The 71,469-nt window shown below is 43.4% G+C and overlaps 2 protein-coding genes and 1 long non-coding RNA gene across 3 annotated transcripts; 2 read left to right on the top strand and 1 right to left on the bottom strand.

The window, feature by feature from the left end:
• Window positions 1–21,215: 21,215 nt before the first annotated feature.
• On the bottom strand, window positions 21,216–27,950 carry LOC144379250 (uncharacterized). Its single transcript, XR_013441926.1, has 3 exons — window positions 27,721–27,950; window positions 27,031–27,123; window positions 21,216–21,867 (listed from the first exon to the last, which is right to left on the bottom strand). It is a non-coding gene; the product is annotated as an uncharacterized LOC144379250 (long non-coding RNA).
• Window positions 27,951–28,046: 96 nt separating this feature from the next.
• On the top strand, window positions 28,047–31,490 carry PET117 (PET117 cytochrome c oxidase chaperone). The gene is made up of 2 exons (XM_036120497.2): window positions 28,047–28,255; window positions 31,334–31,490. Exons 1-2 carry the CDS (start codon window positions 28,160–28,162, stop codon window positions 31,481–31,483), a joined length of 246 nt encoding a protein of 81 aa, XP_035976390.1. The 5' UTR covers window positions 28,047–28,159; the 3' UTR covers window positions 31,484–31,490.
• A 299-nt stretch (window positions 31,491–31,789) lies between these two features.
• On the top strand, window positions 31,790–65,858 carry KAT14 (lysine acetyltransferase 14). The gene is made up of 10 exons (XM_036120494.2): window positions 31,790–32,048; window positions 33,898–34,016; window positions 37,869–37,990; window positions 43,962–44,143; window positions 45,840–46,256; window positions 46,393–46,961; window positions 58,541–58,677; window positions 59,784–59,959; window positions 61,503–61,693; window positions 64,862–65,858. Exons 1-10 carry the CDS (start codon window positions 31,790–31,792, stop codon window positions 65,033–65,035), a joined length of 2,346 nt encoding a protein of 781 aa, XP_035976387.1. The 3' UTR covers window positions 65,036–65,858.
• Window positions 65,859–71,469: the final 5,611 nt, after the last annotated feature.

Here is a 71,469-nt window from a genome sequence, read left to right as displayed (position 1 = left end):
GGCTCTGCACTCAGTGGGGAATCTGCTTGGGATTCTCTCTCTTCCTCTTCCCTGCCCCTCCCCCCACTTGCACTCTCTCTCACTCTCTCTCTCTAAAATAAATAAATAAATCTTAAAAGAAAAAAAGTGCACTGGAAACCCCCTCATGCTCCATCAAGTTACCATCCCCCTGTCAAGAGTAACCACCGTCATGCCTAAAGCACAGATTAGTTTTGCCTGTGTTTGAACTTCATATACCAAGTGTTGCTGGAGATGTGGAGAAGCCAGACCCTAATACACGGAATATCATACTGTATGGACTCTTCCATATCCAATGCCTTCACTTAACATTTTGTTTCTGAGATTTATCCAGTTATTTCATGTAGCAAACAAGCAATAGATGTTTATTGCATGGGTGTTGGGTTTGTTTGTTTGTTTGTTTTTGTACTGCTGGGTAATACTCCATCAATGAATGCCTTGTTTATCCATTCTACCATTGATGGACATTGTATTCCAGTATTTGACTATTACTAATAGTGCTCCTATGCACGTTGTAATGCGTGTCTCTTGGTGGACATATATTGCATTTCTTTTGGATATTTACTTTGAGTGGCATTGCTGGGTCGTAGGGACAGGGCAGGTGTATGGTCAGTCTTGGTCCTCACTGCCAGAGAGTTCTCCAAATGCTTGGACCAGTTCCAAACCCATGAGCAGTGTGTGGGAATTCTGGTTGCTCCACATCCCCACCAACACTTACAACTTCAAGCAGTGAGTCTGATCCAGTTGGACTTGGCTGGAAAGTACATAGACAGACCATCTTTCACTTTCAAAAGCCACAGGATGCTAGGAGAGATATACGTGCATTGTATGACGAGTATGACACCTCATCCAGTGTTCTCATTCTCGGCACCAGGGAGTTCAAATTGGCAGCCCAACACACTTTATAGCCCAGGTATGAGATCTGGAGATTTCATATAAAAATATGGCTATTTTGCTTCTGGGAAAAAAAGTGGGAGATCCAGCAATACAAGGTCTGTGCTCCCTCATGACTGGAATTGCCTGCAGTTGAAAGCTGGTGGCTCCTGACCTAACATTCCCACCTTTCCCTACACCTGCCATAACTGACCCATTTCATTCACTTACATTAGCTTCCCAACCACGGTATATAATTGAGTTTCAGCACATGCAGTGAACTCCCCAGCTTCCCTCCTAGCTCTGATCAAGGCATCCAACGACAGCAACCAAGGCATGCTGTACCTTTCATAGGACATGAGCAATGTGTCAGAAATATCTTCTCTGCACCTAAATATCTCACTATTACAGCTTTTACTTTGTATTAATAATGTTCTAGGGGTGCCTGGGTGGCTCAGTTAAGCGACCGACTCTTGGTTTTGGCTCAGGGTCCTGAGATGGAGCCCCGTGTCAGGATCTGCGCTCAGTGTGGAGTCTGCTTGTCTCTCTCCCTCTGTTTCTCCCCTTACTCAGTCTCTCTCTCATAAATACATAAAGAATCTTAAAAAAAAAAAAGTTCTCTTCCTGCAAGCATATCTTAAATAGAATAAAAATTACTGGGAATAATGAAACTGTAAATTGTCCTTTTGATGGTGAATACTTCCTGTTTCAGGTGTCTTTTACTGTGTAATCAACCATCCCAAAACTTAGTAGCTCAAGGGGCGCCTGGGTGGTGCAATCGGTTAAGTGTCCGACTCTTGGTTTTGGCTCAGGGTCCTGATCTCAGGGTCGTGATCTCAAGGTCATGAGATCGAGCCCTGTGTCAGCCTCTGAGCAGAGCATGGAGTCTGCTTGAGATTCTCTCTCCCTCTCCCGCTCATCCTCTCTTGCAAATAAATAAATAAATCTTAAAAAAAAACAAAAAAAAACTTAAAGGGGCACCTGGGTGGCTCAGTCAGTTAAACATCTGCCTTCGTCTCAGGTCATGATCCCAGGGTTCTGGGATCAAGTCCCACAAGGGGCTCCCTGCTCGGCGGGGAGTCTGCTTCTCCCTCTGCCTTTCCCCTTGGCTTGTGCTCTCTCTTTCGCTCTCTCTCACTCTTTCTCTCAAATAAATAAATAAAATCTTTAAAAAAAAAAAGAAAGAAGGGGCGCCTGGGTGGCTCAGTTGTTAAGCGCCTGCCTTCGGCTCAGGTTATGATCCCAGGGTCCTGGGATCGAGCCCCGCATCGGGCTCCCTGCTCAGCCGGAAGCCTGCTTCTTCCTCTCCCAATCCCCCTGCTTGTGTTCCCTCTCTCGCTGTCTCTCTCTCTGTCAAATAAATAAATAAAATCTTTAAAAAAAAAAAAAAAGGAAATACATTCCCCCCCCCAAAATTAATAGCTCACAACAGCATTTCATTTGAACATGATTTCAGGGGTCGGTACTTGATCAGAGCACAGCGGGAACAGCTCATCTCTGTTCTGTGATATCTGGGACCTCAGCTGGAATAGCTCAAATAGCTGAGGTCTCGTTGGAACCATCCAACTGGGGTTACATGTCTAGGCTTCAGTCCTTGCTGTTGGCTGGGTTCCTCCGTTCTCCCCTGTATGTCCTCTCCAGGAGGTTATTTTGGGCTCCTTTATAGCTTGGTAGTCTCAGGATAGTTTGACTTCTTACAGGGGGCTGGCTTCCCCTAGGGGGCAAAACAGAAGCTGCCAGACCTTCTTAAAACTTAGGCCTGAAATGGCATCATGCCTGCCATGTTCTATTGGTCAAAGCAAGTCACAAGATCAGCCCAGATTCAAGAGGAGCTGCAGAAATAGACCCTGCCCCTCAGTGGGGAAAAATGCCAAGAATTAATGGCCATCTTTAATCTACCACACCTCCCTTACCTGCCTCTCTTTCTCTGTCCTCCATCAGCCCTCTCTGCCACTCTGCTTTCCACACACATGTATGGGAACTTCCAGTCACCATACTAGTTATAGGAGTACAGAGATAATACATGGTCCTTGACCTCAAGAAGCTTACAGTCTAATGAGAGAAACCACAAACTGATAATTACGATGGAGTGAAAAATGCAATGATATGTGTACATATATGGTCTTTATTTTTTTTTTTAATTTTATTTATTTAAGTAATCTCTACACTCAACATGGACTTTGAACTCACAACCCTGAAATCAAGAGTTGTATGCTTTCCTGACTGAGCCAGCCAGGCACCCCCGTATATGATCTTTAAAAGAGCGGCCAGTGTATTATTCATATTTGTAACCCAGCTAATTAAGGAGCTTGGACCAGAACCTCTATAAACACTGATTGAACCAAAGAATTAATGAATGTCATTAACACCTGAGCAACAAATGAGTTTATTTGATCACTTTCTATGAAGAGAAATAACTAGAGGGATGTCTTGAAAAGCTTAATGAAATTAACTGCCCAGTTATTAATTTGCCAATGGATAAAAATCTCAGGATTTAAAATTTTCTATTGTTTGGAATAAAATATTAATTTATGTGTGCAGAATTGTTGAAGCACCCCAGCACACAGAAAATTCTCAGGGGGTACTGTTTGGAAAAGACTGGATTGAGCATTCCAAGATCACTGGGATACACTGTGGGGGAAGCAAGTAGAAGGAAGGACCAACACAGGCAGAAGGGTCCTGAAGAGCAAGTGGGATGGTCAAGGGTAATTTCGCTTAGCTCAGAGTTCTGCCTGCAAGCCTACAACTTAACTGGCACTTGTCACATTGAGGCTAATATTGCTTGAGAAAACAAACAAACGTTTGTTTGTTTAAGCTACTGCTTATTACTTTTTTTGTCGGTCTCAGTCAAATGTCGAGTTTGTTTTTTTGTTTTTAACAACATATACACCTCAACATACCTCCCTTTGGGCAGGGAGGATAGAGACATGGATGCTGCAAAACTGTCTTGGAGTAGGTTCCCTCGAAGGAGAGCTGAAAACGGGGGTTCTCGTCTGGGTCCTTCAACGGGGGGTGCTCACAGGAAAACCTTGTAAGGAAGTAAGGAGAACAGGACCCGGCAGGTGGAAAAGCCAAACACGGTTGTAGTTTCAGGTAAAGCTGGCCTCCGCTTGATCCCACAGGGAGCTCTGAAGTATAAATCGAAACACTGTGAATCTGTCTGCCTTGAGGCAAGGGAACTGGGTTTTTGCACCCCATTAAAGCCAGCCATTGGCTGGGACCACCCTGTGTTCGGGGCTGGGGGGTTAAAATCCATGCAGCAGCTCTAATGGCCCAAGGGCAAGTGCTGGATAAAGTTGCAGGTGTGAGCCGTTAGCAACAGCACCTGCAGCAGCTATGGGACGGCAAAAGGGACCCCAGGGGATCCGAGCAAGGCACCAACAGCATCTGCTACAGAAGATGACTAATTCTTCCCGTGAATTATGACAAACCTTAAAATCTAATACATACACACCTATGAGAATGGCTAAAAGGTTACATACACGCTGACCAGAATGTTTCCCAAATGCTGGTGAAGACAGAGAACAACGGAAACTCTCTTACAGTGCTGGTTCAGTCGCTTTGGGAAAATACTTGGCCGTACTTAAACAAAGAAACTGTGATCAAGCAATTCTTCTCCTACAGATGTACCCACAGAAGGGAGCACTTATGCCCATCAAAAGGCATGTAATCATGTCAACAATACAAAGGAATGTTGATGGATAGCAAACGAATTATCCGAGTGAAAGAAGCCAGCCTCCAACAGTTACATACCATATAATTCCATCTATATGACATTCTCAAAAAGATGAAACTGTAGTGATGGAGAGTAGGTTGGTCGTTGTCAGGGACTAGGCATAAGGGGGAACAGGAAGTTCTCTGGGATGATGGGACGGTATCTTGATTGTTTAGCAATGGTATAAATCTATACACGTGTTAAAATTCATAAAATGACACTCTCCCCCCAAATAAATAAATAAATTGAATTTTTTTTTTTTTTAAAGATTTTATTTATTTGACAGAGAGACACAGCGAGAGAAGGAACACAAGGCAGGGGGAGTGGAGAGGGAGAAGCAGGCTTCCCGCTGAGCGGAGAGCCCGATGCGGGGCTCGATCCCAGGACCCCGGGATCATGACCTGAGCCGAAGGCAGACGCTTAACGACTGAGCCACCCAGGCGCCCCTAAATTGAATTTTTTTAAAAAAGATACGTAGGAGAGTGTTCATAGCACTTTATTTATGACAGCCTAAGCTGTCCCAGGTGTCCATTTAGGAGAATAGATATGTAAATCATGCTATGTTCATATGACAAAATACTACCAAGAGCTGAAAAAGAATAAACTACTGGTACATGCAATAGTGTGGATGGATCTCCCATATTATTAACAGACACAAAAGAGAACACATTGTATGATCCCATTTATATAATGCTCACAAACAGGCAAAATCAATCTAGGATGATGTAGGTCAGGAACATACCTGGAAGGGGATATATGGGAATAGTCTAGGGTGCTAACACTATGTTCCATCTTGACTGGGTGGTGGCTTCATGAAATTATTCACTTGTAAAAGATCATTAAGCTGTATAGTTAATATTTGTACTTTTACTTGTATACGTGTTTTTAATTGATTAAAAGATTTAGATTTTAATCGGATTTGTCCATGTCTAGGTGGTGTTATACAAAGTGCTAAACTTCACTATTGGCTGTTGGTTCTTCGAGGGCAGTCATCTTTTTTTTTTTTTTTAAGATTTTATTAATTTATTTGTCAGAGAGAGCACAAGCAGGGAGAGTGGGAGAGGGAGAAGCAGGCTCCTCGCTGAGCTAGGAGCCCGATGTGGGGCTCGATCCCAGGACCCTGGGATCATGACCTGAGCCAAAGGCAGACACTTAACCGACTGAGCCACCCAGGCATCCCTTTTTTTTTCTTTTTAAGTAAACTCTACACCCAACATGGGGCTTGAATTCATGACCCCAAGATCTAAGAGTTACATGATCTACCTGCTGAGCCAGCCAGACACTCCTGAGAGTGGGTTTCCTATCGCCACTTAACAAACATGGACAGGCACTGTGCTAGGCTCCAGGGACACAGCAGGGCGAAAATGCTATTGATAGCAAAGGGGGGAATGCTGATATTTGGAATCCCCCAAATTCAGGATAACATTTTGCTCCTGCTTGGTGAAAACACAGCTGCATGAGAAAAACAAATGACCATTTTCCTTAAGAGGAAAAAGATTTTTAAAAGTACCTATAATACCTCCTTGGGGGTGGGAGGGGATTAGACCGTACTTACTGCAGACCACTTCTAAAGGAAAAACTTGCCATGGACTGTAATAAAGCACGGATCAGAATTCATACCAGAATGATCAGAGGAGCAGGGGGTTTTGTGTGCCATTTAGCTTCTAGTAGAGCTTTCTGGAAACATATTGTTCTTTCTCTTTGTCCCCATGTTAGTTTGATTTATGCTTTCTTTGTCTTACGCCTTCATGTTCCTCATGAAAATTTCCCAAATAAAAATGTAAGAAAAGTACTAACTCTCAATTCCTTTGTTTGAGGAGGTTATTTACATATGTTAGGTTTGAATGATGTTCTGATATAATTTTTACACGTATTTTTGCCAAGCTCCCAAATGCTTCCAAATACAGCCTACCCTTAAAATGCAAAAAGTCATTCCAAACAGGAAGAACCCAGGACAACTATATTTTTTTAACTTTTTTAAAAAAGATTTTATTTATTTATTTGACAGAGAGAGAGGGATCACAAGTAGGCAGAGTGGCAGGCAGAGGGAGAGGGAGAAGCAGGCTCCCCACTGAGCAGGGAGCCTGATACGGGGCTTGATCTCAGGTTAAGGAGACACTTAACCAACTGAGCCATCCAGGCGGCCCTTGACAACTATATTTTTAAATGGTTTAAAAAGCACAACATTGATGAAATCAATTACTATTAGAAAAGGATAGATGTTGCATGCATTTTCCTAATATTAATTCATTTATTCCACAAAGATCTGTTCATCATCTTTTTAAATTTTGTTCGTTTTACTGACCCTGTGGGAAGCACTATAATAAATGATACACTGTCAAAGATGAATAAGACCCAGCTTTTGCCTCCAGGAATTTAAAATGTGACAGCAGTGAAGAAATCTACAAGTGTGGCAAATTAAGTAGTAATAGTACAAGAATTATGCAAACTACACAGGAGTATATAAAAAATTTTTTTAAAAGATTTTATTTATTTATTTGACAGAGAGAGACACAGCGAGAGAGGGAACACAAGCAGGGGGAGTGGGAGAGGGAGAAGCAGGCTTCCCGCAGAGCAGGGAGCCTGATGCGGGGCTCAGTCCCAGGACCCTGGGATCATGACCTGAGCCGAAGGCAGACGCTTAACGACTGAGCCACCCAGGCGCCCCTATAAGAATTTTTTTTAAGACACCTACAAGAACATCAAAAACAGAAGTGACACCAGTAGATATAAGATGATTAAAAGTGATTGCAATGGCTGTATTTTATTGCCTTTTTGGCAAAAAGGAGGGAAAATATTTGTATTTGCTTACATATATTTACTCTGGAAAGATTCATGAAAAACTAAGACAGAGGTTATCGGGGCAGGAAGAGAACTGAGCAAATGGGAAGAAAAGCTTTCACTGAGGGTCCTCTTGTGAAATGAACAAATGTGTTTTAAAATGTACACAGAATTTGTTTTGTTTTTTTAATTTTATTTTTATTATTATTATTATTTTTACACAGAATTTGTTTTAATCAGTTATGGTAGGACACACAGACGTGGAAAGGACTTTCACAGCGGAAGAAATTTGCACTCGTCGTCCCCTAGAAACAGGAAGTACAGCATGCAGGGGAAGCACTCGGGGAAGCACCAGAGTTGGTCAAGAGGCAGAGGGAGACAAGAGGAAAAGGTGGGCAAGCGTCTTTACTGTGGTTTCTGAGGAATGGGTGAGGTAGGGTGAGCAGGCTTGATATTGGCTAGTTTGATCATTTCAGTGGGCTCTGGGGCATAGGGGTTGTCCTTACCTTCCTGTTACCTGGCTGGAGTGTAAAAGCCTGACAAAGAGGTGGCTGGGGTATGGACTCTGGATTGGTGGTTTGCACGTGAAAGGCACACTTGCTGGTAACTCCTTCACTATCTCCAGGAATGGCTAGCCCTGGGAGGGGAAGCATCTCTGGGTTCAGCAAGATGTCACATCATCGGGAAATATAGAGAATAAAAAACGTGTCTCCCACAATATGTGAAATGATTAAATATTAATGTGAATGTATTTGCTCCTTCTTGCGAGAGCGGTCTGATACACAGCTCCACCTTCTCTGATACCCAAGATGGCCCCCAGTCTTCAATATTACATGGTGGTGCATGGTCACGGCTGATTGGTCCAGAGTAAGCTCAAGATGGACCAATGAGATTCTTTCTTCTGAAATCTGAGACTTCAAACATAGAGAGGCAGGCAAAAAAAATTCTGGAGCTGAGTTTTTTCAAGGACAGTAACAATTATTTTCCATACCTGACTGCCCGAGATGATAGCCACTAGCAACATGTGCCTATTAAGTACTTAAAATGTACTGTAAGTGCATCAGATTTTGAAGACTTAGTACAAAAACAAAATGCAAAATATCTCATTAATACATTTTTATATTATTACATGTTCAAAGGATAATATTTTGGATATATTGGGTCAAATAAAATATAGAAAAATTAATTTCACCTGTTTTTTAAATATATATAGCACTAGAAAATGTAAAATGACATCTGTGACTCATGATCTGTCTCCTGGACAACACTACTCTAGATCAACAGAAATCTGTGAACATTCAGGGAAATTTTTCTTTTTATTTATCCAGTGAAAAATTTCTTTCATCTTCCCTTTCCCTGTCTTGGTCATTCAACTCTTCAATTATTTGAAGAACTCATATGCTTCATATATGTATGTGTATAAACTAGCTGGAGTTCATTTCTATTTCTTGCCACAAAATTAAATCATATGATGTTGCGAGTGTTCAGAAAAGGATTAACCCAATCAAAGAGGGGTGACCATAAATTAAACCAAGCAATCCCTATTAGGACACAGAGAATAGAAGTGACAACACGCAGACAAATGATGTCAACACAGTTTTGAAAGACGGAAGGTTGATGGACAAGCAAGAAACATCAGAACACTGGAAAAGACCACAAATTAGAAGTACAAGAGATTGCTGAAGACAGTGGTGTATTAGTTATCTACTACTGAGTAACAAATTATACCTAAAGCTTAGTGGCTTAAAACAAATAGAATAATTCATCATTGGTCATGGTTCCCATGGGTCAGGAATTCACAAAGCACACTGTGAAGACAGCTGGTCTGTGCTCTAGTGTCTGGGACTCAGTCAAAAGACTCAAAGGTGGGTGCTGGAGTCACCTGAGCGTTCATTCACGGGCAGTTAATGCTGGCTGTTGGCTGGGACTGAGCTAGTTGGGCAGAACCCATAAGTGGCCTCTCCACATGGCCTGGGCTTCTTCAATCTGGGTTCCATGGCAAGCATCCCATGAAAGAAGAAAAGTCCAGGATAAAGTCCAAGCCACAGAGCATTACTTTTGCTGCATTCTGTTGTTGGTCAAGGCAGTTACAAAGATCCATCCAGATTCAAGAGTAGAGAACATAGACCCCCACCTCTCAATGGAGGTGTGTCAACATTGGTTTGTAAAAAGTATTTATGGAGTGGGATATATATTGGTGTGGCCATTTGGGGAAATATAATTTGCCATAAGAATAAGAGGTGGGACATATTACATGGATATCTATATAAGGAAGATGCAGTTAGAATCATAAGGCCTCTCCCATGTCCCATGCTATCCACCATCTTGCTTTGCCCAGCCCCAGGAATGAAGAACCTGAACCACTCAGGGACACAAGGCCCAGATGAGGCCTTACTGAAAACAGCAGAATTGAACAAAAGTCTACCTACTAATGGGGCATTTCTGGCATCCTTCTCCTGCTGGGCTCCTAGGATGTTGACTGCCAGACCTATTATCTCCTAGTCAGGACATTAGAAGATTCTTTTCTGGAGAAATTCTCAACATAAGAGAAAAGACCTGTAGATATAAACATTCAGGGTTCCCCAATGAAATGAAGAATGAGATATCTTAAAAAAAAAAATTAGTCCTTGTAATTGAAAAAAAATGATGAAATAGAGTCAACATTTCTTCTTTCTGATGTGAAATATCCCAAATCAACAAGGAGCCCAAGAAACGGAAATACAAACTCATTGTCAGGAAAGTTTAGACTGCTCTGAAACCTTAAGCCAAAATATGGGGTTAGAACAAAGTGCAGGAAAGATATGGAGAAAGGATATTTGCAACTGCAGAGATTAGAAAATAATCAGCCTAGAACATTTTCCAAAATAAGTGTTGCGTCCTGAGACTCTAAAACCAACAACCTCCGGTTGCAACAGCAGGAAAGAGTTCTATAGACTGTTGGTGGCATCTTCCCTGGACCCTTCAGATAGAAGTCTTGAGACACACTCCTCAGGCCTTTTATTCCCATCATTGGCATCAAGAGGGAACCTAGTGTCCTCAGCTTTCCTTTCCTCCAGGGAAGAGGATCAGGGGAGATCCCCAGACCCCCATTCCTATCTATGCCCAACACTCATCCTTGCTTTACAACGTGCCTTGTACATCATTATGCCATTTATTCATGTTTGAGAAGCCCTGGAGGCCCAGCTTAGCCCTCATCACCTGCACTCCCATCCCAGAAAAGCTCTGCACATTCTTTGTTCTGTCCTATTCCCCACCACTGCCTACTCATTAAACCTCTCTTCTACTGTGCAACAAAATCCCCTGTATCCTTAACTTCTCTCAACAGTTCCCCCCTTCCTGCTCTAGCGGAAGTCTGACTTTCCCCTGAGGACATTTTATCCCCTTTGTCCCTCTCAAGGGTGGCTGTTTTTTTCTTCCACACTGGGCAGGAGGTGAGGTATTGTCCTCTCCTTGCTCCTCCTTGCTGCTTCCAGATCATTCTCCCTCTTTCCTCTGCAAATCTCAGCTTTAAATATCCTCTATCACCTTGTATCACCCACTACACCACTATGGCTATACCTATTTCCCTGGGGATATCCCCTGCCCCTTATTTCTTGGCAATCTTAGCCCTTGGCTCAAAATCACTCTGTCGAAAACTTTCAATTCTGGGTGACTTCAATATACTTGTAGGTGACTTTCCAACCTCTGGCCTTTCACTTTCCTGAACTTCTTCTACAACTTTGGCCTTCATCTTACCTCAGCCACTCATTTCCATGGTCACACACTAGACCAGCGCTACTTAGTGTCGGCCATGGGCAAGTGCTAGTGGACGAACTCTTGTTACTAGTCCTCATGAGGTAAGCACAGAAATTCTAGAGGAAGCATTCAGATACTTTCATAGCAATTTGACATTGCTGTGACATCCAACCATGTGATCAGTGCTTTTTGGGTCAGTGTATTTTTTAAAATGTCTTAAAAAAGAAAAAACTCCATTTGTTCCAGTTGTGTGTGTGTGTAGGGGGGCTTGTGATGGATTGCATGAGGGACAAAAAAGAAAAACACTTGCTCTATCACCGCAGCTGGCTAGCTGGCTTGAGATGCCCTGCCTAGACCTTGTCACTACCAATAACCACTTCTGTGACATAATCTCACTCTTTTTTAAAAAAATATTTTATTTATGTATTTGAGAGAGAGAGAGAGAGAGCAGGAGGAGGAGGGGCAGAGGGAGAGGGAGTGAGAATCCCAAGCAGACATCCAGTTGAGCAGGGAGCTGGCTGCGGGGCTCAATCTTAGGACCCTGAGATCATGACCTGAGCTGAAGTCAGATGCTTAACTGAGTGAGCCACCCAGGCGCCCATTTGTATCTTTTAAGTGTGACATAATCTCTCTTTTCATGCCTTCCACTTCTGACGTCCATCACTTACGGTATCTCCAACAATCGTTTGACCCACCAGAACCCCTAATCCATTAATCTGGTCACTTGTTCACTATCCCTCTTGCCTTTTGTTCCATCCCCACCCAGCTTACTTTCCATGACCAGTAATTATCATCACACCCTCCCCTTGCTTATCCCTCTTTCACTTCAGGATACTCACTTGGCAAAACCTCAAGACTGATTAAATCCACCTCTCCACTTGTTCTGGCTTCGTGCCCGTGGAGCTGAACAAGCTGGGGAGAAACACTTTCAATGCACATCAACAGCTTCAGTTGGATCCCTGATACTGCCCAGGATTCATATTATACTTCCCTTGTCCATTCACTCCCCTATTCTCCTAGATGGCTATTGCACAGATTCTCCTTTGTCCTCAAACAGCTGACACCTCCTTCTCTGTCTTCACTCTCAACTGTTGGCCTTGCTTCCTACTGCAAGGATCTTAGAATCTTAGCATGTAGCTTCTACATCTCCTACTGCCCCATCTACCCAGCTTTACCATTGGCACCCGCATACTCTGTTACCATAGATGCTGCAGTCATTATTCTGCTCTTATCTAAAGCCAATCCCTCCCCTTGAACATTAGATCCCATCGTCTCTTGTTCATTCAAAGAAATCACTCCAGTGATTTCCCCTTCCTTCCCCACACCATCAATGTTTCCCTTTCTCCTGGATCATTCTCATCTGGACACAAGTATGCTGTTGTTGCTCACATCTTAAAAAACAACACAAAACAAAAAAATTATCTTAATTTTACTTTAATGATCATCTACCCCTCTATGTCTTTACTTTGCAGCCAAACTCTTCTGAAGGGTTGTCTGTGTTACTATCTTTAGTTTTTTTCTGCATTCTCTCTTAAATCCTCTCCACTCTGGCTTTCATGTTCACAGAGAAAACCCCTGAAGCAGTTCTTTTCATGATCACCGACAACCTTCACATGGAGAAATCCAGTCTTGGTCCTCCTCTTCCTTAAACCATTAGCATTTGACACAGTTGATCACTCTTCTACTTCACCGGATCTTAGGACATCTGGTCTCTTGGTTTTCTTTCTACTCATTGGCCATTCTCTCTCAGTCACTTTTGCTGGTTCTTCACCTTCAACTACCTCATGCTAGAGTGTCCAAAGACTCTTTCCCTGGTCTCCTCTATTTACATTTATTTCTTTGGTGATGTCATCCAATCATATAACCTCAAATTCCAGGTATATGTAAACCCCAAATTTATATATCCATATAGACTTCAATCTCAAATTCTAGACTTGTGTATTCAAATGTTTACTCAACATCTCTGTTTAGATGTCTAGTACACACCTTACACTTATGCACAAACTGAACCTTTGATCTTTGCCCACAAGGTCCTGTATCCACAGCCTTTCCCATGGTGAACTCATTCTTCCAATTGCTCAAACCAAAAACTCTGGAGTCATCCTTGATGGTCTCCTTCTCTTAAACCCAACACCCAACCCATCAGCAAATCTGGTTGATTCCATCTTCAAAGCACATCTAGAATTCACCTACTTCTCATCATCCCCACTGCTTCCATCCAGGAGCAAGCCACCACCACTTCTTGTCAAGATTATCAAAACAGACTTATGACTGGTCTTTTGCTTCTATCCTTACCCTCTACAGTCTGTTATCTACCCAGCTGCCAGAGTGATGCTTTTCAGTGGTAAATCTGATTGTGCCGATTCTCTTCTGAGAACCCTGCAATGGCACCCATTCCATTCAGAATAAAAGCCAAAATCCTTCCTGTATTCTACAGGGCGCTAAATGATTTGACCCCACCATTACCTTTCTGATCCCCTCTCTTATCATTCTCAACCCTGACCATTCCACTCTAGCCACACTGCCCTCGTTGTTATGCTGCAAACATGTTAGGCATGGCCCCTCTTCAGAGTCTCTGGACCTGCTATTCCCTCTGTTTGGAATACTCTTCTCCCAGAGGCCCACACAATTCCTCTGTCAGCTTCTGCCCTTCTTTGCTCAATATCACATAGTCAGTGGAGGCCAACACTGATCATCATATTTGTAATTGTAATCAGACTTCTTCTCCTCACTGGCACTCCTAGTCTTCTCACCCTGCTCGGCTTTGCTTATCACTTTCCAACATACAATTCAAGCTATCAATGTATATTTGCATCATTTGTTTTCTCCACAAGAATTCCTTAAGGTTAGATATTTATCAGATTTGTTTATATACATATATCCCAAGTACCTAAAACAGTACCTGACACTTAGTAGTCACCAAATAAATATTTGTTGAATGAATTTAGACTCATAGGTACAGGAAACAAATTGATTACAGGAGGGTGGGTGGGCAGCAAAATAAGTGAAAGGGATTAAGAGGGACAAACTTTCAGTTATAAAATAAATGTCATGGAGATATAATGTACAGCATGGGAAATATAGTCAATAATATTGTAATAACTTTGTAAGGTGACAGATGGAAACTAGACTTATCATGGGGATCATTTCATAGTGTATAAAAATATCAGTATACATCTGAAATAGGATATTGTATGTTAATTATACATCAATAAAAAATATTTGTTGAGGGGTGCCTGGGTGGCTCAGTCGTTGGGCGTCTGCCTTCAGCTCAGGTCATGATCCCAGGGTTCCAGGATTGAGCCCTGCATCGGGCTCCCTGCTCTGCAGGAAGCTTGCTTCTCCCTCTCCCACTCCCCCTGCTCACGTTCCCTCTCCTGCTGTGTATCTCTCTGTCAAATAAATAAATAAAATCTTTAAAAAAAATATTTGTTGAATGAAGGAGTGAATGAATGAAGAGTGAAGACAGGGCTGAATAAGAAATCACAAGAGAATCCTTATTTGCAGACTCAATCTATCAGTGAGGCTGGGGAGGATGAGGGGATGAAGAGATATTCCTAATTGTGAGCAGAGTTGGTCTTGGTTGGTTGAGGAGAGGTAAAGACTAAAATAGTTCACTAACCATGAACCTTATGTCATGAGTAGAATTCTTTTTTTTCCCATGAGTAGAATTCTTGATGTCTTATCTTATGTCCTGACCCTTCTTCCATACATTTCTCCTGCAAATAGCACCACAGAGAACTCACTTCCTTTAAAGATTAAATGATGATAATAATAATTATAGAAGAAGAAGAAGAAATGTTAAAGGATGTATACAGATACCCACAAGAAAACAAAGGAGAGGGGTGCCTGGGTGGCTCAGTCGGTTGAGCACCTGACTCTTGCTTTGGGTTCAAGTCATGATCTCATGGGTTGTGAGATTGAGCCCTATGGCAGGCTCCTCAGCGGGAAGTCTGCTTGAAAGCTTCTCTGCCTCTGCCCCTCCCCCTGCTGATGCTTGTGCTCTGTCCCTCTCTCTCAAAATAAATAAATAAATCTTAAAAAAAAAAAAAAGGAGAAAAATAACAGAAAAAAATGGTAGATGAAGAGCTCTCGCCAGAAAAATGTCACCTAGGAGTAGACAAAAATTTGACCATACATATTGCCATGACTTACAACATTCAACAAAGAAAGCTCAAGAACACAAATTAGAGCTCCACAAGAGACAACAAAAGGAAATGAAGGGTGGGACATGTGTAAAATGGTGGACTAGAAAGCCCTACCTCAGGAATTTCGCTTCTTACTTCAGGAACTCATTTACCCACAGAAACATTAAGAAAACAACAAAAGCTGTCTGAATAAACATGGTAGGAACTCTAGAAACCAACAAAAGGTTTTAGCAACCAAGCAAACACTCAATCAAGAAAAAACCACCTTCTCAATGGTGAGAAAGTTTTGTGGTAAAGGTAAGTACATGAATAAACATAAAATCCATACCATATGATAGTATTTCATATTTTATTATATTAAACTTCAACATTTTACATTTTATAATTGCAATACTGTTTGTAATTCCACTTTCTAGTTGCTGCAGGATTTAAAAGACAAATGCACGAAAATAATTATGTTAGTGTGTACAAAATTACATAAAGATGTAATTTGTGACACCAAGACATAAGAACATAAAGAAGAGGGATAGAGCTTTATAGGAGTAGAATTTTTGTGTGTAATTGGGTTAAGTGGTATCAATTCAAATTAGATAGTAATAACTATAAGATGTTATATGTAATCCCCAGGGTACCACAAAAAAAAATCTATAGAATATACATCAAAGTAAATGAGAAGGATATAAAAATATGTCATTGCCAAAAAATCAGCTAAACACAAAAGAAGGTAGTAATGGAAGAAATGAAGGACAAAAAAGTTATAAGACCTACAGAAAATGAATAGCAAAATGGCAGAAGTAAGTCCTTCTTTATCAGTAATTACTTTACTTTTTTAAAAGATTTTATTTTTAAGTAATCTCCACACCCAACATGGGGCTCGAGCTTACAACACCGTGATCACATGTTCTACCGACTAAGCCAGACAGGTGTCCCCTATCGATAATTACTTTAAATAAAACAGATTAAAGTCTCCAATCAAAAGGCATAGATTGGCAGAATGAATTAAAAAACATGATCAAACTATATGCTGTCTACAACAGACTCACTTTAGATTTAAAGATGCAGAATAATTTGAAAGTGAAACAATGGAAAAAAATATTCCATGCAAACAGCACCAAAAGAGAGCAGAGGTGGCTACATTAATATCAAACAAGACAGATTTTAAGTAAAAAACTGTTATAAGAGATAAAGAAGCACATAATATATTGATAAAAAGGTCAATTCACCAAGAAGATATAACAGTTATAAACATATGTACAACAAACATTAGAACATCAAAACATAAGAAGGAAACATTGGCAGAGAGAAATAGACATTTCTATAATAATAGTAGGGAGAAATAGACATTTCTATAATAATAGTAGAAGACTTCCACATACTACTTTCAACAATGATAGACAATCAATAAGGAAATAGAGGACTTTAACAGCACCATAAACCAGACATATATAGAACACTCCTCCCAACAGCAGCATATACATTCTTCTCAACTGACTTCCTGAACATTTTCCAGAAAGACCATATGTTAGGCTAAAAAACAAGTCTTAATGAATTTTAAAGGATTAAAATCAAAGTATCTTTTCTGATCGTGATGGAATGAAGCAAGAAATCAATGACAGGAGGAAAACTGGAAAAGTCACAAATACATGTAAATTAATCACATGCTTTTACACTAAATTCCACACCAGAAACTAATATTACACTGTATGTTAATTAACTGGAATTTAAATAAAAACTTGAAAAAAGAAAAAATAAACAGCATGCTTTTATTTTTTTTTAAAGATTTTATTTATTTATTTGAGAGAAACAGAGAGAGCATGAGCAGGGGGGAGGGGCAGGAGGGGAGGGAGAAGCAGACTCCCTGCCCAGCAGGGAGCCTGATGCAGGGCTCCCTCCCAGGACCCTGAGATCATGACCTGAGCCAAAGGCAGACACTTAACTGACTGAACCACCCAGGCACCCAACAGCATGCTTTTAAATAAAAAATGGGTCAAAGGAGAAATCCCAAGGGAAATTAGAAAATACCTTGAGACAAATGAAAACAAAGACACAAAATACCAAAATGTATGGGATTCAGTGAAAACAGTGCTAAGAGGGAAATTTATAGCAGTAAATGCATACATTGAAAAAGAAGACATATCTCAGATCAATAACCTAACCTTACACTAAAAAGGGGAGCAAACTAAACCCAAATCTAGCAGGAAGAAGGAAATAATAGAGATTGAAGCAGAGATACAAGTGGAATAGAGAATAGAAAAAACAAATAGAAAAAAAGCAACAGAAAAAATCAATAAAACTAAAAGTTAATTCTTCAAAAAGATCAATGAAATAAACTTTTTTTATTTTTTAAAAGATTTTATTTTAAGTAATCTCCATACCCAACGTGGGGCTTGAACTTACAACCCTGAGATAAGAATTGCATGCTCCACCAACTGAGCCAGCCAGGTGGCCCTAGACAAGCTTTTAGTTCAATTGACTGGGGAAAAAAGATATAAAAGACTCAAATCATCAAAATCAGAAATGGAAGTGTGGACATTATTATAAATTTTGTGGAAATAAAAATATGAATGTTTATATGCCAATCAACAGGATAACCTAGATGAAATGGACACATTTCTAGAAACAATCTAACAAAGCTAAATCATGAAGAAATAGAAAATCCGAATATACCTACATCATTGAGATTGAATAAGTAACCAAAAACCTCCCAACAAAGTAATGTCCTGGGTCAGATGACTTCACTGGTGAATCCTACCAGCTATTTAAAGAATGAACATCAATCCTTCCCCAATTCTTTAAAAAACTGAAGAAGAGGGAATACTATGCTATGAGACCCTGATACCAAAAACAGACAAAGACACTATAAGAAAAGAAATTTTTTTTTTTTTAAAGATTTTATTTATTTATTTGAGAGAGAGAGAATGAGAGAGAGAGCACATGAGAGGGGGGAGGGTCAGAGGGAGGAGCAGACTCCCTGCAGAGCAGGGAGCCCGATGCGGGACTCGATCCCGGGACTCCAGGATCATGACCTGAGCCGAAGGCAGTCGCTTAACCAACTGAGCCACCCAGGCGCCCTATAAGAAAAGAAATTTACACACCAATATCCCTGGTGAATTTTGATGGAAAAATCCCCCAATAAAATACTAGCAAACTGAGTACAAATGATAATTGGCCCTGCAAATAAAAATTTGGATTTGTTTTAAAAAAAAATACCAGCAAACCAAATTCAGCAGCATATTAAAAAAGATTATCTGTCTTGACCAAGTAAGATTTATTCCTGGAACGCAAGCCTGGGTCAATATACAAAAATCAATCAGTGTAATACATCACGTTAACAGAATGAAAGAGAAACCCACATAATCATCTTGGCTGATAAAGAAAAAGCATTTGACAAAATTCAACACACTTTTTAATAAAAAAAACTCCCCACACTTAATAAACTAGGAATGGAAGGATGCTTCCTCAACATGATAAAGGCCATATATGAAAAACCAATAGCTAACATCATCCCCAATGGTGAAAGACTGAAAGCTTTTCCCCTAAGATCCAGGACAAGGCAAGGATGCCCACTTTTGCCACTTCTGTACAACCTAGTGCTGAAGTCCTAGCCAGGGCAACCAGGCAAGAAAAAGAAAAGGCACCTACATTGGAAAGGAAGAAGTGAAATTACCTCTATTTACAGGTGATATACTTTTATATGCAGACACCCCTAAAGAGTCTATACACAATAAAACAGAGCTAATAAATACAGCAAAGTTGTGGGATACAAGATCAATGTACACAAATCACCTGTGGTTTTTTTTTAAGGATTTTATTTATTTATCTGTCAGAGAGAGAGAGCACAAGCAGGGGGAGTGGCAGGCAGAGGGAGAAGTAGGCTCCCCACTGAGCAAGGAACTCCATGTGGGACTCAATCCCAGGACCCTGGGATCATGACCTGAGCTGAAGGCAGACGCTTAACGACTGAGCCAGCCAGGCGCCCCTCACCTGCAGTTTTTTAAAGATTTATTTATTTGAGAGAGAGAGAGAAAGAAAGAGCACAAGTGAGGGAGAGGGGCAGAGGGAGAGGAAGGCACAGAATCTCAAGCAGACTCCCCACTGAGCATGGACCCCCCCCCCATGCGGGGCTTGCTCTCAGGACCCCAAGATCATGACCTGAGCCGAAATCAAGAGTCAGGCGCTTAACGGACTGAGTCACGCCGGCACCCCCAGCTGGATTTCTATACATGAACAATGAACAGTCCATGAAAGGAATTAAGAAAACAATTCTGTTTAAAACAACATCAAAAATAATTAAATACGTAGGAATGAATTTAACAAAGGAGGAGAAAGACTTGTACACTGGAAACTCAAAATATTACCCCCCCAAATTAAAGAAAGATACAAATAAATGGAAAAACATTTCCTGATGAATTGAAAGACTTAGCACTGGACAATACTCCCCTAAGTGATCTACAGATCCTGTGCAATCCCTATCAAAATCCAAGTGATATTCCTTGCAGAACTAGAAACACCAATCTTAACATTCATATGCAATCTCAAGGGACCCCAAATTGCCAAAGCAATCTTGAAAAATATCAAAGTTGGAGGACTCAGATTTGATTTCAAAACTTATTATAAACCTACAGTAATCAAAACAGTGTTGTTCTGTCTGGCATAAGGACAGACTTACAGACCAATGGGATAGAATAGAGAGCCCAGAAGTAACCGCTCACGTATGTGGTCAATAATTTTTAACAAGGGTGTCAAGTTCACAGCAAATGATGCTGGAGTATCTTGTAGTGCCAGAAAGTAAGCAAGTATGAGGAAAAAAAACAAAAAACAAACCCATTGGCGGGGATGTGTCAAAGGGTACAGAAGCCTGCTGGAAGAGCTCCCAGTGGCCAAAACTGCAACAATTTGAGCCACAAGATAAAGAAATGCTGTGTTATAAACCAAAGTATAAAATAAGTATGTGTGAGTCCACACTGATATAAATGATTGAATACATTACTAAATGGGAGAGAAGAGACAAATCTCCTATACAGAATTCCAAATAAATTAAATAGATCCTCCACTGAATTCACAGCGATCAATTTCAGTGCCAGAGGAAAAATTGTGTTGGACTTATTGAAATGAAGTCTATTGATTCCAACACGTCACCTTCTTAAGGGATTTTCAAGGGCAGTTTCAACGGTGATTTTTGCTTTACATGCTGAGGGCTGACTTCAGAAGTTAAACCTGAAGATGATGGGGCCCTGTTAAATTCCCTGCCTGTTAAAGCCCACTACAGGGCCATACATGAGGCAGAGCTCCATGTTTGCTTTTTAAAAAGTCATAAGGGTGCTTTACGGGGTGTCATGTGATGTGATGTTTCCGCACTCATTTGGTGTTGAGATTGGAACATTTACACAAAGGTCAGATGCTGGTGCCGATGCAGCTGACACCCTCCACCTTCTTCCTAAACAAATCGGCCTCCTCGCTGCCCCCTCTTTCTATCAGAGACCTGCCCTGTGCAGCCTTCTCATGCATTGCCTTAGGTGTCCGCCCTCACCTGCTACATTCGCGCCCACCGTCTATCCCACTTTAAACCTATGCCTTCCTATTAATATCTCCCACTAGAGTACTGATGATTAATAGTCCCTAAAACAGAAGTGACTTGGAAACCCGGCTTTCCCATAATAGCTGCAAAGACCTGGCCCCGATTCAAGCCCACAAAACACAAGCCAAATTACACACTGGGTGGTGAAGGCATATTTCTTTTTTCTTTTTTTCCAAATCCCGCCCTTGTATGAGTTAAAGTGGAAGAAGTATTGTGTGACCACATTGTTCAAACATAGGGAGATGATTGTCCTCCTCCAGCTTGGTTTTCATTTCTTGGTTCGTCCCCAAGCCCCTGATTTCCGACTGTACTTATTTTTGATGTCTCCTCTTCCTTAGAAAAGGCTGGAGGGGAGGGCAGAGGGCAGTATGGGGCTTCATCCCCTAGAAGTGCAGAGCCATAGAGGTTTCTAAGAAGGTCAGATTTATATTTTTGTCTTAGAAATTAAGCTCAGGCTGATGGCAGAGGTTGTGTCTCCCAGTGATTTTCCATAGGAAGAATGATCATGCAAGCAATCAATTTCAAAGGGACTTCAAGGGTTGAAAACAACTCAGCAAGGGTGGGGTACCCTCAAAGCCCACAGGCTTCCAGCACACCTGAGTTTGAGCAGATATGCTTCTGAGGCTTCCTGTTTTTTTTTTTTTTTAAAGATTTTATTTATTTATTTGAGAGAGAGAGAGAAAGCACATGAGAGGGGGGAGGGTCAGAGGGAGAAACAGACTCCCTGACAAGCAAGGAGCCTGATGCAGGACTCGATCCAGGGACTCCAAGATCATGACCTGAGCCAAAGGCAGTCGCTTAACCAACTGAGCCACCCAGGCGCCCCCTGAGGCTTCCTGTTTTAATGTCACCACTGGCCCCGTTTCCAATGCCCATCAAAACCGACACTGAAGGGACAGGAGTTGTGAATGGAGCACTATTGTCTCTCTATGGGGAGAGCAGTGGTCATTCTCGGCACATCTGGGTCAGTCCAAAGTTGAGAGGGGTGGGAGCTCATATGATCTCAGGATACCAGGACACTAGGAGAAAGGCAGAGACATGAGGTTCAGAAGTTCTGGCCCAGAAAACAAATTGTGTTTAACTAGCCATGTTTCCAAATCTTTGTCCAATCCTGATATACATAAAAAAGGGGTATTTGTATAGCTCGCTGGGATCAGCTTGAGGGAGCTTGGATAATTCTAAATGGAGCTTCATGGAAGGGCGCCTGGCTAGCTCAGTTTGTAGAGCATGAGACTCTTAAATGCAACTTAATGGATAATCATTATTTACATTGTCTTTATATATATTCTTAAAAAAATAAAGATAAAAACAAAAAAAATCTATGATACTCTATAATTATGAGAAGAAAAACAAAAACAAAGTGTGGGGGCAGATTTGAATATTGAATCCATGTAAAATTTCCTGGTAACAACTCTGTGATTTTTTTTTTAAATGAAAAACTACAGCTTGTTTCTCTGTCTCTTTTTTATACCAAGTTTTATGTTTAAATCTGCACAGAGGGGCACCTGGCTGGCTCAGTCCGAAGAAGGTATGACTCTTGACCTCGGTTTCGTGAGTTCAAGCCCACGTTGGGTATAGAGATTACTAAAATATAAACTTAAGAAAAACAAAAATGAAAAAAATGAAAAATAAAATGTCTGCACATAAATTCTGATCAAGACTTTTTTTTAAAGATTTTTAAAGATTTGTGATTTAAGATTTTTTAATTTATTTGAGAGAGAGAGAGAGAGAGAGAGCACAAGCAGGGGGAGGGGCAGAGGGAGAGGGAGAAGCAGACTCCATGCTCAGCCGGGAGCCCGATGCAGGGCTGGATCCCAGCACCCTGGGATCATGACCTGAGCCGAAGGCAGACGCTTACCCGACTGAGCCACCCAGGTGCCCCGAGCAGTCGAAATTATATTTAAAGGCTCTAGTAGCTCTTTTCTTCCATTAACAATGGTAATGTTACATTTTTTTTTCTGATAATGTGACTGGATTTTGAATCCAAAAGAACTCAGTCATACCAAGTATTTGGAAACTATGAAACTCATCTATGATTTGGGCAAGCTTGGTGAGGGGCCTTACTGCTGCCCCCGCTGAGATGTCACCAGAAGGCCCACTGAGCTGCAAACGAAGAGACATTTCCTAAATATGTGAGCAAGGATTCAGGACCACTCCCAGCAGCAGTAGTGACAGGAGCTGTCCCCCTCCCCCCAGGGCCCAGGGGTTCCCATCTTAAGGCTCCCTGGCGGGGATGCTCCAACTTGCATTATCACCACCTGCCTGGCTTTGGTGCAGCCGTGATACTAATTCTTTGTCTCAACCAGAAAGCCAAGGAGGTAGCAGACATATCATTGTACCCATAGTACAGAGGAGGAAGCTGAGGCCCCAAAGGTCAGGGATTATCCCCCGAGTGAAGCCAGAATCCCTGCTTCCCACCTCTTTGTTCCTGCAGAGCCTCGCTCACAGAGACTATCTTCTGAGAACAATATTCTGCTGGATGCTGCAAGGCTCTCCTATCAAAAGGAGGAATGGAAGACCCCAAACCAGAATTCCAAGGGGCCATATGAATGGGGCACATCTCTCAGAAGTCCATTTTCCAGTGAACATCCCAGGGAGGTGAATGCTATTCTCCCAGAACCTATGGAGGGTTCCTGGGGGATTTTTCTGTTCTCTTCTGGTTCTCTCTCCCTCCCCTCTCCCATCAGTGCCTAGTCCTCTCTTCCTCTTTCCTCTCCTCCCTCTCTTGCTTAACTCTCTCCTCCCACTTTTTAAGTCGTTAAAATACAGGATTGGAAGATTCTAGATACACATATTCTCCTTGTATCTACTGACAGAAGATATATGTTCTCTGTTTTAAACTTTAAACCAGGCAAATTTAATCTTTTATGTCTTTGAAAACAAAATTAAAAACCAATTAGGTTGCTCTGTAACTTTCTGGCTGTGGGCTCTGGGCAAGTTATATACCGCTCTGTGCCTCAGTTTCCTCACCTGTAAAATGGGGACACGAACAGCACCCATTTTGTAGGGTCATTGTGAAGATGAAATGAGTTGATACATATAAACCGCCTTTTTTCACCTTCTTTTAACAGCTTCAGTGAAATTATTAATATATCATAAAATTTACCCTTTAAAGTACCCAATTCAGTGGGTTTTAGCAGAGTCAAGAGTTGTGCACCCATCCTCATGATCTAATTCTAGAACATTTTCATTACCCCCAAAAAGAAACTCATTTGCCATTACTCCCCATCTCCCAAATCCCCCAGCCCTTGGCAAACAGGGATTTGCCTATTCTGGACACTTTAAATAAATGGAATCATACAATACCTGATCTTTTGTGCTTCTTTTACTTAGCATACTGTTTTCAAAGTTTCAAGGTTCATCCATGTTGTAGCATATAGCATATAGCATATTCTTTTTTTTTTTTTTTGGCATTCTTAAATGAACTTTTTTTTTTTATTAACACATAATGTATTATTTGTTTCAGGGGTACAGGTCTGTGATTCAACAGTCTTACACAATTCACAGTGCTCACCATAGCACATAGCCTCCCCAATGTCTATCACCCAGCCACCCCATCCCTCCCACCCCCCACCACTCCAGCAACCCTCAGTTTGTTTCCTGAGATTAAGAGTCTCTTATGGTTTGTCTCCCTCTCTGGTTTCGTCTTGTTTCATTTTTCCCTCCCTTCCCCTGTGATCCTCTGTCTTGTTTCTCAAATTCCTCATATCAGTGAGATCATATGATAATTGTCTTTCTCTGATTGACTTATTTCACTTAACATAATACCCTCTAGTTCCATCCACATCGTTGCAAATGGCTATATCAGTACTTCTTGTCTTTTCTTTTGATGTGTGTATATGTGTATGTATAATTTATTTTTTCTTCTTGGTGCTTTAAAATTTTTCTTATAATTTCTTTTCTTCCTAACTTTATTGAGGAATAATTTACAAATAAAAATTGTTTATATTTATGGTGTACAATGTGATGACTTGATACATCTACACATTGTGAAATAATGACTGCAATCAAACTCATTAACACATCCATCACTTCAAATTGTTACCTTTTTGGTGTGTGGTGAGGACACTTAAGATCTACTCTATTAGCAAATTTCAAGTATACAACACAGTATGATTCACTCTAGTCACCATGCTGTACATTAGATCCCCACAACTCATTCGTCTTATAAATGAAATGGTCAATAGGTAGATGAAAAGGTGCTCGACATCACTGATTGTCAGGAAAATCAGAAGACACAAATTATAACCACAAAGAGGTATCACCTCACATCTGTTAGAGAGGCTGTCATCAGAAAGACAAGAAGTAAGAAGTGTTGGTGAGGATGTGGAGTAAAGTAGGTAGGAATGTAAACTGGTGCAGCCGCTATGAAAAACAGTATGCAGATTCCTCAAGAAATTAAAAATAGAACTATCATGTGATTCAGCAATTGCACTTCTGGGTATACATCCAAAGGAAATAAAATCAGGATTTTGAGGAGCTATCTATACTCCCATATCAGTTGCAGCATTAATAGCCAAGATATGGAAACACTGTAAGTGTCCACTGACAGATGAATGGATAAAGAATATCACACACACACACACACACACACACACACACACACACACACACACACACAGGAATATTATTCTGCCATGAAAAAGAAGGAAATCCATTTGCAACAACATAGATGAACCTGGAGGGTATAATGCTAAGTGAAGTAAGCCAGACACAGAAAGACAAATACTGTATGATCTCACTTATATGTGGAACCTAAAAAAGTCAAAGTCACAGAAGCAGAGAGTAGAAGAGTGGGAGCTGGGGGTGGAGGAAATAGATCCTGGTAAAGAGATAAACAGCTTTGAAATGCATTTAGCACATTAATGTGCTAAGTGCCAATATTATGAAGTGATTTTTTTTAACCCTCCCTGTGGGTGGGTGGGTCTCAATTTTATGCCTTCTACCTTGTAGTAGGAGCTCTGCGATTATTTCAGGAGCACCTCTTACTGAGATTCTCCAATGGTTAGGCAGGACTTTTCCATTTAGTTGGCATAAGTGATGATTTACCATTGAGAAAAAGAGAGTGAGGAATTCAAGACCAATCAGCACCTGGCTCCTGGAGGAGAGTTGCTGGAAGGTTCTGACAGAGAACTGGGTCTTGAATCTTCTGTATTAGGTGATACTGACTCTGGAGCAGGAATCCACACCCATACTTAACTTTGGGGAACAGTTCATTGCTGTCTTAGCTTGGGCCGCTGTAACAAAAATACCAAAGACTGCATGGCTTAAACAACGGAGATTTGTCAGTTATGGAGGCTGGGAATTCTGAGATCAGGGTGCCAGCCTGGTTGGGTTCCAGTGAGGGCCCTTCCTGGTTTGCAGACAGCCGTCTTCTTGCTATGTCCTCACATGGTGGATAGCAAGCTTTAGTTTCTTGCTCTTCTTATAAGGACACTAATCCATCCTGGGGGCTCTACCCTCATGACTTTATCGAAACCTAACTACCTCCCAAAGGCCCCATCTCCTATAACTAGGGGGTTAGGATTTCAACATAAGAGTTTTAGGAGGGGACACAAACACGCAGTCCATAACGAATGCTACTTGTTAACCGTCTCCCTGTCTTTTTTTTTTTTTAAGATTTTTTTATTTATTCATTTGACAGAGAGAGATACAGCGAGAGAGGGAACACAAGCAGGGGGAGTGGGAGAGGGGGAAGCAGGCTCCCGCTGAGCAGGGAACCCAATGCGGGGCTCGATTCCAGGGCCCTGGGATCATGACCTGAGCCAAAGGCAGATGCTTAACGACTGAGCCACCCAGGCGCCCCTCCCTGTCTTTTTTATTGTGATTATTGGATATAGGGGTCTGCAGTCATTCTCTCATTTCAGTCATTTATGTGACAGTAATCACACAAAATACCCTGTCAAGGGTCATAAATATTTAAATAGATAATCCACTTTTTCATTTGACATTGTTAACACATAAAGGATTTTTAAAAGTAGAATAAAACTACATTTAAAGAAGACAAATTGAAAAATTAGTCACAATAGAATGAAAGGCCATCTAACTCTGACAAATTCTAAGGCCATGTAGCTCTGCTGAAGGCTCACTGACTCAGAGAAAAATATCTGGAGTCCACCACAAGTAAAAAGCAGTCCAATATAGTTTTTTTTTTTTTCTATTAGAGAAGTATACAAATATACCTTGAATTAAAGTTCTTCTAACTCCACGGTCTATTAAGGCAGGAACCCAGTTTTCCAATTCAGTGGTACATCCTCCTCTGGCTGAGAAAAATACTGTGGACAAAATGTGATTTGAAAAGAGTATTTAAATTTTTTTATTTTATTACATTTCTTAAGAGCAATAATCACCTCATGCCATTTATGCTGAAATAACAGAAATTGGAATAGCAAGGCACTACAGAAATGAATGATGGAGAAGCCCTTGGGTGATCCTAACCAAGACCTGGCCCTAATCAATTGTCCACAGTTGTTTCCATAGGAAGAAACTTACTCCCTGTGAATTCCAGTGGGAAAGAATGACTTAATGGGAATACTCTTCATTGTCTGCTCTATCAGATACTTTATAGTTTCTGGAAAGCCAAACTTCTTTCTACCATAAGGAAAAGTGAAAATGATGTCTTGCACAATGCCTGACGCATTCTATCATTCATTCATTCATTTATTCATTTTCCTAGTAATGTGGGAATCGGGAATCCTGTCTTATTGGTGAGGGAACTGAAGTTCCAAAGGTATAAAGGTGATCTCTTAAAGATTACACGGGAAACAATTTGACCAACGCTTTTCTTATCTGGAGGCAACGAGGCATTGCTGTTCAGTTAGCATGCTCTTTAGCCAGAAGACTTTCGGTTTTAAGAAAAATCAGAGACTGACCAGGCAGCACACAGCATCAAGATGAAAACAGGTGACAGTGTCTACAACATTTAATTATGAATCTTCAAGCAAGAACTCCATCTTCTGGTGGCACCTGCCCCTCCAAAGGGGCAATGAGGCTGCGTTTGGGGAAGCTGGTATGGAGCAAAGGACCCGGCTCACCGTCGCGCTCAGAGGGGACAGGTGTGTGTGTGCGTGCCAGGGTCGGGAGGAGAGGCAGAGGCACTCCTGCCCCATGACCGCACCCGCAGCCACGTTTTCCGCGGAGCGAGACGCCGCTCGGCTCTCGATTGCTCGCGCCTGGCGCGGCGGGCGGCGCACCCGGAGGCCGGGGCTCTGCGCTCGAGCGGTCGAGCCTGACCCGTACCCGGAGAGAATCGCTCAGCGACTGCCCCGGGCCCGGGGCGGGTAGGAGGAGGCCGCAGTGGCCGGCGCGGGGATGTCGAGGAGCTCGAAGGCGGTGCTGGGCCTCTCGGTGGTGCTGACGGCGGCCACCGTGGCCGGCGTGCATCTGAAGCAGCGGCAGGACCGGCAGGTCGGTGTCACGTGACCGCCTCTTCCGGGGCCCGCGGCCGGTGGCCGCGGCGACGGCGACCTTGGGCCCGCTGGTCTCTCTCCGCGTGGTTCTCCGCTGCTCCTCGTCTTTCCCTCTTTCGTGGGCTCCGCGGCGGCGCGGCCCGCCTCCCCCGCGCTCTCGCGACTGCGGCCTGGCCGCCGCTCGCCGGGTCCTGGGCGCCGCAGTCCCCGCGGCCGCGTGCACCGGGAGGCCCCGGGCGACCCCGTCCTGGCCGGCGCCTGGGAGCCCCGGCCCTCGGCGCCGCAGCCGCCTGGCTCCCGCTAAGGCCCACCCGCGGCGTGGTCGGCTGTCCCGTTCCCAAGTCACCGCCAACCTGCAGTGACACCGACCTTTCAGCGTCTCACCTGGGCTGCTGCAAAGTCGAAGCGGGGAAGGGGTTTGCGTGGGGTGCACTCAGCAAGTTGTCGGCCTCTCCCCAACCCCAGGCCCAAGGTTGAGGCTCAATCCTAATGTGTTTCAGTGCTAGTGAGATTTTATCCCAGGATTAAGGAGGCTTCCCCGCATCCACTTTCCGTGCCTTTGGCCAAGGTAATTTGATGGATGCTTTTTTTTTTTTTTTTGTCTTTTGTCTTTTAAGGAGCAGTTTGCTATGGAAACCAGATTCCGGGAACTAGAGATACCAGCCTCCATGTTTTCTTTTTTTCGGTACTTGTATTTCTGGAAATAACCGTGACTTACTGATGGGTAGACTGGCCGTCCATTCTGTGTCTCTCAGTTCCTATTCTCTTTACTCTAGTTGGCGCATGTTTAATGACCGATCTCTGTGTGTTAGGCACCACACTAGGCACGTTGAGAAACAAAGATAAGGAAGGACAGGCGTCCCTGAGTCTGTAACTGATTCACAGCAATGCGGAACGTTGAGTGTGAGAACAAGCAACTAGGTCAGCGCGTGTGTTAGGGTTGAGCCTAGTTTGCTAAGGGTGGAAATAATGAACTGGATGAACTAGTAAACAGTCTTTTCTTGCATTGGGCTGAGCAGTGTGCTTGGTATACAGAGATGAAGCAGATGAGGTCTTTGTCCTTGTTGTTCACAGTTTGTGGAAATCAGAGAAAGGTGTGATGGTGTAAGAATTTTGGGGAGGGGGTATTGGGATGAATCATGACAGGGTGTGAAAGGTTAGAGATTTGGGAATAAAGTATGGCTTCTGAAGGGGGTAGCTTTTGGAACACAGGCAGGAGAGTTCCTCTTCTAAGAAGTGAAAGGAAATGAGGGTGATCAAAAGAAATTTGAGATGGAGTAGAGGATTTAGCTCTGAGGTCAGTGAAGGCAGGGATTTTCAAAGAGTATGGGGTAGGATGGGTAAGAACTTGGTTCTGAACTAGCCACACATCTCATGTTCCTGGGAAGTTTTTTACAACCTAACCTACTCCAGACTTCTTAAATCAGAATCTCTTGGATCTTGGAGGTGGGGGATCCAGCTTAGGTATGTTTTAAAAGCTACCCAGGGAATTCTAACATGCAGGCTGGGTTGAATATCACTGTGCTAGAGAATGGAAGAACAGAAAGAGCTAGATATTTGGAAGTTAGGTGAAGAGAAGATTGACCAGAATAACCTGTGTTTATTTTACATCCAGTCATTCACCGTGGACTTTCTTTCTCGCCTGGGAGGGAGTAAAACAGATGATTGACACTGTGGGTGTGTTGGAAGTTTCAAGGAAGCAAGAAATAAAATAATGACTGTAGTTTACTATCATTTTTGACTGTCTGCCACATACCAGGTACTGACATTCATCCTTACAGGAACCCAGCAAAAAGAGTAGTGCTATATGAGTAATGGTCAAGAGGTCTTGGTGGTTAGGAAGATAGTTAAGTGGAAGTCACAGGCAATCAGCATATATTGAAACTTGGAGGAAGGTAGCAAATGGTGGCCAGAGAGCAAGCTCCTAAGCCATATGCTGAAGTCTGAGAAAGGAAAGGTGGGATCTCAGAGGCAGGTGTGGGAAGAATGATTCCAGCCAATGGTGTGCGCTTTGGGAGGTGGGGTGGGAGTGTGGGTGGGTGTGTCATGGTTCATGGAGCACAGGACCAAATACCTGGAGAGGGAGGAGTCAAATGTCTCTGGAGATGTGGTCAAGGAGCAGTGTTCCAAAAAGTTGGTTTTCAGTTGTATTGTCTGTTCCAGGACTCTTAAATTCCCCAGACTCCTTGGTAAGAGCGAATGACACTCTAGGCTTGGAGGAGGTCCAGCAAGTAGGTACTTTGTGAGTTTTTAAAATAGACCTGATAATTTAAAACAAAAAAACAACCCCAAGCCTGGGCCCCACCCCCATTAATTCTACCTCACAAGGCCACTGTTAAAAAAAATTAGAGTATTTTGTGACCTAAAAACTGTAAAATGGTAATTATTAGTAATGACTGGATTTTTGCTTTAAAAAGTCTCACCTTAAGTGCTAGGTCCATGTTCTGGAATTTTCTGCCTGTCTTTAGTGCTTATCAAAGTATACCACTGATGGGCCTTTATTTTTTCGTCTGGTAGTAGCAGAGTCTCGGTTATGTAACTGGTTGGTAATTCTTTATAATTTTTACTTCTTCTCTTTACACACTAGAAAAAACCAAGTTCTTTCCTTTCTTGCATCCTATTTAAATTTCAGTAACCTTTTTTTTGCTTTCTTTGATGTTTATTATTCAGTGAGGATAATTGCTAACATGAGTGTAGTTCATAGAGTTACTGTAGTAAATCTCACCAAGTCTTTTAAAGCATTGAATATCAATTAAGCTTTTAAAGTTCAACACAGGAGCAGTTTTTTCCTTTTTAAGTTAATGTTATTTCCTATTAAGTTTCTATACTGAATGTTCAGGAATTTCTTAAAATAATGGTAAGTCATTTTAGTGATAACACTAGTGGAGCACACTACCAAATTAATCTGATGGTTTATTACATTTTACATTTATGCAGAAAGTTGAAATAGTAATTGGGTATTTGGAGTCTGAAAGTTTTCAGTGTATTTTAGTAGCACTGTTACTCGGATTGAATGGCACAAGGATGGGAACCACCTGTTTAAGGTGTTACTGAAATCTGTTTCTTACGTTTTTAGAGGCTTCATGATGGAGTGATCAGAGACATTGAGAGACAAAATCGGAAAAAAGAAAACATTCGTCTTTTGGGAGAACAGATTATTTTGACTGAGCAACTTGAAGCAGAAAGAGAGAAGATGTTATTGGCAAAAGGATCTCAAAAAACATGACTTGAAATGGATGTCAAATATTGATGGGACAGTGTCAAGTGTGGGTGTGCGAGTGTGGATGGAGAATAGCTTAGTGAGGTCTTTAACCTTTTTTTGGTCACTGTCCTTTCCAGCTTGACCAAAGAAAAGGGCAGTGGACCATATATTCTAAATTACTGCTTTAAAAGTCCCTGCTGAGTCAAGAAGCAGGCAGACACTCTTCTGAAGAATTTCTGTCTGTGTGGTCCTGGTAGAAGCCCCGGTAAGCTTGGTGTCCAGAGCTTAGGATTGTTAGTGAAAAGCACTTTGGAACTGTGAGAGGAAGGGATGGATAGTAACATGCACCTGAGTAGTTTGATAAGCCGGCACGATGATGAAGCCACGAGAACATCTACCTCAGAAGGGCTGGAGGAGGGGGAGGTGGAGGGGGAGACTCTCCTGATCGTGGAATCGGAGGACCAGGCATCAGTGGACTTATCTCATGATCAGAGTGGGGATTCCCTCAACAGTGATGAAGGAGATGTGTCGTGGATGGAGGAGCAGCTGTCCTACTTCTGTGACAAGTGCCAAAAATGGATCCCGGCCAGTAAGGAGCTTCTCAATTCCTTTGATTTGTCAATTCCTGCGTGAAGGTTGTTTTTCTAACCTGTGAGCCAAACATGAATGTAAAATGGACCTAAATAAAAAGATAATTATTATATTTATTATTAGTTTAGTTGGTTAATGACAGATTTATATAAAACATAGACACATTTGTATTAATAAAAATTACTGTCAACCTCTCACGTTGTTAAATTAACGTTCTTGATGGCAACCCAATAAAAATCAGAAAATTGGAAATTCTGCGTTATTTAAAGAATTAGCCACATTGTTCTAACAAGATCATGTTACGGATTTGGGGCCAAATAATAGGCCCAGTATAGAATTAAAGTTCAAGTTACTTGGGTAATATTTAACTCCCGTGGAAAACTGCTGTTGTATGCTGAAGTAAGTCAGAATTAGCAGATTAAGAGTATTTTGTGCTCTTTTTCTGGGACCATTCTTGTTTTCTGCTTGCTGGCCTCCTAGATCTGCTGGCAAGAGATACACACACATGTGCTCTCCTGATACCTCACTCTTTCAACTTAATCTTTGCATCTGCCAGCTCTCAAGGAGCATGCTCTGCCAGCCATCATGAGTCTTAACCAAAACAGGATTTTCCCATTAGGCAGAGACTAGTAAAGGAATTCTTTGTGTAATAGAGTTTGTAACTAGGTCAGAGAAATTTGTGTGTGTGTGTGTGTGTGTGTGTGTGTATACACATACATACATGTGAAATGGGTCATTTTCTGGTATGTGGAAATGTGTTTAAGATGGATTTAACTATTCAGAATAATAGATACTATTAATAAATTAACATTTTCATAGGAAACAATCTAGAACTTTCTGTGCCTTAGCTAGTGTTTGCTTCTCAGCAGTTTCTGCTTATTGATTCACGCACCTGCCTGAAAATCTCAGTGGCATTCCCCTTGTCCTCTCAGGATGTGTTTTAAGCTGTCTTTCACGATAGGGTCCCTACTAACTTCAGCTTCTCTCTTCAGTATCCTGTTGCCACACAACCAGCACTTTGCAGTTAGGGTGAGCTTTTCTTCTCCACAAACATTTCTTTCTTACCCCAAGGTCTTCACACATTTTCATTTCCTCTCTGGAATATGTGTCTCTCTAGCCCCCATGGCCTCCCTGCCAAACACACAGGCACCCCTTTTCACCTGGCCAATTCTAGTCATCCTTCCGGCCCCCCGCAGACCCCACTTTTTCTAGCCCTCCCATCTTCCTAATATGGGTTGGGCTTCCCTTCTCTGTGCCCTCACATTGCCCTATGGCACACACTGCGTTCCACTCCAGTGGTTGTCTTGTCTCTCAGAGCATCAGCATCACCTGATTCTGGTGATTCAAGGCAGAGACCCAGACCCCACTTTCAGAGATTGATTCATCCCAGGAAGATGGAGAACACTGTGCTGTTGTGATGACCTATTTCCTCATCTGTGGCCCTCAAAATTTGTAAAATGCCAAGAGCACACCTGCCTTGGGTACTGTGTATTCCAGTTCCTACACCAGTACCTGGCATGCAGCAGGAACTCAGATATTTCTTGAAAGAATGTGTCAAGAGACCCATAGGAGTCAGGAATGTCAACAGTTGGAAAATTCAATGACAGCAATAAATTAACTTGGTTTTTCAGTATCTTTCTCCTAAAAGTTAGGGAACCACAGATCTCAACAGGTATATGCTATGTTAGAAAAATAAAAATCTTTTCTTCTGCCTTCCCCATTCCCATCCTGCTGTCATGGGTTGGCTAAAAAAGAGGAAAAACATGGGAAGCATGGAAAATCTGGTTGATAAACGATAAACGCCGCTGTAAATAAACCTATGATGTGCCTTTTTGTTTTTCTCCTAGGTCAGCTGAGGGAACAGCTCAGTTACCTTAAGGGTGATAATTTTTTTAGGTTCACTTGTTCCGATTGCTCGGAAGATGGCAAGGAGCAGTATGAAAGGCTGAAGCTCACGTGGCAGCAAGTGAGTAAAAAGCTCTCCCCCTCGAATTCATGAGGTCGATCCTCCAAAGAATTTAGTGGAATGAATATTCAGAGAATGAGGAGCTTACTTCTAGGCTATTGAGCGGTTTTGAGAGTCACTTTCTATATCACAATGAAAATCATATTCCAACTATATGGAGAAGGAGTTCTTTGTAAAAATACTCAACGCTAACTTAGTGAATTAGGTTTGAGATACTTGAAAACCTCAGATACACACAGAATTTCATTTATACATAATACCAAACTCTGATTTTACTGGAATTAAAAGGTTCACATTTTTTCTGGCAGCCATGTTTAGAACAATAAAACTATTTTTAAAAATGTAAAGATGGCCACATTAGAAATAGTTGAAAGGTATAATGTGGCAAAAGCCAACATAAATCTGGCTTTTCTGTATTTGAACACAGACATGCTTGAAAATTTTTTTTCAATGAATGCCTATGGCCACCTTTTAACCATCTTTAGTACCAGCACCCTAGTCCAAGCCAATTATAGCATGAACAATAGCTTTTTACTGACCTCCAGCTTGCAATAAATTTTTTTGGTTTTGTTCTTATATTAATATGTCTATAACAGGGTACCAACGATAACAGTAAGTTCTAAAAATGACTGGAGTATACATACTGAGTGCCTCGGACAAACCCGGTGCTGTCGTAGACCTGGAGACTGCTGTGCTGAGTGAGACAGCTGGGGAGGTGGCATTCTAGGCATTTATTTTCAACAGTAAGCAGACAAACAAATAAGTTAATTACCCATAGCACTTTTTTTGCTAGGAAATAAGCAGGGTAATGAGAAAGAGTTTAGATGAAATGATCTTAGCCACTTAAGGTATTCCTTATAAACTGCAGTTGCTTTAGCAGCTTAGACTGTTATCTTAATTATCAGTGCTTCCCTAGGAAATGTACTAATGAAATCTGTCAGTGGTGAATTTAGGGAGCCTTTTTTGACTAGCCAAAAATATGCAAGTAGAAAATGAAGGGAAGTTTGTACTGAGGATATAGCCTCATAAATGTAATTGTGATGTTTTTCTCAACATGTACATGGGATATTGCATCTAGGCAAGGTCAGATTAATATTAATAGATTATTCTGATGCATATACCCATGACAGATTTGTGTTTGATCTGCAAGTAGCTTCTCAAAAAGCTGTAAAGTGGAAGAAATAGCAAGTATGTAGAGTTTATTTGCAAGAATACGAGTTTTCTGTGGAGGTTCTCTTGAAAAGAACAACTGGCTTTTGGTTATATTGCTTAGAAGATGTATTGGTTCAGTTTGCACTTTTAATTAGACTAACATCACTTGAAAATTATGTTTTCACTGCCAGAAGACAGATTGATGGGAGATAATACCCTGGTATGATGAAGTGGCAGATCAGACACTTGGTAGATCTGGTCTTGGTAAACTACTGACCAGTATTTCTAGTTGCACCTAAAAAACCGAGACTCTCAAGAAAGAGCTGAAAGAGAATCAGATGGTTTTGGATAGATTCTATTGATGTCACCAAATAGGTGGGTTTTCTATCCTTTTAAATCTTAAACTTTGTTGATTTTTCCAAGTAATAAGTAGAAATGCTTGTTTGATCACAAAATACCATTAGTAAAGCAGTCTGGTCTCCTGACCTTTCTTCCATGCCCTTTCTTGTGTCCTCTCCTCCTTAGTGATTTGTGAACCACAGTTGGAAATGCAGGAGAAACTCTATCATGTGTTTGGGAAGGGTAGGGTACTTGTTACATTCTCATCCTGGACACTTACTCTTCCGTGGCAGGTAAAGAATGTACCATGATCTGTACTCATTATTTTTCTAGGTGTTTTCCAGCAGGTGCTTGTGAAGTGCCTACTGTGGCTCAGCCAGCCCTGAGCTCCTCTCTGGGGACACACTGTTACTGATGGGCTTGGGCTGCTAGTGGGAGAGCAGAAAACCCACCTGGGATTCCTTTTCTTCAGATTACAGATTCCAGGAGAGGAGGAAAACCACGTCCTTCATATACTGAGTTTGTAGTTTGCGCAGTAAATATTAAGTGATTATAGAAAAAGTTATTTTCAAGTAAATATATGAATTTTAACTTTTGAAAGTCATGAAATATTTCACACATACCAAAAAAAATATGTATATATATACACCAGAAATAAAGTAGCAGACAATGTCTCTACCACTGAGATTAACAGTGAATACATGTGTCTGAGGTACTCTAGGGGTCTGGGAGTAGGCAGAAGCAGCTCATTTCAGTCTCTCCTTAAAGTATTTCTTGAACAATAACTTTTTTAAATTGTGGTAAAATATATATAACATGAAAGTTTACCATTTCATCCATTTTTAAGCATATAATTCAGCGGCCTTAAGTACATTTACACTGTTTTGCAACCATTGCCGCTATCCATCTCCAGAACATTTTTATCTTCCCAAGCTGAAATTCCATATCCATTAAATAGTAAGTCCCCGTGGACAGTTTAACTGTTTTAAGGAAGATGTTTGTTGGCTGATGTGGACCTGTTGCAAAAATGCGTGGAAGAACTTGAAAACTCTGTTGATGGGGTTAATTGTTTGGTGGGCTATCTATAGGTTTCACGAGTCTAAGGAGGGGAGAGCTCGGGTAATGGAAGCGTCAGCAGTATGAGAAGTGTCAGCATTACCAGGCCCTTGGAGTCAGAGGTTTTCCCGTGGACCATCGGGGGTCTCAAGCTGTGAGCACAGGTGCTGGGGAGCCTGAGACGCAGTTTACTAGCCCCCTTACATTTTCAGGATGCGCTTTCTGGAAAGAAGAATCAAGTTAGATTCTTTTCATGGATTCTCTGTCCCCTTTTCAATTTCAATGGCCCCAAATCAATCACTGTTTCTATTAGGTTGAAAACATAGTTTTGAATAGCTGGTATCATTTTGTCCATTTACACAAAATTACATAATTCAAAATTGCATATAGATGTAAGAAGAAATGGCTGAAAGCATAGTCATTGAATGTGTCAGAAGTGATTGTTTCTTGATGGTAGATTTAGTGATTTTTACCTCCTCCCTTGCTCTTCTATTATTGAAATCTTCTACAGTGAACATGTGTTACTTATATTTCTGGAAAACACTTCCCAGTTCGGGGCCATGAATGCATTACCTGTAAACGAGGAAGCTGGACCAGATGAGGAGTTTTCACGTGGAGCTCCGGGGGTGTCTTGGAGCCTCTGAGAGTGGGCTGAGCAGCCAGGCCTCTCGGCTCTGGGCCCCTGTCTAATGCTAATGTCATCCAAAGAAAGATTTCCATGTATGAAAATGGCCAAACACTGAGTAGATGGTGACTACATTATTTTCAGCTTTGAAATTCTGAGAGTCTTTTGTTTCTGCTCCTTACAGAGCTTAGAAAAACATATAGGCAGGGGTGACTTTCAAAATATTTAATAAAGATCAGCCCCAGCAGTCAGAAAATGTGGGCTGTAGCAGGTACCTGGAGGCCTCACGGCCAGAGGTTATCACCTTATCTAGTGCCGCGTTGTGTAAGGTGGAGAGATGCAGGGACGGGGCTGGGGGTGGGGGGTGTACAACAGGTAGATTGCTTAGTTGCTTAGGATGGCAGTTGTTTATCATAATCAGTTCAGCCACACCTCAGCCCTGCATATGCAGCGTGTAAGGAACAACTGTACATACTTAGGTGGATTAGTGCTATTCATCTAATGAAAGCAAAACAGGAAATAAAATTCTCTACTGAGACTATTCCAAGGTATTATCCTTTCTTTAACCCCTCTGTTCCCCACCATTCCTGCTCAGATTATAAAACAACGAACATTTCCCCTGGAAGGTTAACATCCCTAGTCATGCTTTTCTCCCAGCCCTTGTTGTGTTTGTGTTCCAGGTTGTCATGCTGGCAATGTACAACTTGTCTCTGGAAGGAAGTGGCCGGCAAGGTTATTTCCGGTGGAAAGAAGATATCTGCGCCTTTATTGAGAAACATTGGACCTTCTTACTAGGGAATAGGTAATGTGATTTTTGAAAAACTTACACTTCCATGAAGAAGTAAAGAACAAAATACATGAGGTTTGAGACAGCCTAACGAAGCCCCTTAGGAATTAGTACTTGTGGCAATTACAAAGAATATTTTAATTCCAGAAGATATTGTTACTTTTTTAAGTTAAAAAACTTATTTACGGAAACTAAAGTGGAAGTATATACTATTAAAAGTATAGGTTTCCAGGGACGCCTGGGTGGCTTAGTCGGCTAAGTGTCTGCCTTCGGCCCAGATCATGATCCCAAGGTCCTGGGATCGAGTCCCGCATCGGGCTCCCTGCTCAGCAGGGAGTCTGCTTCTCTCTCTGCCTCTCCCTTCTGCTTGTGCTCTGTGTGTGTGTGTCTCTCTCTCAAATAAATAAATAATATCTTTAAAAACAAGTATAGGTTTCTAGACTTTTCTCATCCTACTTTAGAGGAAACTCTTAGTTTCTACTGAGCATGAAGAGATTTGAAGAGATTCTTAGAAAGTTAAAAAATAGAGCATTGGATTGCATGAGGCTGTTTAACAGTTGGATGAGTAACTCTGTAACGTGAGGATATAGGATCATTATGTCCTTTTGAAATCAATATCTTACAGAAGGTCAGAGGAAGAAAAACAGTGGCAGTGATGGGCTGTACCTATTTAAATTGCTCCTCATTAATAGACTCTTACCCGTTCGGTATTTGTTTTTATTAACTAGCAGGTAGAACCTGTTGATAAAGTTTTGGTATTATAGCGCTTAGCAAAGTCTAGGCATGTTAATACACATACGGCTTGTTCATTCATTCCTCTCCATGATAGTGCATTGACTTTACTGCTGAGCATGCCTCCTTGGTGCTCTGCTTTGGCTCGGCAGACCTGGGTATGCCAGTGCACAGATATTGAGACCACATGTTTTAACTAAAGGTCCCTGCAGATCAACAAGATTTTTATTGCTATTAGGGATTAGCGAGTTTGCAACTGCATTGGCAAATTGTGTGAGATGCTGATTGTTAGTTGCCGTCTGAAGTCCCATGTGAGGTTCATAAATCTTGCCTAATTGGGTCAGTGTAGATGTGCCACAGGCTCTGATCACAATCAGAACAGGGAGTTTGTGCCTGCCCTCACTCTGAAGGCACTGCAGCCTCTGTTTCCTGGGGCGCTGAGAAGTCAGCTCCACCAGCACGGCCCGGAGCTCAGGGCGGGCAGCCGACAGGAGCGGCGGCTTTCTGAAGGCTCGGCTGCGGGGAGAAAATAGAAGAGATTCAGTATGGTTGTACAAAAGGAGTTATTTTTGTTCTTGAGTTATTTAGTGCTACTAAGAAAAGAATTGACAGTATAACTGGTTCTTTTCTTAAGGAAAGGAAATCTGTTGTCTTAGTTTAATGATTTAGCACTATTTATGGAACTTAATATACCCCATTTATAAGGCGCAAGAAAGGGAAAAAACTGATAAAATTAGATCTTGGAACGTTTTCCTGATCTCTCAGTGCCATTCTGCTTAGTAGATTGTCTTCTGGAAGAAATTGGATTTAAATTGCCTGTTTTTAAGGATTTTGCCATATTTTAACATAAGTTGTTCAGTTGTTTCATTTGTTCATTTGTATAGCATGTTCTGAGAGGAATCAGCCAAGACTTTTTTTCTTTTTAATACTTTACTGAAAGGCATTAATTACTCTCCAGTTTCTGTGTAGTTTAACCATTAAACTAGTGGTTTTTGGCCATGTTAGTGTATCACTTGAATTACCATTTACTTATTTAGATCCAGTCACTTTTTTTTTAAATAAATACATTCATTTTAAAAAGAAACTTCAAACCACCATGATAAGTAGAAAACCCGTATCATTTGCCATACGTAGAATGACACTATAAAAATAGGTGTGCTAAAAATAAAACAGTGCTATTAAATTATAGCTGGATCCCAAGGCCTGTAAAGGCAATCAAGGCCCTCTGTCTTGATTAAAAAGGGTAGTAGCATGTGTTGGGGAGAACTTAAAGCAATGAACTTTCTCCTTGATCTCACCAGAAGGAATGAAAGATCATTAAAATTACTGTGTGGGGCGCCTGGATGGTTCAGTTGGTTAAGCTTCTGACTCTTGGTTTTGGCTCAGGTCATGATCTCAAGGTCGTGAGATTGAGCCCTGCCTGCTCCGTGCTGGGGGTGGATTCTCTCTCTGCTCCTCCCCTGCCTGCTTGCGCCTGCGAGCTCACATGTGCGCTCTCTCTCTCTAAAAAAAAATCACTCTGTGATTCCTTGTCACTCAGTTTCCTGCCTCAGTGCTGTCCTTCACTTTGGGAACTCTGCTGTCAGTATCCGTGATTGGAAAAGCCACCTACCTGAAACCCCTGTCCAGAGGCAGTCACCACATACTCACATCTCTGTGTCTGAACATACACGGAATCACTATGCCCCAGGGAAGCGGCCTGCAGAGGACATGCACATTTAGAGTTTTTTCATAGCTACTGAAGATTTTAATTCTGCTATCCATAGAACATTCTTTAAATTCTTAACAATAGGCATTTCTCATTTGTCATAGAATCTAAGAGTATAGTATACTGTGTAATGAAGTATAAGATTTGAATACATTTTCTTTCGGATGTTTACAGGCTTTGCTTTTTATACCTTTAATGTTTTACTAAAGTTGAAATAGGTAAAGGTTTATTCAAATGACTTTATGTACCTATTGTGGAAACAAGTTTAAACGGATACAAAAGCTTTAATTAATTGCTGCAGCTTAATTGCCTTTGTATGTGTGATCATTTAATCTGCTTTTATAATCCTGGCCTTGAATTTTTCTAGGTGTAACTTTTTTTTTTTAATTCCAGTGTAGTTTAACAGAGTGTTCTATTAATTTTAGTATATAGGAGGTATATCTTTGATTAGTGAAGAATACTTTGGGTTTTTTTTGTTTGTTTTTTAAAGATTTTATTTATTTATTTAGACAGAGAGACACAGCCAGAGAGGGAACACAAGCAGGGGGAGTGGGGGAGGGAGAAGCAGGCTTCCCGCGGAGCAGGGAGCCAGCCTGATGTGGGGCTTGATCCCAGGACCCTGGGATCACGACCCGAGCTGAAGGCAGACGCCCAACGACTGAGCCACCCAGGCGCCCCAGTGAAGAATACTTTGAATACTTTTCTCTATTACCATATTTCATTGATTTTTACGATGCACACATTTTTAAATTTTCACATCTCTGACAACTGGATACAAGCTGGATACAATCTTGTAAGGGCTAGTGTGTCATAACTGATGGCTAGTTTTCTTTTTTTTGTTGTACATAAAATGGTGTATCTTAAAGTCAATGAATCTTACATTTGATGAAATATGATAAAACACATTCATAGTATTTAAAAAATTTTTAAATGATAAGACAAGGATTCTAGGGGGAGGGCAGAGTAGGAAGCACCAGAAGTATCTCCCCACCTAGAAAACAGTTGAAATGGCAGAATCTGTCTGATGTAACTATTTTGGGTCACTGGGTCTATTTTGAAGGCTTGCAACTTCCAGGGGGAGGCTTGGAAGGTAAATTGCATTGATTTTGGTGGATTTCAGCTCTTAGCACAGTGACATTTCCCCATTCCACACCTTTCAGCCCTGTGGCAGCCAGCAGTGCACTTGTTCCCAAAGCAGCTCATACACAGCTTGTGGGAGTCAGGGTAGACAAAAAGGACCCTGTCCTCCAAATATCAGGAATCTGCTCTGATCACTGATTGCTGCTTCTGATCACAGAAATGAATATGAAGAGGTGGGTTACACCTGCCCTGAATTGTTGTAGACCTTTTTCCCTCTGGCTGCAATGACTTCAAGGGGACTTAAAAGGCCGGCACTTTCCTCCCTGCCTTCATTTTTCCCTTTGTCCCCTTTTTGGAGCCAGACATCGAAAACTGAGACAATCAAAAGTAACCACATACACAGAGGAAATTAGAAAGTCACCGTGTATGCCCAGGGGAATGACCAGAGAAGAACTTAAATTTTTTTTTTACCTCGGACTGATCTTTGAGACAGAGACACGCTACAACAATCAGAAAAACAAAAACCCTTAAACCTCAGGGAAGGAAAATAATCTGATTTCCAGAGTTACTACGTTTTAAATTCAAATATCCAGTTTTCAACAAAAAATTACAAGGAATACAAAGAAACCGGAGAGTATGGCCCATTCAAAGGAAAAAACAATAAACCAACAGAAACTGTCCCTGAAAACGACGTACCGATAGATCTACCAAAGACATTTATTTATTTATTTATTTATTATTTTTATTTTTTTAATTTATTTATGTTTAAGATTTTATTGATTCATTTGACAGAGAAAGAGCACAAGCAGGGGGAGCGGCAGGCAGAGGGCGAGAGAGAAGCAGGCTCCCTGCTGAGCAGGGAGCGTGACACGGGGCTCGATCCCAGGACCCCGGGATCATGACTCCAGCGGAAGGCAGATGCTTAACCAACTGAGCCACCCAGGCACCCCCAGACAAAGACTTTTAAGCAACTGTGTTAAAGATGCCCAAAGAAGTGATGTGGAGAAAGTCAAGAAAATGAAGTCTAAACAAAATAGAAATATCAGCAGAGAGATTAAAAACCTAAAAAGAAACCAAAAAGAAATTTTGGAGCTGAAAAGTACAGCAGCTGAAATGAAAAATTCCTTGCAGGGATTCAGAAGCAGGTTTGAGCAGGCTGAAGAAAGAGTAAGCGAATCTGAGAATAGGAGAGTGGGAGTTACTGTGAGCAGAGCCTGAGGGACCTGGGGAAGGGACACCATCAGCTGGACCAACATACCTGCTGTGTGAGAAAGCAAGTGGAACGTGTCTCCCCACCCCACAATATCCTTTGGGCAAGAGTGGGGTTTGGAAAGGTTAGGAAAAGGTGTGAATGTGGGAGAGATGCTCTGGGACCAAAACACTGGGGCGGAAGCTAAGGTGTCATCATCCCCATCAGAGAGTGCCCATGCCTATTAAAGTTTATATTTGTGGTTTTTGTTTTCTAGCACATCTTTGTCCATAAGAATGCTTTTTTCTTTTTGCCTCCCTAACAATATTTTCCAACTGTTAAGGCTGGTCTTCTTATGAGAGACTGTGTTTCAGGATTTCTGGTAATTATGTTTTCAAGGTGGAAATACAATAGTTGCCTTTAAAAGCATTTTCAATGGGAATCTGAATAGTTGACGTTTTACGTATCATCTAAAGTTTTTGTTATATACTTCTTTTTTTTTCAAAGCTGGTTATTCCCCCAGAGTTCAACTCTATTTGTGGAACATATTGTATAGTTTTATTCCACTCTATGTACAGGCAAATAGGAGCAGACTGAGAGGTGCATCTGACTCCTGGGGTAAAATGAACTGTTTACCAGGGCTAATGATTCTCTTGCTTGCTTTCCTGAGAGCTGTGTTTAATTCACATATAAAAGCAACTTAAGTTCACTTCAGTTAGCCTGTGGAACTCCATAATCATGATGATTGTGATAAGTGTTTTATTATGAGCTTTGTGTGAATTATTTCATTTAATCCCCATAGCAGCCTTATGAGCTAAGTTCTCTGTTATCCTGATTTTAAAGAAGAAACTGAGGCAGCCAGAAGGTGGTAGAGCCAGACAGGCTCCAGAGCCTCTCTTTTTTTTTTTTTTTTTTTAAAGATTTATTTATTTATTTTCAGAGAGAGAGAGAGAACACACATGAGCAGGGAGAAGGGTAGAGGAAGAGGGAGAAAGAGAATCTCAAGCAGACTCCCTGCTGAGCACAGAGCCCATGTGGGGCACAATCTCATGACCCCCAGATCATGACCTGAGCCGAAACCAAGAGTCAGAGGCTCAACTGACTGAGCCACCCAGGTGCCCCCAGAGCCTCTCTCTTGACTATTAGGCTCTGTTCCTTCCAAGATTGGAGGTTCCCTAGTGTGTCATAGGCTTTGAGTCCTAGAGTATACAGAGTATATTTTCTACATAATGAGAGAATTGAAAAGCCAATAATTTTTAAATTCTTGGACTGTCCAGGAAAAAGACTTCGACTTGGTGGAGCACAGTAGCAGGTTGCCTCAGCGTGGGAAGCCCGATGTTCTTCCGTTCGGGTGCTCAGGAGTTCGGAGAACCAGGATGGTGGAAGCTTGTTCACAACAAGCCCCCAACAATGAAGCCTGAAGGAGAGAAGCTGTCTGCCTCGACTCTGAAAGTAAAAGGTACTCTTGTGAGAGTGCTGCAGGACATGCTGACCAGGCTGAAGCCAAGCAAGCGTGAGCTTGTGAGACATCCTGCTTGTACCGGGCATAGCCCATCTGCCTCTCTGGAGTGACTCCGTCTGGCAATTTCATTATGACACATTTTGTGTGTGCTATAAATAAATACCATACAAAAAATATTTGATCATTTCCTAATCAAGTGGCCAGTTGTATGTGTGCTCCCAAGGTGAGCATTCAAGTTATGAGTTGTGTAAATTTCCTTTGGTATCTGAAAGGTTCTCTAGTTCCAATCTCATTTAGTTTTACACCTTTTTAATATGGAAATTTTTAAACATACACCAATATGAATAGAGTAATGTAATGAATCCTTATGTACCTTTCATCTCGCTTTAGCAGTTAACTGCTAGCAGTCTCATTTTATTTAGATCCCTGGGTGCTTTCCCCCAACCCTCCACCCATCCCACCCCTTGGATTATTTAGAAGGAAATCCCAGGCATCAACATTTAATTCTTAAACATCTTAGTATGCTGGGCACCTGGGTGGCTCAGTCGGTTAAGCATCTGCCTTTGACTCAGGTCATGATCCCAGGGTCCTGGGATTGAGTCCGACATCAGGCTCCCTGCTCAGCTGGGAGCCTGCTTCTCCCTCTGCCCCTCCCCCCACTCGTGGGCTCTCTTGCGAGCTCTCTCTCTCTCATAAATAAATAAATAAAATCTTAAAACAAACAAAAAACATCTCAGTGTGTTAATTTTGGGAGATAAGAACTCTTCTGTAGCCTAACTATGATGCCATTCTCACACTGAAAAAAAAAAAATTAACTCCTTACAGTCACACATTGATCAGATTTTTTTAATCTAAAAAGTTTTAGTGAGCTTTAAAATTTTAAAAATATAATTGAGAAAAAAATCAAATAGTATTGAAAAGTAGAAAGCCTGACAGTCCCTCTCCCCCACACCTACACCTACGCTTTTTCACTCCCCAGAGTAACCACTGCTATCTCTTGTGAATGCTTTTGGAAGTTATTTCTGCATATTTCAGCATTTTTATTGAAAAAATAAGTAAAGTCATACTGTAATACCTGTTCTTTATTCCCTCTTCCCCTTACGAGGATACCTTGGATATCTTTCCGTAGCAGTACATGTAGATCTACCTTCTTTTCTTTTTTTCATTGTATCCCAGTGAGTGGCCTTAATATGGTGATATATAATAGGCCATTCCCCTGTTGATGGATGTTTTGGTTACTTCTACCTCGTTGTTGTTATTTTGAACAATATTACAGTTGTACGCATTTGTGTGTAAATTATTTGTGATAAATTCCTGGAAACAGGTTGCTGTATTGAAGGGCATTATTTATTCAGAATTTTAATTGGTGTTGCCAAATTACCCTCCAAAAAGTTGTAATAAAATGTGTGCCTTACTAGAAAGGCATGAAAATACCCATTCCCCATATTCTTGCTGAGCATTACTAAACTTTTAATGTTTACCAATTTCAATAAGGAAAAGATAACATTTAATCATTTAAATTTGTGTTATAATCCCTTTTTTCTTAAGAAAGCTCTAAGTCTTAGTTTAGGGCATTCATTGAACATTTCTCTATTTTGAACATGGTGGTAAGTTCACAATAATAAATTAGCAAAAGAAGCTAAAGCTGAGGTATTTATTCTTTAAAATTTAGGTATTTATTCTTTCCTGGCAGCCTCAAAACCAACTTTAGATCCCATCATTACTGTTGAGGGCCTTCGAAAACGGGCGAGTCGGAATCCTGTGGAATCTGCCATGGAATTAAAAGAGAAAAGGTCTCGTACTCAGGAAGCAAAGGACATTAGGAGAGCCCAGAAGGAAGCGGCTGGTTTTCTTGACAGGAGTACTTCTTCGACTCCGGTGAAGTTCATAAGCCGTGGCCGCAGGCCAGACGTGATTCTAGAAAAAGGAGAAGTGATCGACTTCTCATCCTTGAGCTCCTCTGACCGGACCCCTCTGACCAGCCCATCTCCTTCTCCATCTCTGGATTTCTCTGCCCCTGGGACCCCCGCCTCTCACTCGGCCACACCCAGCTTGCTTTCAGAAGCAGATCTGATTCCAGATGTGATGCCACCACAAGCCTTGTTTCATGGTAAGACCTGCCTTTCTTGCATCTTTGGTTTTATGTGTGGGCCATGATATAATGCATGTGTTTTCACCTCGTGGGCAGTGTGCCCTACATTTCTTCTTTCCTCAGTCTTGATCACACTGTCTTGTGCTCTGCACAGATGATGATGAGATGGAAGGCGATGGGGTCATAGACCCAGGGATGGAGTACGTTCCACCCCCCGCTGGGGCAGCAGCATCCGGGGCAGTAGTCGGGGGCAGAAAGAAGGTCAGAGCACCAGAGCAGATAAAGCAGGAGGTAGAGAGTGAGGAGGAGAAGCCCGACAGGATGGACATTGACAGTGAAGACACAGATTCCAACACATCTTTGCAAACCAGGGCTCGAGAGAAGAGGAAGCCTCAGCTGGAGAAGGACAGGAAGCCTAAAGGGCCCAAGTACACCCCTGTGAGCATCTACGAGGAGAAGCTGCTCCTGAAGCGGCTGGAAGCTTGCCCCAGTGCGGTAGCCATGACGCCGGAAGCTCGCAGACTGAAGCGGAAATTGATTGTCAGGCAAGCGAAAAGGGATAGAGGATTACCACTTTTTGACTTGGATCAAGTTGTTAATGCTGCTCTTCTGTTAGTTGATGGGATTTATGGAGCCAAAGAAGGAGGAGTTTCTAGGCTTCCAGCTGGACAAGCCACATACAGAACAACCTGCCAGGACTTCAGAATCCTTGACCGATACCAGGTGAGACTCGGGCGGGCAGTGGAGGTGGGGCAGGGAGCACCACGGAGTGGGCACAGCTGTGCTGGGGCTTAAACTCCTGAGTGATTCTGGGGGAGAGAGAAAACAGCAAGGGAGAAAGATACAAAAATTGCTGGGCTTTATGTTTTGAAACTGTTCATTATGAATACCCCTTAATACATCTGGGTTTGTTTGTTGCCTTTTGGGTGTTCAAGACAGAGCCTTGACATTTTCTTTGTCTCTCCTAGTCCTTGATGGGTACTGAGTTTGCACATGGTTTGTGTCATAGCTCTGAGTGACACTTTTGTGGAGGGCATAGGATGTGCCAGACCATGTGCTGAGCAGGCTCCGAGGACACGTAAACATCCGTGTAGGTAGGAGACCACACATAAGAGTAGATGAGTGCGTGTCATCGCTGCTCAAGAATACCCAGAGGAATCCAGGTCTGTGAGTGCTCCCGGGAATGATTAATTCCACTCAGAACTTAAAGAATACACCTTTCCACAGCAGGAATGAGAGGTCTTATTTTCCTGAATCTTTGCTAGCTCTTGGTCCTAAGCAGCTTTTAACTACTTTTGCTAATCTGATGGCTGTGAAGTGAAGTCTTATTTTTTATTTATATGTCTTTGTTTACAGGTGAGTTTAAAACATTTTTCATGTTTCCTAGTTGTTTCTCTGCCGGTGAATTGCCTATTTGGATTATTTGCACATTTTTCTGTCTTCTTTGGAAACTAGTGGGCTGATACTGCCAGTGTTCTGATCTTATTCTGTAATGTACCATGTGTGGGGCTTTTTCTTCCATTGTGTTGGCCATGTGGTGTGTGGGCCCTTTCAGTTTGACACTCTCCTGGAATTCTGGAACATCTTCTTCATTTCCTGTCTTCTATTTTCTCTCTTCTGTCTTTTTAGAACACACCTATTATTTGGATATTGGACCCTCTAGACCAGGGGTTGGCAGGCTTTCTGTAAAGGGGCAGACAGTAGATGGTTCTGGCTTTGCAGCCACACAGTCTGAGTTGCAGCTACTCTACTCCGCTGTTGTGTGAGAGCAAGATATAATGGATGGGCGTGGCTGTGTCCCAATGACACATCATTTACTACAACAGGCCCGATCTGGCCTGTGGGGTATAGTTTGCCGACAACCCCTACTCTAGATGGATCCCTTAATTTTTTTTTCCTCCTATATTCTATCTGTCCTGGGAGGTAGTGACCTGCCGGCCTGCACCCTAGGGGTGAGTAGGGAGGGCCGGGAGCCTACCATTCAGCTGGCAAACTTCCCTGAGGCTCCCTGTTTTCAGTCCCACCCTTGGCTGTGCCACGAGGTCCGATAGTCCAGAATCTCTGCCGAGCTTCTCCAGACAGTCTAGCCTTCTGCCCATGGAGGGAAAGATTGTTTTTGGATGTGGGCAGTGGAGAGGTAATTGGAGGCTTTAGCCTCTTAAGTAAAGAGACTCTCAGTCCATAGTCCTCTTGCCCACTCTCAGTATTAGCAGGACCCGTTGCTTTGCTGTCTTTTCTGAGGCTCTGCCTGTAAATCATTCTGCTCCTGGCCTGTCTTCACTGCTGCCTTAGGCTCTGGCTCTCTGGTCTCAGCCATTTGTCCTTACTCATCCACTTTCGTTGCAGTCATCTCTCCTCACCTTTTCTTTGTTCTTTTGGGTTTGTCTTTTTAATCCCTATACTTAACTTTTTAAATTGCGAAATGTGTCCTATAACTATAGAAGAATACGTAGAACATATCAGTATAGTTTATAGATTAATAAAATAAATGCTTTTGTATCTATCTCTTGGGTTAAGAGGCGGGGAACCTGCTTCTCCCTCTCCCTCTGCCTGCTGCTCCCCCTGCTTGTGCTCTCTATCTCTCTCTCTGTGTCAAATAAATAAAATCTTAAAAAAGAAAGAAAGAAACAGAACATTACAAGCACAATGGAAATTCTGTGTACTGCTTCCTCCCCCCTCCACTCCCCCCCCCCCGCCAGAGGGAGCCACTCTGAGTTTTTTTATGTCACTTTTAGTTTTAAAAAAGCTAAGTAGGAGGCACCCATCTAGCTCTGTAAGGACTTTGCCACTATTAGAGGGAGACTTCCAGGAGAGGGTAAGCTGAGCAGTCTCTCTGGGTCATTGTTACAGAGTGAATTGTGCCCCCCCAAAGGATGTATTGACATTTTCGTCCCTGGTACCTGTGAGTGTGACCTTGTTTGGAAATAGGGCCTTTGCAGATGTAATTAGTTAGGATGAGGTCACACTGGAGCAGGGTGGGCACTTAATCCAATATGACTGGTGTCCTTATAAGAAGAGGAGAAGAGACACAGACCCAGGGAGACTACCATGTGATGGCTGGGGCAGAGCAATGTGTCTATAAGCTAAGGGACACCAAGAATTGCTGGCATCACCAAGAAGTAAGAAAAAACATGGAGCAGATTCTTCCTTAGAATATTCAGAGAGAGCATGGCCCTGCTTGACCCCTTGATTTCTGACTTCTGGCCTCTAGAGCTGTGGAAGAATAAGTTTGTTATTTAAGCCACCAGGTTTGTGGGCCATAGATATGGCAGCCCCAGGAAACTCACACAGTCATGTTCTGGCTGCAGCTTCTATGACCCCTTTCTGGAGAAGTCAGTGTTCAAGGTCATTAGGCAGTCCTAGGAAACGTAAGGCTTACCACAGTCTGAGCATCAGGCAGGGCTGCAGTGTATATCACACAGAGTGGCAGAAATCTAGGCAGGGGCAGTGGGGCCCTCTATTTCCTGCCTCCCAACTGATGTGCTTCCCTCTGGCTTGTAGGAGGTCAGAGTGTCCTCTGCTGATCCAGGGAGTGGGCATGGAGGGAGTAGAGGAGTCTGAGAGTACATGGTGATACCCATCTGAGCACTGATGAGATTCTGGGCTACAACTCCCTGGGTTTAATAGATGGTCCAGTATTTACCCAAAAAATACAAATACATGAACTCAGAGGGATATATGTACCCCTGTGTTTATTGCAGCATTACTTACAATAGCCAAACTACAGAAGCAGCCCAGGTGTCCATCAATAGATGAGTGGGTAAAGAAGATGGGTTTTATATATATATATGTATATACATATATATGTATATAAATACACATACACAACGGAATATTACTCAGCTGTAAAAAAGAATGACATCTTGCCATTTGCAACAATATGGATGGAGCCAGAGAGTATAATGCTAAGCAAAATAAGTCAGAGAAAGACAAATACCATACAATTTCACTCATACATGGAATTTAAGAAACAAATGAAGGGGGAAAAAAAAAGATAAATCAAGAAACAGACTCTTAATTATAGAGAACAAGCTGCTGGTTGCCAGAGGGGAAGGAGGTGGAGGGAAGGCGGAAACAGGGGATGGGGATTAAGGAGGGCACTTACGATGAAAAAAATAAAATGACAAAACTAAATAAAAGATGATGTGCTGCAGCAGGGACTTAAGATGATGGCCTCAGTGTGCCTGCCCCTCGAGTGACACTTGTCACTCAGTAGTGGTCCAGGGACCTCCCTTCACTGGAGACTCACTCGCCCTTCCTCTGTATTGAATCTTTAGTTTCCTGTGCCGCAGCTTCACCTTTTTGTAGGTTTACCCCCTTGCTTTCATGGAGCGCATTCTTAGTGGCTTCTGGAGGAAAGCTGCCTGGGAAGTAAACTTGGGAGACCTTACATGTCCGAAAGGCCTTGAACTTAAGCCAAAATCCCAAGCCAGCGTTGGGTAAAGCTGAGAGACATCTGAGCAGTACTGGAGTGGTGCTTTCCTATTCTGAGGGAAAACGAGGCTCAACCTGGATCTCTATGTCCAGACCCATTATCTGGGAGCATCCTTTGATGTAGACCCCCACTGTCTCTTCCTTGAGGGTCTTTCCCCCGGGCCAGTCAGTCTTCCAGTCTTGGAACCCTGGTTACCTCCTAGGGGCAGGGGGACCCTAGCTTTCAACTTGTGGGACTCATACCTCCGTGCCACGGGAGCTGCCCCTCCGGAGAGCCGGTTACACCTTCTCTAGAGATGGGACATCCAGACATCTGTGGGGAGGCAGCCACCCGGCAGCAGGGGGATGAGGGTTTGGGGATCGAACTGCAGTGCACACAGCTTTTACCTGCTCCTTATTCTACTGCCTCGTTTTTTCCCAGCTCCAGAGGAGTCTGGTGCTGCCCCCAGGTTTTAGGAGGATGCTGCAGTACAGATTGGCCTGGTTCTCACCTTACCCAAAGCCAGCTTGGAATTTTGGCTTTAAAGCAGTTAGTATTTGTCCATCTGCTTCCCAGATGTTTCTTCCCCTGATCTTGCTATTTTTGTATGCTTCTCTCTCTTTTTTTTTTTTTAAGTCTGATTCTATAGTTTTAATGGGTTTGGGAGGGGATAAAATTGTGTGATTAATCCCCCATCCTCACCTGGAATTTTAGTATCATTTTAATGCAGTTACACAGGGGAGCAGCTATCAGTGCACCTGTTCAATCCATACTCCTTACTGTTTTCTGATAAATACAGTCATAGCTATAAATGTCCCTGTAATACTGCTTTAGCTATGAATTAGGACTTTTGAAATGATGAGAGCTTATTATCAATCAGTACTTAGCAGTTTGTAATTTTTCTCATTATTTCCTCTGTAATCCGACTGACTTAGTGCTTTTTGCTTTTTTTTTTTTTTTTTTTGGTTTTTAGATATGTAGGAACTTTTAAGGTCTCTTTTAGTAATTGATTTAATTTCTAATCAGATTGTGTTGTGGTCAGAGAAAATAGTGTATATGAAGTTGATTCTTTGCTATAAAGAAAGTTACATGCTCTATTTTTATTCTTTTTGTAGGTCCTAACTTACGACATATATTTCTTTTTCTCTGTTAATTTTTTAATATTATCATGTGGTCTTTCTTCCAAACAGAATATTTTTGCATGCTCTTATCTGTCTTTTTTCTTTTGTACTGTTTATTTAGATAACAGTAAACCTCACTAAATTGTTTACTCTTATTTCCCATCATTTCTTCCTAGATTAATTTTTTGTTAGACTACTTCCTTTAACAGTTTTTTATTTTTATTTATTTTTTAAGAATTTATTTTTTTATTTGACAGCAAGAGACACAGTGAGAGAGGGAACACAAGCAGGGGGAGAGGGAGAGGGAGAAGGAGGCTTCCCGCTGAGCAGGGAGCCCGATGCCGGGCTCGATCCCAGGACCCTGGGATCATGACCTGAGCCGAAGGCAGACGCTTAACGACTGAGCCAACCAGGCGCCCCAACAGTTTTTTAAAATACGGTCTTTTTGAGATTAATTTTGAATACCTGTATGCCTAAGATTATCTTCATTTCACTCTTGCATTTAAATGATTGCATAGCTGGATATAAAATTGTAGTTTTATTTTTTCCTTCCACATTTTGAAATTATTACTCCATTATCATCTTGCATATAGTGTTGCTGCTGAGAGCCTCACTGTTGGTCTTATTCTTGTTTCTTTCTAAGTAGTCTCCTGTTTTATTCTCCCACACCCTGGAAGCTTTCAGAATTTTGTCTTCGTTTCCAATCTTTAATTCTATTTGTGCATTTAAAAGTTTTTTTTTTTTATCTCATTTATCTCGTTTGACAGAGCTTCTCCTTCGGTCACAGGTGTCTTATATGCCGAGTTGTTGTCAAAAACCACTAACCTCTGTGCTTCAGAGCCAAGTACAACACAAAGACAGAGTTGGGATAAAAAGGAACAATAGCTTATTGCTTTGCCAGGCAGAGGAGGCTGCTGCAGGCTAAGGCCTTCAAAACTGCAAGCCGGTCCCGAGGAGGGGGTGGGGGTTTTATGGGGAAATACAGGATCTAGCTGGTTTTGACAGAATTGTGTATGTGCTGCCAGCCTCATTGGACATGTCTTCAGGATAGTACCGGGTTCCTGAAACAAAAGGCTAGAAAGGGAAGAGGAGTGGTTGTGCAAGAGAGGAACAAGGTGACTTTAAAATCGAACTTCAGGGCGCCTGGGTGGCTCAGTTGGTTAAACATCTGCCTTGGGCTCAGGTCATGATCCCAGGGTCCTGGGATGGAGCCCCGCATCGGGCTCCCTGCTCAGCGGGAAGCCTGCTTCTCCCTCTCCCACTCCTCCTGCTTGTGTTCCCTCTCTCTCTGTCTCTCTCTCTCTGTGTCAAATAAATAAATAAAAATCTTTGAAAAATAAAAAAATTGAGCTTCACTGAAGCATTAGTGCAACCATTTTGATTTTTGTTCAGCTTTATGCTTTTAAGCGGTTTCATCTTGACATTTATCCTGCCTTTGTTCTCTGAGCTTCCCATATTTGTGGTTTTGGTGTGGTGTCTGATTAATTTGGCAAAATTCTCAGTCATTACTGCTTCAAATATTTCTTCTGTTCCTTTCTCTCTTGTTCTGGTATCCCTATTATGTGTATTTTACACCTTTTGTAGTTGTAACACAGTTTTGGATATTCTGTTCCGTTCTGGTTTTTTTAGTCTTTTTTTCCTCTTTGCTTTTCAATTTTGGAAGTTCCTCTTGTCAGGTCAGAGGTTCTTTCTTCAGCCCTACCCAGTCTACTAATGAGCCCACCAAAGGCGGTTCTTCATTTCTGTTACACTGTTTTTGATCCCTAGCATTTCTTCTTGATTCTTGGTTAGCATTTCCATCTCGCTGCTTAAATTGCCCATCTGTTCTTGGGTGTTGTCTTAAATTCCCAGTCTAATAATTCCAACATCTCTGCCATGTCTGAGTCTGGTTCTGATGCTTGCTCTGTTTCTTCAGACGGTGTCTTTTGCCTTTTAGTATGCCTTGTAATTTTTTGTTGAAAGCCAAATATGATATCCTAGGTAAAAGGAACTGTGGAAAATAGGCCTTTAGTGGTATAGTGGTGAGATGTAGGGTGAGAAACGTTCTGTGGACCTTTGATTAGTTCTCAGTCTTTTAGTGAACATGTGTCCATGGGCTGGTGACTATCACAGTGCTTCTCAGATTTGCCTCCCCAGTTAGGTGGCGTGGAATGGCTGGAGGGAGCTGGAGGTGGCTAGTTCCTTTTCCACGAGTTGGTTAGGTTCTGATAAAACCTAATGGGTTAGGTTCTGGTATAATAGTTTCTCTTGAGGGCAGACCTTGTTAAGAACAAAGGACTCCTGACGTATTTTCAAAACAGCTACCTTTTCCCAGCTGGAAGCCTGAGGAGATTTTTTTTTGATCTTTACCGTGAGAAACTGGTAGAGCTCCTGGAGGTAAAAGTCACAAAAATGTGCCCCCCCACACCCCCTGGAGTTTTTGTCTCCCCTTTGTCCACACTGTGCCTCCATCAATTTGTCAGTTTATTCCTGGCGGTTTCTTTTTTTTTTTTTTTTTTAATTTTTTTATTGTTATGTTAATCCCCATACATTACATCATTAGTTTTAGATATAGTGTTCCATGATTCATTGTTTGTGCATAACACCCAGTGCTCCATGCAGAACGTGCCCTCCTCAATACCCATCACCAGGCTAACCCATCCTCCCACCCCCCTCCCCTCTAGAACCCTCAGTTTGTTTTTCAGAGTCCATTGTCTCTCATGGTTCTTCTCCCCCTCCGATTTCCCCCCCTTCATTCTTCCCCTCCTGCTACATTCTTCTTCTTCTTTTTTTCTTTCTTAACATATATTGCATTATTTGTTTCAGAGGTACAGATCTGAGATTCAACAGTCTTGCACAATTCACAGCGCTTAATTCCTGGCGGTTTCTACTCTGCGAAGTAATGCTTCTCTGTATCCACCTGTTTGTCTTTACAATTTGGGGGGGGGAGTAGTTTGCTCTGTGATCTCAATTCTCTGATGGATCTACAAAGAGTTGCTGATTTCCAGTTTGTTCAACATTTTACTTGTTAGGATGCAGCGACAACTTACATTCTCCTTATATGCTGCACGGGAAACTGGAAGTCCTCTCACTTGCTCTTTAATATGGGAAATTCTTCATCATTGCTTCTTTAAATATATTCCTCTTTTATTTTTTCCCCTCTTTTGTGGACTTCTAATATGGGTGCTGACACCATTAATTTTTTCCTTTATCTCTTCCTTTGCCTGTTTGAAGAGATCCTCAATCTGTCCCTAACTCATTCACTGAGTGCTTTATTTCAGTGATCATGTATTTAATATCTAGTAATGAATAAGAGATTCTTCATAACTACAGTCATTTCTGTTTCCAGGTTCCTTTATTACCTTGGAACCTATTCATTATGCTTTTTTTAAAAAACAGGCTTATTGAGATACAATTCACATACCATACAATTCCCCCATTTAAAGTGTACAATTTGATGGTTTTACTGTTTTCACCGAATTGTATAACCATCATCATAATCAATTTTAGAACATTTTCGTCACCCTAAATGGTTTAGTTGTTACTGGCCAGCCCCCCACACCCAGCCCATATTAGTCTACATTCTGCCTCTATGGATTTACCTATTTTGTTGGACATTTCACATAAATGGAATCATATAATATGTGGTCTTTTCTGACTGCATTCTTTCACTTAGCATGTTTTCAAGATTCATCCATGTTGTAGTATATATTAGCACTTCATTCCTTTTTATGGCTACATAATACCCCATTGTATGGATGCATTTTGTTTACACATCAGTTGATGGACATTTGGGTTGTTTCCACTTCTTGACTCTTGTGAATAATGCTCCTTGAACATTGGTGTAGATGTCTCTGTGTGGACATAGATTTTTATTTCTCTTGAGTATATACCTTGGAGTGGGATTGCTCAGTTAAATGGTAACATGTTTAACATTTTGAAGAACTGCCAAACTTCTCCACATTAGCTGCACAATCTTACATTTGCACCAGCACTTATGAAGACCCTGACTTTTCCACACATCCTTACCAATATTTGTTGTTATCTCTTTTTGATTATAGCCATCTTAGTGGGTGTCAAGTGGTATCTCATTGTCGTTTTGGTTTGCATTTCCCTGATGACTGTTTATTTGCTTTTTAAAAATGCTTGGCTCTCTGGTAAGTTAATTCTGCCTTTTCCAGTACAGTTTGTTTACTTTGTTTTATTTTATACTCTTTGTTGACATATCTTGAGTTTTTTTCCTCGTGAATGAATATTCTCTTGGTCTAACCAGGTGCCTTTGCTGGTGTATACACCTGAGGGAGGGGCAAAAGTCTGGTTCCTAGCTTGTCATCCTCTTGGCAAATTGAAGTCTCCAGCACTCCACATGTCCTGCTGTGACCCCTCCAGCCGACGCTTGCAGGCAGAGTTGATTGGCAGAGATCCACTAGAGCCCGTGGTGGAAAGCCTTTCTCTGCTCTAGGCTGCCCTTTGCTGCCTCCCCTGTACCTGGCCACCTTTGGTCTCTCCCGAGGTTTCTCATAGCCTTTGTGTTCCATCTTCCCTCTCACTTTTGTGGCATCTCTCAGAATGGGTTTGGGGAAGGGACCCAGCAGCCCACCTAGTGCTCCATTTTGTTTAGAACTAGAAGTTAGAAGAAACTCATTTAATATTTTCCAAACTTGTTTGACTTTGGGATGCTACCCCCCCATCCTGCCACCATTTTGTCATTCAGCAGACCTAAGCTGAGTACTTCATGTGTGCCAAGCACCCCTCTAGCTGGGGATGCTGCAGTGAAGTAGGGCAGAAGGTGCCCGCCTGATGGAGCAGTGCGGTGACAGGACTAACTCACTGAACGGGATCATTTCCTGCAGGGTGGGTGCTGTAGTGGGTGGGAGAGCAGACGGCAGCAGTACCACTTGGAACAGTGTCCCCCGAGGTAGCACTCGACCCCATCCTCTCCACAAGGAGGAGCCGGGCTGAAGAAGGTTCAGGGCAAAAGGCCCGGGTGCAGGCCCCAAGGCAGCACAGTTTGATGTGTGAGGCTGGAGCATAGTGGTGGTGGAGGAAGTGGGTGGGAGATGAGGCCACAGAGATAACAGGTAGATCCTGCAGTCACAGGTAAGGACTTTGAATTGTAAGGGAAGCCACATAGGAGTTTTGACCAAGGGAAGTGAATGTATTTGTTTTTAAAAGATGCATCCGGCTCTGTATGGAGAATGGGTGGCAGTGATCCAGGCAGACGTTGCGGGTGGGCTAGGTGGAAAGAAGTTAGGGTACTGGATGACATCTGTGGAGTTCCACACAACTCACCTCAAGTCATGAACCAGATCGTCCATCATGGGCCAGTGGTTCAGTGATCTGTTGCTGCATTGCAAACCACTCCAAAACTTAGAGGCTTAAAGCAATGTTTAATCTTTCTTCTGATTCTGTGGGTTTACTAGGCTCAACTGGGTGGCAGTCCTACCCCATGTGCTGAAGGCTGAGGTCATGCCCGTGGCTGCCTTTAGCAGGGAGTTCAGTCAGGATCGGAATGATCAGGATGGCTTCTCTTCCTCCAGAGCCCATCTCCATGTGGCCTCTAGACATTCCGGGGTCCAGCCTAGACACCATGGCAGCTGGACTGGAAGAGAGAGTGGGAGCTGCTGGTCCTCTTAAGAACTGGGCTCAAGGTCCCAGAATGTTACTTCTGACGCTCTGTCATTGGTCAAGGCCTGTCCCAGGGCCCACCCAGATCCAAGGGGAGGGAACAGACTCTGCCGCTTGACAGGAGGAGCCACACGTCCCCACGGGCGCGGGAGGAAGTGTTGAGGCTATGTTTGGAAACTATATGCCATTGCTCTGAATTTCCCTCTGAAACCTATTTGAAAATCCTGGAAGAATTTCAAAGTCATCCTTTGAAAATTTTGGTGTCCAGTTGGGGAAAGTAATGAGAGCAAATTATAAAAGAAGGAATTCTTGCTCTCCTTCCAGCAAAGTTATTTTCTAGGCTAAAGAGCAAACGGACTCTCCAAAAACAACTCAGGTTTCTAAACTTCATCCAGCGCTTGGCAAACCACTTTATAAATGTGCCTTTTAATCTTCCATCTGGGCTCTTTGCTGTAAAACCCTAATTGCACATGTTCTGTTCCTACACGACTGAGGGCCCTGGAGCAGCACTCCCAGAAACAGACATCTCTGTTCGGGCTCCCAGGGTGAAACCTACCTGTTCTGTTTGGACACCCACCTGAGGAACCCAGAGCACCTCCTCGTTCGACCCCTGGGAGGGCCTCTCCGCTCTCGTGATTTGTCATAGGGACAACGGTCTACATCAGTCCTGCTCCTGTCAAATATACCCAGTGGAATAGAGGCCTGTTTTACTAAACCAATACGCAGGGGCAGCAGTAGTTGGCCCCTCCCGCTCTGTGGATAACAGACTCCCGCAGCGTGACCCACGTGTTGAGTGGGTTAATATCTGATGACTGGATTGGAGGTGTTATTAGGCAGGATGCAACCTACAGAAGCTGTAAATCCGGTGCTCAGTCCTGCATTCCACTCACTTAAATGACTTAAACTTTTTAAGTAACTTTAAAATTTTTTAAATTATTTCAATTTTATAAACTGTTACAACCAGCATTGGTTTTTCGTATCTGATTTTATGCAGAGGTACCTATGAGGTTTGTATTGAAATTTGAGCGTTCCAGGTAAGTAATACAAAAAGACCTACTTTCCGACACATAAAAATGTCCTACGTACTAATTATCCCTGTGAAATTAAACCAATCCTTTGAGTGACTTTATTTCTACATAACCAGCATTTCTTTCTCCTAGACTGCCTTGCCATCCAGGAAAGGGTTTCGGCACCAGACCACTAGGTTTCTGTATCGTTTGGTGGGATCGGAAGATCTGGCCGTGGACCAGAGTATTGTCAGCCCTTACACTTCTCGGATCCTGAAGCCTTACATCAGGTACACGCAGAAGAGCTGTGATGTTGAGTGTGTTGTGAGGAAGGGTGTTGGTGGCTTCTGCACCATGGTCCCCCACTGGAGTGAGTCCAGACCCTCCCCTGGGAGCAGGCATCAACATGGACTGAGTCTGTGCTCTGTGTCCAGTCTTATCCTTGGCTTGTTTCGACTGTAGTTTTTTTTTTTTTTTTTTTTTTTTTTGCAGAAAGGACAGTCCTTTGAAAGAAATGTAAAAAGCAAGAATAAGTTAACTCCATTAGATTTCATTATGAGTATTATACTCATTGTGTTTCTTTTCAGTTTTTCTTTTAATATTTTATTTATTTGAGAGAGAGAGAGTGAGCAAGAGAGAGAAAGAGAGAGATAGAGAAAGAAAGCATCAGCAAGGGGAGGGGCAGAGAAGCAGAATCCCCACTGATCAGGGAGCCCGATGCGGGACTTGATCCCAGGACTCTGGGATCATGACCTGAGCTGAAGGCAGATGCTCAACCGACTGAGCCACCCAGGCTCCCTCTTTTAAGTTTTAAAGTTGTATATATTTAGTAATCTGTAAAATGAAAAAAATTGGAGAGACGTCTCAGTTGGGCTTACATCTGGGGATGATGAGTCTTGTTGTCTAGGCAGTGCTGTGGAAGCTGAGCTGACTAGAGGCCCCTGGTGCTGTCTTGAGAAAGTGTGTTGTCTTGTTGACGGTACTTGCTTCAGAGTCATGTGATCCTCCTTGCCCAGCACCGCAGTCCCTTGGGCCTGTGAGAGGCAGTGTGCGAGCCTGCCCTCCGAGGCCCCGGCAGAGCTGGACCCTCCCTCCCTGGGCTCTGTCCTGGGCCAGAGCACGCAGGCTTGAGTCAGGCTGCTGTTTGGTCCCTCACTCTGTTCATGAAGGCTCGCCGCCACCACAAGTAGGGTTCCTGGCAGGTGCAGAGGGCAAATTTTAAATTTCATACCAGAAAAGTAGCAGGCTTTCAAGTTGTCAAGCGATCTGCCATAGAAAGTAGCACAAGTTAGCTTAAAATTTCAAGCAGAGTAAAGAGTTTATGTGAATCACTTGGCTAGGAATGATATGGAGTATTTTTCTTGACTTGAGTTTGTTTTTTTCTGCGATCCTGGAGACGTGATTATGAAACAAAGCCACCCAAACTGCAGCTCCTGTCACAGATTCGTTCCCACCTGCACAGGAGTGACCCTCACTGGACGCCGGAAGCCGAGGCACCTCTTGATTACTGCTACGTCCGGCCAAATCACATCCCAACGATCAACTCCATGTGTCAGGAGTTTTTCTGGCCTGGTATGTTCCCCTCCCAAACTAGGCAGATCAGTTTTCTGTGTAGTTCACTTTAGTGATATTTTTAAATTAGTGTACGTCATGTGACTCTAAAACCTTTACTCATGATTTCATTTAGTCTGTCTCTGCTAACATAGAAATAGTAAAATATGAACACCTCTTTCTTCCTAAGATCAAGAAGAAGCCAGCAATTAAAAGTAATAAACAGTATTTTTGTATGTTTCTCTTCCCTGTCTGTCTCTGCTTCCAGAATAAAAGATTCATCCTGTTTTGCTTCTACATATGTTTAGATACCAGGTAGTATCTACCAGTGATACACTGAGTGGTAGCTTGGGCATGTTGGGACACTTTTGGTTTTTTGCTTAATAATTCTGTAATTTTGTTTATTTAGCTATTCCTTGGGGAGAGTGTAAATAAAGCCAAAAGGCATTTTTAAAAAGCCAACTACCCCAATTTGAACTTTTTTTTTTTAAAAGATTTTATTTATTTATTTGACAGAGACAGCGAAAGAGGGAACACAAGCAGGGGGAGTGGGAGAGGGAGAAGCAGGCTTCCCGCAGAGCAGGGAACCCAATGCGGGGCTCGATCCCAGGACCCTGGGATCACGACCCGAGCCGAAGGCAGACGCCTACTGACTAAACCACCCAGGTGCCCCCAAATACCCCAATTTGAAAATAAGAGTAAACCCAATATGATTTGTCATTTTACCAGCCTCAATATATTTCTCTCTGTAGACCAAAGCCACCAAGTAAAGAGTGAACGCATTTTCATTGCTAAATATAAACACGTTCTTTGTGGATCTGTCTTACCGTGCTGCTTTGAAACATAAAGGAAATATTACATGTCTTCCAGATGTTAGATAAGATTTCATCGGGAGTAGAGCTGTGTCATCTTTGTTGTCTGATAATCATGTAATAGTGCACATGTGGTGGCAGAGTTGTGCTCATCTTTTAGGAGTGGTATGGGGGCCAAAAGGAACATTCTGGGAGCATCTACTACTTCCTCACCTTACTCTGGGTGCCTCCATACCTTATGCATGCAATCATTGTTTGCTTATCCCCTTTACTGTAAAATGTAGCCTTTGTACAAAAGAGCTTGTAAACTGTACACGTATGAGGTGAAGAACACAACAGTATGGGCTCTTGGGGTCTTTGCTCCCACCCTGTGAGGTCTGGGTGTGCACTTGCTGAGGCCCACGTCTAGAAAGGTGTCAGCTGACACACATTGTAGAGAAGGCTAAGTTCAAAGCCAGATATGTCCAGTTCTAGACCTGTGCGCTCTCTACTACCAGCCCTATCCTGCTTCTCTTTTAACATGTGTACCTAGAAAAGACGGTGTTAGTTTTGATATTTTCTAAAATTCACTTTATTTGTGTGATCTGAATGTATGATGTCTATGCTAATATCTTTGTCTTCAGTTTTGGTTTTGGTTTTTTGGGGTTTTTTTTTAGCATGCAGGTGTAGTTGTAAGTCCAGACTGAACAGCTTGGTGTTCGTTAATTCCAGAAGGCACAGAGTTTGAATCTCCAATTATCTCTTTTCTTTAGGCATTGACCTGTCTGAGTGCCTGCAGTATCCAGACTTCAGTGTTGTTGTCCTTTATAAAAAAGTCATCATTGCCTTTGGCTTCATGGTTCCCGACGTAAAGTACAATGAAGCTTACATTTCATTTCTGTTTGTCCATCCTGAATGGAGAAGAGCAGGGATTGCAACATTCATGATTTATCATCTGATTCAGGTAAGCTGTCTGTGCTACCAGCTTGCCTCTGGGCTCCCCTGGAAGACGTGGAGGCATGGAGGGATGACACTGGGCTGAGCCTTCCCAGCACGGCCCAACAGAATGGGTGGTCTCGGAAACCCAGTGAGAAAACACCAGTCACTATCCCTCCTGAGGCTCTTAACGTACAGATAGAAATCTTCGCCCCTCTGAAATAAGATCACCATTCCGGCCCAGGCTTCAAAGAAACCAGTTTGTAAACACGTATAGTAAACAAAATGAGAAAAATACCAGAAGTGAGAGCCCGGAGCACTCAGAGGACCGACCCCTATTGGTACCTCCTGCTGCTCTTAGCCCGCCAGCACGACTCTGAGGAGCGGAAGTGGAACTGTGGTCTTTGGGGGCTTTTCCGTACTGGCGTGTAACGGACATACGAAACATACTCCTCTCAGCCGCACAGTGTAACGATGTATGTTGCGAACCAACACAGTGAGTCTGGTGACCATCCGTCACCACACATACATCGCTACAAACATTTGTTTTCTTGGGATGAGAACTTTTAAGATCTACTCTCAGCAGCTTTCAGATATGCAGTACAGTGTTGAGAGCTCTAGTCTCCATGCTGTGGGGGACAGCCCCTGGACTGACTGGTTTTATAACCTACAAGGCTGTTCCTTTGGACGCCCCTGCGGCCAGTTCACCGCCCCCCCCCAACCCCGCCGCTGGCAAGCGCCAGCCTGTTGTCTGTATCTGGGAGTTCAGCTTTCACTGTGTGTTTCTCAGATTCCACGTATAAATGAGATCATACAGTACCTGTCTCTGTCTGACTTCTTTCACTGAGCGTAATGCCACCTATGCTGTTGCAAAAGTTTTTAAGTATTTTTAAACATTTTAGCAAAACTGTATCAACCAGGACTACGTATTCTATTATCGCTGATTATTCTTCACTCTATTATCACTGTATGAGCTGTATAAGCTTTTGAGACTTGATTTGAATATTGAATTATAATTCATCCTTTGATATATCTGTACCACTGTTGAAGAAAATATACCATATATTTATAAACTAACATCAGAAAAACATGTAAGGAGTTTCCCCCCCAGAATCTTTTTTTTTTTTTTTTTAAAGATTTTATTTATTTATTTGACAGAGAGAGACACAGCGAGAGAGGGAACACAAGCAGGGGGAGTGGGAGAGGGAGAAGCAGGCTTCCCGCTGAGCAGGGAGCCTGATATGAGGCTCGATCCCAGGACCCTGGGATCATGACCTGAGCTGAAGGCAGACGCTTAACGACTGAACCACCCAGGCGCCCCTCCCCCCAGAGTCTTTCTGGTAAACTTTTATCTCAAAACCATTTGGCTGGGGGCGCCTGGGAGGCTCAGTGTGTTAAGTGTCTGCCTTCAACTCAGGTCATGATCCCAGAATCCTGGGATGGAGGCCCGCATCGGGCTCCCTGCTAAGTGGGGAGCCTGCTTCTCCCTCTCCCTCTGTGTGCTCGCTCGCTCTCTCTCTCTCAAATAAATAAATCTTAAAAAAAAGAAACCATTTGGCATGGAGGATTGTGTGTTACACGGGCAAGATTCCTTTTAAATAGAGGAAGGAGAAGATAAAATGTCATTTTTCCAATTTTAAAGATTTTATTTGAGAGAGCGGGAGCGAGAGAGGGCACGAGTAGGGGAGAAGGGTAGAGGGAGAGACAGAAGCAGGCTCCCTACTGAGCAGGGAGCCCAACGCATGACCTGAACCGAAGGCAGACGCTTAACCTACTGAGCCACCCAGGCGCCCCATTTTTCCAGTTTTTAATGAAACGTGCTCAATACTTCCCAGATGTCGCCAGGAACCTGGAATTGTTTTCTAGAAATTGCTTTCTTCCCTCCCCACTGGGCACTTAACACGTGCTCCCTGGTGTTGTGTTGAGACTCTGAGTTCTTTGTACCACACCCCATCCCCCACCACTCACAGCCACGATTCACGCCACGGCCCCCCCCCCCCGCCGCCCCATCCATCCTGCCAGGAGCACTGCTGCCTTTCTCTTCAGCGGCAGGGCCCGCGGGCAGTGCAGGGCTGACACTCCCGTGTGCGCCTCAGAGAAGGCCTGGTGCAGGGTCAGTCCTTACTGAGCGCTCAGCAGGTGGGTGCAGGAGTGTTTATCCTTGTGCCTAGGGCCCAGCCCTCAGCCAGACTGTAAGCCCCAGGCCCCGACAGTACTGCTCAGCCGGGCAGTAGTACTCAAAGGTGCCATGGTTGGACCATGCACGGAACACTAGCGTTACTCCATGAAATTCATTTCATACACTCATAGTAGTGCTGTTGGGCCCAGAACGTGAGTGAACAGAGAAAAGAGGAGAGCTGTCCACCTGAGAGGCCTCTTAAATCTAGGCCTGGGGGGGGGGGGGGAGAACCAGGGGTTACAAAATCTCAAGGACCCTGTCAACCTCAGTATTTCGGTGCCTTCCTCATTAGAAAACAAGGTCTTAGTTTATATGACTTTTGGTTTTTTTCTTGTGTAGCTAATTAAAGAATCTTAAGAACTTGCCTCGTATTAACAGAATGAAGATTATTTCCCCCCCCATCCCCCCAGGATTAGGGCAGTGCTGAATACAGTAACCACAAGCTAGTTCTGCCAGTTTGGGAGGGATGGCAGGGGGCCTGTGGGATTCCGAAGGTCTGTACTGGGTCTTTAGGTTTCATAACTAAACGAAAGTCCTAATACCTTGTATCCAGCCTCATAACAGCATCTTTTCTAGTAGGTGTAGGAAGGGCATTTTTACAAGTTTGAGTATAAGATAACATCTAGTTTTAAAAAGCAGAACTTCTCATCTTGTTCTCGACTTCTTCAAGATTGTCAGAGTGCCAGGTATTGATATGTGTGATATTTGGAAGTGTAATTGAATTATAAATAAAATAATCCAGTTGACAATAAACTATCCCCCTGGGCCCCTTGCTTCAGAGCAAAAACAACCAGCACGCCATCCCTTTCCTCAGTCTCGAACGTTTCCGTGAGCGTGTGGCTCGGCCGCAGAGTGACTGGGGCTCTCAGCTGTTGCTGGGTGTTGGGCGTCCCAGCTGCTGGCCCTGCTGTCCCCGGTTGCCATAACCACCTACCTACACTTCACAGACTTCCCTCACCTACTCATTTCCCTCAGGCTCTTTGATTCTCATCTGGTACTTTTCCACCCTTTTGGCAGACCTGCATGGGCAAGGATGTGACCCTTCACGTCTCAGCAAGCAACCCCGCTATGCTGCTCTACCAGAAGTTTGGATTCAAGACTGAAGAATACGTCTTAGATTTCTATGATAAGTATTACCCCCTGGAGAGTACAGAGTGTAAACACGCATTCTTCCTGAGGCTCCGGCGCTGAGGTGAACGCGGCGCTCCACAGAGACGCGTGAGCTGTTCGATGTGGGTCCTCACGTAGGCCCGCGGGCAGGTGCTCCTGTCCCCGTGGGCCCTAATCTCAGACCTCTCCCTGGAGGCTAGACAGGCGGTGGGCGGTGGCATTGAGGAGCGAGCAGCCCTTCAGCAAAGGCGCTGTCCTGTCCCATCTGCTGAGGCCTCGGCCCCCACCTCGGGACTCCGCTAGACCTGCGCCATGCTGCTGCCCTCCCACCCGGCAGCCTGCAGGAATAAAGGAGTAGCTAAACTGACGTGCTCCGCAGAGACTCCGGCCTAACATAAAGGCTGAGGCAGTGCGGTAGCTGCGGACGATGGAGGCCGTGCCTGCGGGGCGCTAGCCCGTCTCAGACTGTGGGAGGTCCAGCACGCAGGGAGGCCAGCACTCTCCCGGCCCACACCGAGCCGTCGTTGAACCCTTGAACCTGGGAGGACTTCTAGGGCACTGAGCTTCTGCCGTCTCTCCCTGACTTTGGCCACAGTCGGAATAAACAGTGTTTGTGTGCACATGCGTGTCACCTGCTCTGCTGTTAGCATCTCTCCCGCCGGCGGACCCCTCCTCCCTGTGGCCGTGCAGCTGGTTTGGGGTCACAGGGTCTGCGCGGGTGGCTGGGGCTGTGGGTGGCAGAAGCAGAACCAGCGGGGGACAGAGCCTGTGGTGCCTACAGGACTAGGCTGGTGGGTTTGGGGGACGTGTTGGAGATGGACTGTCAGGCGGGGTGTTTTGGATCCAGCAGGAGCTTTTCCAAAAGTATCAGATGTTCTCAAATAAAAATCTTTCCTTGTGACAATCTATGGCCAGAGCTTCAGTCTAACCAAGTTGCTTTCAAACTCTCTTTAATGAAGAGCAGTGGTTCTTAACTTTGGGGGACATGGATCCCTGTGAGAATCCAAAGAAAGCTGAATACTCTCTAGAAAACTCTGCGTGCACATTTAAAATCTTGATTCCGAGATCTGTGGCCCTCAGTCAGGAGCTTCTGTTCTAGGGCCGCACGGAGAGCTAGCCCCGCGTCCCTTTGTTCTCAGGGAACGCACGGCACGTCTGCCTGAGGGCCGCCTGGGTCTGTCCCCGGAGAGCAGCCCGGGCTCCGGTCTGCCGCGTGAGGGGGTCTGCCGCGTGAGGGCCGGGAGCGGCATTTCCTCCCTCCCTCCTGCCCTTCTTCCTGAGGGTTCTCTACCTGTTAAAGATTTGGGGATTATGACCCCAACAAGTAAAATGGAGGAAGTGACATTTTCCAAACTTGGAAACCAGCTTGTGATTGTTGTACGTGAACATTTGCTGCAAAACGTGGCAGAAGCAGCTATCTCCGTAACTTCAAAGAGCTGAGGGATTCTGTGATTGCCTTAACTGACTCTTTGTTTTACATTTTTATTTTTATTTATTGAAGGATTTTATTTTTAAGTGATCTCTACGCCCCATGTGGGGCTCGAACTTCAACCCTGAGATTAAGAGTCCCATGTTCCACTGACGGAGCCAGCCGGGCACCCCATGTTTTTAAATTATGCTGCAGCAACCCCCTCCCACTCAGATTCAGTGATTATCAAGATTTTTGCCACATTTGCTTCATCTGCCCTTTGCTAAATATTTTAAGGTAATCCCAGATATCATATAATTTCATACCTACTTTGGTAGATATTTCTAAAAAATAGGGGTATTTTCTTACATAACCTTAATGCCTATTACCACTCACAAGGTGAACACATTTTCGGAATTAGCTAGTAGTCAGTATGTAGTCACACTTAGGGATTGCCTCAAAAGTGCCTTTACAGTGATTTGTTTGGGTCAGCGTCCAAGTGGGGGTCCCACAGGTGACTGATGGCCCTGTCTCCACAGTCTGTCCGTGTGGTCCTGCTTCAGCGTCCAGGCTGGGCTACCTCCAGAGGCAGGCCTGGTGACCCCGATACAGCAAGCAGCTGCTAGTGTTGATCTGCCGTTGGTCTTCCCCCAGGCTGACACTGCAGAAACCTTGAAGCACCCTCCAGAAGTGATACTTACTGATGCATAGGGTGGGGGCTGAGGCGTGGAAGAGCATTTTCAAATTACTGTGTTTTGGTGGACTTTCAGTTATAATTTATTTCGAAATTTCAAAATTCCCAAGTAAGGAGGAGGGCTTGTTTTTTGTTTTACAAAAGCGGGTGTGAGTTTTAAAAAGCTGAGGAACCCCATCTTCAGCTGTGTGTCCCTGAGGAGTCCGGATGGTCCTTGACCTGTAGTCAGGCCCCCCTGCCCCTGGGGAGGTGGCCTGTGGTAGCCGAGTGGGCCTTCAGGGCCCCCATGCAGATAGGAGTGAGACCAGAATTAACCAGGTCCTTATTTACCCAGAGTCTTTCTAGGGAGGTTGAGCTCTTTGCAGCAGGATGTTTGAGAACCAAAACCATAATTTTGAATTTTCTAAAATTTAGTTAACATACTTTATGCAAAATGCTCATCACCTAAAAGCCACACTTCCTAGGGGCCTTCCGTGGAACTGTCTCCTGCGAGTGGGCTCGGTGTCCCCACTAAACCCTAGGGGGAAGCATCCCGGGCCCACTCCACCAGGGCTGGGTTGCATGGCACACTTTTTGGTTAAGGATGTGCGTTTGCTCTTTACTAGCAGGAGATTGGGATAAAAAAGTATATCTCCGTATTGGGGATGGCCAGTGGTTGTAAGACTTCACTGGTACACACTTACCTCATACTTGTGCGTTCACTAGCATGTGCTGGACTCTGGGAAACATGCTAAGTTAACTCAGACAGTATCTTACCTCAGCTTGTAAGAGGGTTGATGATACCTGCCTGGCAGGTTTGCCGCAATAGGCACAACAAGGCCCAGAAAATCACTAACGAAGGACGCTGAACTCCAAGCCAGGCAGTCTGGTGTTAGCCTGCGGCCTTCCCGGCTCGGGCCCCGCCCCAGGCTGTCGGACGGGTCAGCGTGTGGTTGGCTCACCACTCTCCGCAGTGCCTAGAACCGCCCGGCGCAGGGCTGGGACCCGCGAAGGCTGGGGTGAGTGAGGAGAAAATGAAATGTCTTACTGTGTGCATCTGGGCTCAGTGCGGGGACAGATCTCAGTAGTGGCTCTCTCTCTCTCTTTTTTTTCCCCCACTTCCCAAATCTCACATGCACAGACTCTTTCTGTTTATCACAAATTAAAAGTTTCTCACTTCTTGGAGTCTGCATGAGCACAGGCCCCTTCTCTCTGCCTGGATGGATGAAGGCGGCTCCTACCTCTTAGGTGCCTCTTAGAACCTTACAATACTCTACACAGGTTCCACTGGGCTACGGGAATCCTACCAGAGTAACCAGAGTCCGTAACCAGATTTGGATTCAATGAGCTAAAGGAGAAGACTGAAGGTTGCTCAGGTTAAGAGCTGGAAGGGGCCCATGGTTGTACTGTCATGGCTGGTGTGCTTCGGGCAAGCCCACGGATGTAGAGGGCAGCTCAGCCTCCCCTTCTAGCTTCGTTAGATGGTTCCTTACTGTGGGTGACGTTATAGCATGTGTCAGTGTCATGAAGGCCACCGGTCCAAGCATGGTTCCAGTGGAATGCCCTCAGCCCTCGGGGCAGCTGGAGCCCCTAGGCGTTTGTCTCCGGTGTCCTGCCGCCAGAGGTGTGCTGATAAATGTTTGACCACTGGTGGGGCGAGGGTCAGGGAGACATGAGCAGTAAGTCAAGGACCGATCTGCTGCATTTGCTGATTTCCATGGCGTAAACACTCTCACCATGGCGGATCCAAAGCTACCAATGTGATGTCGCTGAACCCAGAGCTGCAAAGTCACGCACGTAGCACACCATCACACAGCATTGCTGTCGTATAGATAGAATGAAGGGAAACCATCTCGAGAGCAGAGCTAACCGTCACATGGTAAAATCAGCCTGTGGTGAGTTTTGAGAATTTATTACCTTGATTTTGAACGTGATTCATATGTAATTCAACATTTAATAATGGTTCACAAGATCACTGGAAATCTAACTGTCAGCTCCTGCATGCAGCTTGCCCTGGGCTCTCAGAGAGCAGGGCTGGCTGCTCGCCCTACAGTCCTCCGAGCTGCAGACACATGGCCCTGTGAGCCCAGGTGAGGCCCGAGCTGCCGGGGAGGCTGGGCCGGGGAGGTCAGGGAGGCTCCTGGAGGCCCAAGGAGCCCTCTGTTCCAGCCTTACGTGTTGATCCATCTCTCTGTCCACGGCCACTGTGGCCTCTGAGCTGCCGCAGGGAGACCTCTCTGGAGCTTCTCCGGCACTTAAAAAGACTTCGCTAGAATTGTTCTGGATTCAAATTCCGTTCACATTTTCACAATTATCAACATTACGTGTGTCCAGGAGAAATACATCATGGGCTGCTAGACTATCATTTCAACTGTTAGAAATTTTTGAATTAAAAAAAGAGAAGTTTCAATGTCACCTACTTTCATCAACTACTTTTCTCGTGGGTGACAGTCAAGAACTACAAGAGAATTAGTGAACACCTGTGGTCAAGAATTGGGTATAATGATTTCAAACCTAACATCATATTTTTAAAAAATTATCTTCATGGAAGCCAGACCAACTTTCTCCTGGAAACATTTGAAGAGATTTTTTGGGGGGAAATGGTATACAATTTCAATCTTCAGTGCCATATTCCTTTATCTTTCTCCTACTGATGTAAAGGTCATTTTCTTCACTAAGCCCCGGGCAGATGTGCCCCCTGCCCCCCCTGCACCCAGCGGCCGTGCAGATGTGCTTTGGCTCGGGCGCCAGGACGGGCGGGGAGCCGTGCTGGGCCGCCTCTGCCTTCCCGTCACGACGGGACAACAGTCTCAGACCCCGTCGTGTCCGCCGGCCGCGCGGGCCAGTGGTCGGCCAGTCACCGGGGCGCGGCAACGGCCGCAGAGGGAACGGTGCGTGTTCCGTGCGGTTTGCGGTCTTTAGGAGCTGTCTGTTTTTAACCAATCGCTCTTTAAAAACGGAAGCAACTTGATCAAAGTTACATCACGGAATTTTGAAACTATTAAAATGTGAGGGAAAAAAGTGAACGTAAGGAACAATGGAGAGGCCACTTGCTGATGCCTCCCCACATTGTATTTTCACTTGGGAAACGCGAACAGACTGCATAAAATGTTCGCTCGCGTCAGTCCCGCCGGACGCTTCGGCGCAGGGGTGCGCGCGGCCGTCTCTACTAACCAGGCGCGGGGCCCCGGGAGCAGAGGCTGCCCGGCGCCCTGTTTGTTCGCCCCAGCGCCTGGCCCAGGGCTGGGCTCAGGGAGTCACTCAGTTGCCAAGTCCCCCCAAACCATGACGGCTTCCCTCCAGGAAACGAGTCCTCTGGACTCTTAATCACCTTCCTCCCTTCCCCAGAGAACGACACCGGTACTTCCTAGCCTGGTCCTGCAAGGACCCCAACAGAGTGGGGGTCCTTTAAGGTTTAGGATTTTAGAATTACAGGTGTTTTATATTTACTCTTGAAGTAGATCTGTTTTAATGTTAAAATAACGGTTTTGGGGTTTTGTTTTGTTTTTCACCCAGAGCCTTAGGTGGAGTTGGCAGTCTGGGCAGATGGGCAGTTTGAGAGGGTTTGCTTGTGCACCAAACATCTGCACTCTTGTTCTCTTCCTCCGCAGAGAAGACTCCAGGGCTTCAAGACAGACCTGTCTTCACCTCGAACGACACCTTAGAATTTATGACATTTTTTTTTTTTAAGATTTTATTTATTTGACAGAGAGAGACACAGCGAGAGAGGGAACACAAGCAGGGGGAGCAGGAGAGGGAGAAACAGGCCTCCCACAGAGCAGGGAGCCTGATGTGGGGCTCGATCCCAGGACCCTGGGATCATGACCTGAGCTGAAGGCAGATGCTTAACGACTGAGCCACCCAGGCGCCCCTGGAATTCATGTCATTTTGAGAGAGTTTCGAAGTGAAGATGAGCAGCAGTTGAAAAGCAAACATGCTGCTAGTAGGTTTACATTTGGCCAAAATGTCTAGGACTCTAGTTAAACTGAATATGGATAAAGGCTAAATTAAATGAAAAAGTCTGTCCAACAAAAGGCATCGGGCTCCAGGTAGCATGAAAAGCAAGATCTATGGGCGACTAGGGCGTCTGGGGCCTGGGCCTTAGGCGGTGGGCTCGTGTCTGAGCAGTTTGTCACTACAGCAACAGCATGGCCTTGCCCCTGCCCCTCTGTGTCCGCAGAGGCGTGAGAAACGGAGGAGGGGCCCTCGCTTGGGCCAAAGGCTCCTTGGACCCTGAATGGCGTCCTGTGGTTCGGAGCCACGCCATTCACTTCCACACTCACTCCGCGGCTGGTGCCTCCTTAGGCTTCCGTGCATGCTGACACTCCTTTGCTGGTCTCCCAGGCCGGAGAGAAAGCCTGGCGGCGGTGGTTTGCAAAGGCAGGTGCATGTGATGTGAGCGCGTGCATCTGAGTGTTTTTCTGGGGAGGGGCC

This window comes from Halichoerus grypus, chromosome 10 (genome assembly GCF_964656455.1).
Source record: "Halichoerus grypus chromosome 10, mHalGry1.hap1.1, whole genome shotgun sequence".
Classification (NCBI taxonomy): domain Eukaryota; kingdom Metazoa; phylum Chordata; class Mammalia; order Carnivora; family Phocidae; genus Halichoerus; species Halichoerus grypus.
The sequence above is the reverse complement of the archived record's forward strand: the minus strand, read 5'-3'. Positions and strand labels throughout refer to the sequence as shown.

Bases quoted from the DNA above. Each gene is read 5' to 3' on its own strand.
- PET117 (XM_036120497.2), top strand. From the start codon at position 28,160: ATGTCGAGGAGCTCGAAGGCGGTGCTGGGCCTCTCGGTGGTGCTGACG. The intron at 28,256-31,333 runs GTCGGTGTCACG...TTACGTTTTTAG, and splicing joins AGCAGCGGCAGGACCGGCAG to AGGCTTCATGATGGAGTGAT.
- KAT14 (XM_036120494.2), top strand. From the start codon at position 31,790: ATGGATAGTAACATGCACCTGAGTAGTTTGATAAGCCGGCACGATGAT. The intron at 32,049-33,897 runs GTAAGGAGCTTC...TTTTTCTCCTAG, and splicing joins CCAAAAATGGATCCCGGCCA to GTCAGCTGAGGGAACAGCTC. The intron at 46,257-46,392 runs GTAAGACCTGCC...TGCTCTGCACAG, and splicing joins ACCACAAGCCTTGTTTCATG to ATGATGATGAGATGGAAGGC.